Source organism: Balaenoptera acutorostrata, chromosome 1 (genome assembly GCF_949987535.1).
Source record: "Balaenoptera acutorostrata chromosome 1, mBalAcu1.1, whole genome shotgun sequence".
Classification (NCBI taxonomy): Eukaryota; Metazoa; Chordata; class Mammalia; order Artiodactyla; family Balaenopteridae; genus Balaenoptera; species Balaenoptera acutorostrata.
This window is the reverse complement of record NC_080064.1, coordinates 176,823,713-176,884,660: the sequence shown is the minus strand read 5'-3', so window position 1 is coordinate 176,884,660 and position 60,948 is coordinate 176,823,713. Positions and strand designations below refer to the sequence as shown.

Sequence of the window (60,948 nt, the reverse complement as noted above, 5' to 3'; positions counted from 1 at the left end):
AAAAGATGGGTTCCCCGTCTGCCCAGGACAGGAAGTATCCCATCACTCCAAAGAGTGCCAGAGCTGTAAGACTGAACCCTATCTAACCAGCCCTGAGAAAACAGAAGGCTGGGAAGGCCAGATGTGTGGGCTCATCCCTCACCAGGTCTGTGGGATCGCACACCACCCCAGTCTCTCATCCCTGGCAGGAAAGGGTGGATCCGCTCGAGCCCAGCTAGGATACCAGCTGAGACTGCCCCCTAGTGGCCAACCCAGATCCTGCGGACCCACTGTGACTAATCTTGTAAAACCTTACGTTTGAATAGAGGTAGCACTTTCAAGTCCATGACCCATTAGAGAGTCACAGCAAGTCTGTGGGTAGATTGTATTGTCAGGTTAACCCAAAGTTACTCACATGGCAAACTTGACCCTAAGTCTTCTGATTTTATTTATTTATTTTGTTGTTGTTGTTTTTCAGTATTGTTTTAAATTAATTCATTTATTTATTTTTATTTTTGGCTGCTTTGTGTCTTCGTTGCTGCACGCAGGCTTTTCTCTGGTTGCGGCGAGCGGGGGCTATTCCTCATCGCAGTGTGCGGGCTTCTCATTGTGGTGGCTTCTCTTGTTGCGGAGCACGGGCTCTAGGCGCGCAGGCTTCAGTAGTTGTGGTGCACGGGCTTAGCTGCTCCGTGGCATGTGGGATCTTCCCGGACCAGGGCTGGAACCCGTATCCCCTGCATTGGCAGGCAGATTCTCAACCACTGTGCCACCAGGGAAGCCCAGTCCAGCCCACTTGTAAAAGGAGGGAATTAGCCTCCACTTCTTAAAGGGAGGAGTATCAAAGAATTTGTGAGCATATTTTTAAACCACGACAGCTTGACTGTATTCTTTATTCCAGTCGTGTTCAGCTGTGCAGGTACAGGTGCAGGTGCAGGCAGAGACTAGGTGGAAAGTTGGATTAAACAGGGTTATGAACACCTGAGAACAGGAAATCTAAGAACCAGAGTCTTGATGGTACCAGGCTTTCTGAGGTCAGAAGTTGAATTCTGCTGAATGTTGGATACTCATAGCTCCCCCAGCCTCAGTATCAGGACTTGTGGCTCCTTCCACCACTGCCCTCCTGTTAGCACGCCTCTGTTCTGGTCAACCATCTATTTCTGTCTGGCTATCAGCTGGCCTCCTTGGACTGCTCATCATTTTTGCTCCAGTACAACTCTGAGTTTCCCACGGCCCATCATGTCCTCTCCAGCTCCAACTCTCTCTCTTGACTTGTCAAGTAAGTGAAACTCCCACCACTAACTAGCAAATCATTCCTTCTGTGTTTCTCAGTCCAGTTTCCCAAGAGAGAGAAAATCTAACTGGCCCCGCTCCCCTTTTGGAGCCAGGCCACATGAGTCCTATGTCACTGACCAGGTTAAGGGATTAGCTGCTGTAACCATAAAGTCCATGCTCTGTCCATACCGCTTGGAGCCCGTCACCATTCTATGCACCTGGGCTCTGATGAGCGTCACCTGCCGGCAGCCCCTCCCTGTGTCTCTCTGTTGGAAGGATGCACTGCTCTCAGGCTGTCAGAGCCCACTTTGCCAGCAGTCACGGAAGCCAGAAGTGCCTCTCTAACTGGGGCCGTCTGCCCTCCAGGGTGCTTGGTGACATACTGGAGCACAAACATATCTTTTTTTTTGGACTCTCAATTTCACTCAAAGATGTTTTTTGTAAGGCAAATTAGGTTTTTAATAAGAAACATATTTAAGGGCTTTCCTGGTGGTGCAGTGGTTAAGAATCCATCTGCCAATGCAGGGGATGCGGGTTTGAGCCCTGGTCCGGGAAGATCCCACATGCCACGGAGCAACTAAGCCCATGCGCCACAACTACTGAGCCTGAGCTCTAGAGCTCACGAGCCACAACTACTGAGCCCATGTGCTGCAACTACTGAAGCCCGCACGCCTAGAGAATGTGTTCCACAACAAGAGAAGCCACCGCAATGAGAAGCCTGCACACCGCAACGAAGAGTAGCCTCCTCTCGCCACAGCTAGAGAAAGCCCGCGTGCAGCAACAAAGACCCAACGCAGCCAAAAATAAAAATAAATTTATTTATTTATTTATTTTAAAAAAAGAAATATATTTACGAAAATGCCAGATTCTTCCAAAGGATTTTGTATTTGCTCTTCTCCAAGTTCAAATGTCCTCATTTTAGTGGGTCAAGTTTTGAATGTGGGGGGGGGGGAAATCCCATACATAAAAATATACGAAATAAAACACACCAAAAAAGGAAAGATAAACACAAAGATCAGAAGGGTTTTTCCTTCCATCTTGAAGAGGAGGGAGATGGGGTGGGAAAGGAGTAGAAGAGAGGTATACATTTTAGGTAATGTTTTCATTCTCAGGTGGGTGGTGGATACATAGGAATTCATTATACTATGAACAAGAAATGAAAGAAAGCCATGCATGGACTAATGATGAGTTTGTGTCCTAAATCAAGGATTATAATTAATCTAATTTTGAACATTAAAAGAAAAAATATTCCCACAGCAGGCAGAAGGGGAGATATTTATGGGCTGGGAATTTTGTGCAAAGAGCCTCAAATCTGATAAACCTGTGCCACAGCAGAGCTTGGCATGAAATTGGATGGAAGGAAGGTACTCACAGCCCGTCAATCATTTTTCCCTTGCAGGCCATAGGCTGCACTGGAAAATAGCCACGTTTCTCATCTCCCCCCATCCCCATCACTAGGACAAAGAAAACACTGAATTTTCCACTGGGTTTTTCAAAGGGGAGGCAAAGGAAGAAAAAAAAAATCTTCATAGCTGTGTATCAGACTTCCAATTTCCAGCAGACTTTAGAGGAGCCCCAAGCTGAACCTGGGAGAAACCAGGTGGTAACCTGGGCACATCATAGCAATTTCTCAAGGTTGAGTCCAAAACGTCGAGGTAGATCCTTCCCACGGTTACTGTTTGAACATATGTCCTATCCAGTCTTTCTCCTAAATTTCCCTTGAGTTACTTCCTTCTTCTCCATGCCCACAGCCACAACTTGAGTACAATTCTTTTTTTAAAATTAATTAATTAATTTGTTTATTTTGGCTGCGCTGGGTCTTCGCTGCAGCTCGCGGGCTCTTAGTTGCAGCACGCGGGCTCTAGGGTCTGCGGGCTCAGTGGTTGCGGTCTGCGGGCTTAGTTGCAGTATGTGGGATCTTAGTTCCCCAACCAGGGATCGAACCCGGGGGGCCCCCTACATTGGGAGCACAGAGTCTTAACCACTGGACCACCAGGGAAGCCCCTTAAGTACAATCCTTTATCCCTTCTAGCCTGGATCACGGCGATAGTCTTCCAAATTTCTCAAATCTCTCGAATCTCCAGTCTGATTGTTACTTTAAGTATTTCAATGCCCCTCATCTTGCCTTAAAGTTGACATCCCAACTCCTTGCCATGGCATCGTGGGTCTCACCACCTGGCTTCTACCACAGCCCCATTACCACAACAACCCCATCTGCCCATGCTTCCTCCATACAGAACTATGGGAAACTCCCCCAAACCTACCATGCCTTTTTACAACCCCCCATGCTCCCTCTAGCTGAAATGACACTCACCCTGTTCTCTCCCTGCTTTGCCATGACCCATCTTTCTAGATTACATTCAAATATCAATTTTCCAGAAAGGCTTCCAAGGTAAAGGCCATCCTGTGCTTTACACCGAAGTGTAATCATCGGTTTGCTTCTTGGTTCTGAATTTCCTCCACTCCTCCCATTAGAGTTAAAATTCCTTGCATGCAGGGACTACATTTTTCATCCCTATGTCTCCACTCACCCTTCCCCCACCCCATTATCTCAAACCCCTTTCCTGTGGCCCAGTACCCAGCACATATCAGATATTCAATACATGTTTGATGAATGAATAGCTAAACATACAAGTTATATTCAGGCTTTGTATCTTGCATCCTTGGATTAGCAAAAGACAGAGTATAATTAAGCCCAGGTTGGGTAAAATTATAGGAATTTCAGTACACATGTATGCTGAGGGCTCTTATTTTATGCATAATTCTCTGAAAACGTTTGCAAGTATGACTTAAACCAAGACAATGTAAGAAGGGGTTAGGGAAGGGCTAGGGGGATCTAGACAAAATAGTAATATAAATGCAGCCAATAAGAGCCCTAGACCAAGAGTCTGTAGTGGATTCCATCCTCCGCCCTGTCCCATCCTCATGGTGACCTGGAGAAGTCACTTTTCTCCCAGGTCTTCCTTTGCTCACCAGACACAGAGGACACGGGGGGCACAGAGCACAGCTCCACTATGCGCTCAACCAAGCTATATGTGTCCGGAGGTGAGCGGCTCCCGGGCAAGCTGAATGCAGCCATCAGCCCTGGAGCTGGGACAAGCCGTGCCAGGGGAAGGTGAGGGGCGCTCCTTTGCGGTTACTGCGCACTCACGCGCGCACACTGCACAGCACTGCCCTGCACGTCAGGGCCCTGACTGAGCCCTTTACTTGCATCATCCTCTGTTTCAGCAACAACAACGTTGTGCAGTAGCAACTCTCATCCACCACGTTTTACAGATGTGGAAACTGAGTTTCATCACACAGTTCATAAATAGCAGAACCAGGACTTGGCAGCAGGTTTGTCTTACCTAAAAGCCCATGCTCTTCTCCGGGATACCATATTGACACTGTTTAAAGGGACAAATGATCGCTTGGAAACATGCAGAATGAACGCTGGAGTTGAACTTGGCAGAGGATGCTTTCTTGTCCCAGACAGACCCCACCCACAGGGACTGCCAGGTTCCCGTCGCTAGTGGGAGGTGAGACTCTTTACACAGCAGGTAACAAGGGCCAGGAGGTCCAGAGCGAGCCCAGCTCCTCCCTGCAGCCACGGCGGGGATGTGGTTTCTCAGATCAGCTGAGATTCTATCTAGCTGAAATTAGAGCTGCAAGCAGCAACCGTCAGTGGAAAGGCATTTTTAAAGGTATCAAAGCCAAGGTGTTCTGACTCCAGCAGCTGGTGGTCTCTGCTGCCCCCTAGATCCCTGTCTCATCCCAACCCGCCCTGTGGATTCATTTAAAACCAAGTGCCTGGTGTAACAGTGTCTGCGTAGTAACACTCTTTTCCTGTTTCGCTCCTCAGAGGGTGGTAGCTAGCTGTTTTTTCCAAAAACACTTATAAAGACTATTTTAAACATATTTATAAGCAACTATGGCATTCTGAGAATTGAGAAAGGGAAAGAATCATGCATTCATCCTGCCTTTCCAGTATGGACTGTATTTCAGGGTAAGTAGTTGATAAGGCAATGCCTTTCCGTATAGAAGAATTGCAACTAGTAATAGAACAAATAACAGAATTAGAAGAGTCACCATTTTGCAACCTTTGAAGAAATAATGGGCTTAAGCAGCCACCAATGCATGATAAAACTATTAGATGAAAAGTTAATTAGAAACTTTATAATGGATGGATCAGGCTGACAATACCTAAACGCATTTATCCATCTGCACATCACTAAAAATGTGAGATTATTGATTTCTTACATGATATCCTGGGATATACAACACAAGTCCACCCGTGAAGAATTCTATCCTCTCCCTAAAACTGAACTTAAATCTGATAAAACCTCTAGATCTAATTGCCATTTTAGAGAAAATCAAAGATTAGGGGGGGCTTCCCTGGTGGCACAGTGGTTGAGAGTCTGCCTGCCAATGCAGGGGACACGGGTTCGAGCCCTGGTCTGGGAAGATCCCACATGCCACGGAGCGACTGGGCCCGTGAGCCACAACTGCTGAGCCTGTGCGTCTGGAGCCTGTGCTCCGCAACAAGAGAGGCCGCGACGGTGAGAGGCCCGTGCACCGCGATGAAGAGTGGCCCCCGCTCACCACAACTAGAGAAAGCCCTCGCACAGAAACTAAGACCCAACACAGCCAGCAATCAATCAATCAATTAAAAAAAAAATTAGGCACTTTCTCAATGTCCGTACTATTGACATTTTGGACCACATAATCCTTTGTTGGGTAGAGCTATTCTGTGCATTATAGGATATTTAGTAACATCCCTGGCCTCAACTTACTAGATATCAGTAGCATCCCTGCAGTCATGACAACCAAAAATGTCCAGACATTGCCAAATATTCCCTAGGTGGCAAAATCACCCCCAGGTAAGCACCACTGAGTTAGAGATACATGTTAAATGACACCGTGAGGATACAATCAGCCTGCTTCCAAATGTGAGAAAGTCTACAGGACAAATGATCCACTTTCTTCAAAAAATAAATGCCATGGGGGAAAAAAAAGGAGTGAAGGCATGTTATAGATCTAAATGTAGTTAAATTCACCAATCAAATGCAATGTTTGAGCCTTCTTTAGACCCCAATTTGAACAATATGTAAAAAAACATTTTGGAGACAACTGAGGAAAACTGAACATAAGATTGGTACTATATGATAGTAAGAAATTATCATTAATTTTGTTGGGTATGATAAGATACTGTAGATATATTTTTATTGTACATATATACTTTAAAATATATATATTTAACTCCTTAACAGATAAACACTCACACAAAAGTATTTTCAATTAAAATTATATTTTTCTGTTTTTTGACTTAAAATATTCAACAAAGAAAGAAAGAACCAGCAGAGATGAGTAAATAAAACAAGAAATTAGGAAAGTTGATCGGGCTTCCCTGGTGGCACAGTGGTTGAGAATCTGCCTGCCAATGCAGGGGACACGGGTTCGAGCCCTGGTCCGGGAGGATTCCACGTGCCGCGGAGCAACTAGGCCCGTGAGCCACAACTGCTGAGCCTGCGCGTCTGGAGCCTGTGCTCCACAACAAGAGAGGCCGCGATAGTGAGAGGCCCGTGCACCGCGATGAAGAGTGGCCCCCACTTGCCGCAACTAGAGAAAGCCCTCGCACAGAAACGAAGACCCAACACAGCCATAAATAAATAAATAAATTTATAAAAAGAAAAAAGGTGATCATTGTTGAAGCTGATGATGAGTACAAGAGAGCTCATTCTGCTTCTCTCTTTTTTTTTTTAAACATCTTTATTGAAGTATAATTGCTTTACAATGGTGTCTTAGTTTCTGCTGTATAACAAAGTGAATCAGCTACACATATACACACGTTCCCATATCTCCTCCCTCCCACATGCTTCTCTTTTTACTTTTGTGTAGGTTTTACATGTTCCATAACAAAATGGTAAAAATAGAATAAAATAAAAGCAAAAGGTCTTTTGCTTCTAGTAATAGTAGGTCAGGTTATTCAAAACGATCCTCCCACTAAGGACAAAAAAAAAAAAAAAACCGGATGAAGGTGTTTAAATTTAAGAGCATTAAAAGCTAATGAGGGGGGACTTCCCTGGTGGCGCAATGATTAAGAATCCGCCTGCCAATGCAGGGGACACGGGTTTGAGCCCTGGTCCAGGAAGATCCCACATGCCGCAGAGCAACTAAGCCCATGCGCCACAACTACTGAAGCCCACGCACCTAGAGCCTGTGCTCCACAACAAGAGAAGCCACTGCAATGAGAAGCCTGCGCACCGCAATGAAGAGTAGCCCCCGCTCGCCACAACTAGAGAAATGCCACGTGCAGCAACGAGGACACAATGCAGCCAAAAATAAATAAATAAATTTTTTTAAAAAGAAATACTGCTCTAAACAATGCATAGCTTTCCACTGAAACATGAATTCTTCCATATTAGCACAGAGATGGAGAGGAAGGGACGACCGCACTCCTTGGCACACACCCATTCCTGTGTATGAGCCAAGAGTCTCACGCTACCTCTTCAAGGAGCAGAATGGTCACAGTGGCCCCGAACACAGGCAGTGTTCTAAAGGCTTTAGCAATATGGACTCCGTCCTCCCAGTTAAAAGTGAGTTTCAGATAAATAGCAAATAGAGAAGAAGAAATTTTCCTCCACCCTTCTATGTTCTTCCGGCTGGTCTAAAAATTAAATTGACATGAGGCAGGTTAACAAAAGAAAATCAAATAAAAGTTTAATACCATGTATACATGGGAGAGATCCAGAAAAACTGAGTAACTTGCCAAATTGGCTGAAGCCCTCTCCTTAAACACCATCTTCAGCTAAAGACAAATGAGGATGTTGGTGGTAGGGGTTTGGGACTTCAAAGGGGAAGAAGACAATTGACTTGGAGATGGAAAAGCAAGTATTTGGTAAATAGATGTTTGCTGGGCCAAGTGGAGGCAATGGGACACAGAGAGGAATCTGGTCTCTAGGCCCTGCAGTATTCCCCACCACACTGAGCCCATATTCTTTGCACATATCTCTGGTGATGGCTCTCTTCTGGAAACAGGCCCTTTATCTAAATTCTTTAGGCAGTTACCGGTAAGGTCAAAGCTTCTTCCTGAGTCTTTTGGGCCTTGACTGTTTTCAGCTCAAAATAATCCGCATGCCAGAGAGATATGTTGGGGTGGCAAATTTTGCTCCCCTACGTAGGAAACAATTTTTTAGTTTAAGTATGCCCCCGTGCAATATTTGGGATATACTTATACTAAAAATCATTAGTGTTTACCTGAAAATCAAATTTAACTGGGTGTGTTACCAAACACAAGTTCATGTGCCCGACACACAGTGAGCCCAAACAAACCGAAACATCAGAGTTTGGAGCAGAGAAAGGTTTATTGCAGGGCTATGCAAGAAGGCTGTCTCGTGCTTAAAATACCCCGAACTTCTCCAAGTTCAGCAAAGCACTTTTAAAGGCAAGATGAGGGAGGGGCGTGGTTAGTTGTTGCAAACTTCTTGGTGTTGGAATCCTTCCTTCTTGTAGCTGTTCATGTTGGTCAGGTCAAGATGTTCCTGTAAACCTCCAATGAAACAAAAGTTATTCTCTGTTCTGCAACTTTGTATCTCTATATGAATGTACTCTTAAAGGTCAGAGCCCTGAGAATAGGCTATCCTGTATATTTCAGGCTGTAGATAACATTCTTTTACAAAAGGTTCAGAGCCAGCATGACTAAACACAGGCAACAAAACAGATCTAATATGGAGTCAGATTTGTTCTTCCCTATTACAGGTGGATGTATTTTTATTTGCCAAATCTGGCCACCCTATCTGTGATCATATAGCTAACCAGTAGCAGTGTGTAGCATCACGATTGTAACACGCCTCTGGTGACTTAGAATCCCTGTTCTGCCTCTAATTAGTTGGGCGACATTGGATGATGTCATTGAACCTCTCTGATGCTCAGTTTTCCCATCTGTCAAATGGGGACTATAGCGGAGGGACACCTTCCCACAGAGTTAATTTAGTCCCCTGGAGCTCTCTCCCCGACCTTCTGACTCACAGGGTGTGTTCTGGAGAGTCAGGACAGCCCCAGCCTCGGGTTTCACCCAGCCTTCCTCCCCAACAAGTGGGAAGTCGTCTATCGGGGTTGAGTTTGAGTCCCCACTTTTCCACCAGGACGCCCAGGTGCGCGGCGCGGGCCGGCTCGGCCATCCCAGGCGCCGGCCGCAGGTGGCAGCACCGGCCCTGTGGGCCGCCGCCGCCGTCCTCCCGCCGGCGCTGTGCAGGCCGGCGGCCGGCAGGGTCCAGGGCCCGGCGCCGAGCTGGCCGGGAGCGGCCAGGCCACGCCCCGAGGCGCGGAGGGCGCTGCCCTGCCGGGTGAATCATCGCCCGCGGCGGCCGCTCGCAGTCCCGCTGCCGCGCGCCGAACCCTGACCGCGCCCCTGCGGAGCGCCGCGCCGAGCAGCCGCTGAGACCCACGCTCGCTCGCTGGGCGGCAGCGCGGGCACCGGGCCGACCATGGCGGGCATCGCATTCAAGCTGGCGAAGGACCGGGAGGCGGCCGAGGGGCTGGGCTCGCACGAGAGGGCCTTCAGGTACCTCAGCCAGGACTACGCGGCGCTGCGGGACGAGTGGCTGGAGGCCGGGGCGCTCTTCCAGGACCCGTCCTTCCCGGCCCTCCCGTCTTCCCTGGGCTTCAAGGAGTTGGGACCCTACTCCAGCAAGACCCGGGGCATCGAGTGGAAGCGGCCCACGGTAGGCAGCGCGCCCGCGGCGGGATGCGGGGCGGGCGGGGCGCGGAAACCGGAGGCGCGGCGACCGGGCCTCGCGGCAGCCGAGAACCAGGCCCAGCGCGCGGGGAGCCCGGGGAGCGCGCAGAGCCGAGCCCCGCAGCCGGGAGCCCCGTCCCCGCGCTGCCCAGCCGGGGACTCTGCAGGCGCGGGGTCGGGGGAAGCTCCGCGGTCGCCCGTGTCCCCTCTGCCACCCACGGCGCCCGCAGGACGGGCCGAAGTGCACGCTGCCCGTAAATCCCACTAGCAGGCCCGCCAGCAAAAACTCACAAAAACTCGGTTGATATAGGGGGACCTGGACAAAACTTCTTGGACTCCGGTGGGGAGAGAGTCTGCGGAGAAGGGAGGCGGGGTGCCGAGGTGGGGTGTGGGGTGAGTGGGACACTATCTAACCGGGAAAAGTCAGTCTCTAACTCGGTTAGGCTGCTTCAGGAAGGGAGAAAGTCCACGCCTGGCCTGGTCCTTTGTGACTAAGGATTGTCTCGTGCAGCGATGGTTAGATTTATCCAGTCGGGGTTTCCTGTTTGTTTTTCCAAAGGGGGCCGACCTCCCCGTAACATTTACCCTGGTGATTATCAAAAGCACAGGGGAGATGCATTCAGGAGCCAGTTCCTCCTCCTCACCCACCCTCCCAGAATCCTCACCCCGGCGTCTCAGGGGCCCCTCGGTATTCCCTTATCCTGCCCCCCTGGGTCTCTCCCCTCCTTGCCCTGGCAGGCCTTGGAACAGTTTCCTTCCTGATCCATTTGTCCATCCTGTTTCCCCTGGAACCCCTCCTGGCCCCATGTCCTGTGGGACACCTCACCGATCTTCCCCCGCCAAACCTCAAGGAGGCTTCCTGGGAAATATAGCCTCTAGATTCCTGCTAGGGAAATAAACATTCCTGCCCTGCTCCCACTCCTCTGAGCCCCTCACCCCCACCCGCTAGTCACCTTCTGTTACCCCAAACCCAGCCCGTAAGCAGCAAGTTCAGTAGGAAGTGTCCTTGGCCTGGAGCACTTGAGTTCACTTCTTGCTAACCTGCATGAGCCGTTTAACCTCCCTGCCTCCACTTCTTCATCTAAAAGAAGAGGTGATGCCTAAATAGTTTCCTCTCCCCACTGGCTCACCAGGCCCAGCACCTTTTAGTTTCTCAAGGGCACCCAGCTCTTTCCTGCCTCACCTGCCAGGGATGCTCTTTCCTGGTTTTCTGGAGTCTGGCTCACTTACTCTTTGGGACTTAGTTAGATGTCACCTCCCCAAAGAGATCTTTCCTGACCATTCTTAGCAGCCCCCTTCTCATCTTGGTATTCTTTATCACTGAACCCTGCTAATTTCCTTCATAGCATTTTCACAACTTATAAATATAATTACAGATATTTGTTTGTCCTTCCTAGTGAACTGCAGGGACCATGTGTGTATTGTGCACCAGTCTATGCCCAGTGCATTCAGAGTATGCATTCATTCGTTCATTCATTCATTTAACAATACTTATTGAGTGCCTGTAATATGTCAGGCAGTGTCTTAAATGCTTGAGATACATCTGTGAATAAAGACTGTGACCATTTGTGGAATGAGTGAATGAATGAATGCAGGACTGTAATGAGCCTCAAAGAGAATTACAGCTGTGAAAGTGGTAAACGAGAAGGTATTCGCCTTACATTTGTATAGCACTTTACAGTTTAGAAAGTGAATTTACATACTTCTTTGCTTATTCTTTCATTCACTCAATAAGCGTATATTGAACACCTGCTGTATGCCAGGCACAGTGCATATGGTTTCTGCCTCTGAAGGCTTTAGGGGCTAGTGAGGGGACACGGACAGGTCACCCAACAGTTGGAAATGCCTGTAGGACTTCCAGATGGGAAAATAGAGATCCGAGGCCATTTTAGGGCCCCAGATTAGGGCGGGACAGGGTGTGCACTGCACAACCAAGGGGGAGGGTAGCTGTTATTGTCCCATTCAGCAGTTGAAGAAATTGAGGCTGGGGAAGGTGAACTATTCGCTCATACAGGTGTCTGGGGTGGAGCCAGGACTGTGTCCAGCCTGTGGGTGTCAATAGCCACAGCTCACAGCCGCCCTCTCTGCCTTCTCAAACACAGCTGTGGTTCGGGTCAGGCAAGGCAAACAGACACGTGTCCACTGGATCTACACAGAAGCAAGTCATTGGTAACTGTAACAGAGCAATTGCAATGGCATAGAATTGCAATGGGGTAGAAGCCGGATGGCTGTAGACCCCGAAGTAAGGAACCAGAAATGAAGAGCGTGCCCAGCTAATTCCAGAAGGGTGCCTGTGAAAGGAGAGGAGGAAAAGTGTCAGGGAGAGTGGGACCTGGGGCTTGACAGGCTGGTTTTCAGATGAGAGCAATTGGAATGTGTTACATGTCAAGTCCCAGAGAGAAAAGCAGGGGGGAGACGGTGAAACAGAGCCACAAGGAAGTGAGAGTAAGGTTGCAGGAGCGAGGCAGGGGAGCAGGCCAGCCCTGGAGCGGGGGCTGCTCCTCAGAGGGGGCTTCCCGGCACTGGCCACAGAGGGCTTGGGGCTGGGAAGGAGGCTGAAGAGCACGTGGCTGAAGTCACTGTGGGCTGGCGCAGAGGCACAGCGAGGAAAAAGCCGACACCATCCAAGGGTGACACCAGTCAGGTGGGAGCGAGGGCAGGTGTGTGAGTCCCCACCTTACCCTGAAACATCTAAGGCCTCTGAGTGGTTTCTGATTTGTTTACACTCAGCTGGCTGAACTCAGCCTCAAACCTGCATCTCCTGCCTCAAGTTCAGTGATTATGATCAACTCCTCCAGTAATAATTAATAGTAGGTGACTTTTATAGAGCGCTTATCAAGGCACGTGTACGTAGTCATCTCATTTACCCCTCAGAACAACCTGATGTGGTAGGTTCACTTGTCAGCACCATCCCCATTATACAGATGAGGAAACTGAGGCTTAAGGAGGTGAAGTAACTTGCCAGGGTCATAGAACCCATTTAAGAAGTGACAGAGCCAGAATTCAAACCCAGGTTGTCTGACTCCAAAGCCCAAGCCCTCAACCCCTTTCCTGGGACTGTTAAGTTCCGTATTTAATTCCGTGCCCTGTATGTTGTGTACAAGTTTCAATTTCCTGAAGCATCTCTAAGGGCCACTCTAAACTTTGCCTTCTTTGGAGAGGGTGCCAAAGGTGTGAGGAAGCTTCTCAAACATAATGGAAAAATCCTTCTGGGGTAAGTGCCTGGCACACTGAGGATTATCAGTATGACTTTTGGGCTCCCAGCACCAAACCCAGTCTCTTCCATCAGCAGGATAAGTGTTTGGCTGGCAGGCCTTGGGCAAAGCTGGCTTCATGTGCCTCAGCAGAAAAGCATTCTCACTGTCCCTGTCATTCCCCCAAACAGACCGACCTGAACAGGGAAGGGACAGTGCAGAGGCATGAAAGGAGCGTGTTCTGCGGCGGATTCCAAAAGAGCCTCTACAGCCTAAGCTGGGGTGGCCAGGGGCTAGATCCAGGCCTCGCCCAAGAAGAGCTTCTGCTTGGCAGGGAGGGGGGTGGGGGGATGCGTGCAGGGGGCTGGGCGCTATGGGGTGGAGCTGTTACGAACCAAGGGGTCCAGGCCAAGGGAAGCCCAGATTTATGCCCTGACTTCCTCTGTGGTTTTGGGGTGGGGCTCTTCAGAATCAGGAAGCACACTCAGAGAGGGCTGCAGAAGGGCCAGCACTGTTCAAGGCTGGCTTCCAGCAGGCGACTGGTGGGACAGCCCTTGAAGACTTGTTAGTAATCCATCAGGGGCAGGGCAGGAGGGAAAGACTATATGGTTTACACTGGTGAGTTCAAATCCCAGTGCCATCTACAGCTTACGAGCAGTGTATCTTGGGACATGTGGCTTTATCTCTTAGCCTGTTTCCCCACCTGTGAAATGGGGTCGGTGTCCATCTGTGTTCCCGAGAGGGCTGCCTGAGATAAAGTACCACACACAGTATTGACACACAGCAGGCTCATGGTATGTGGACCCCCAAGTATCATGGCCTATGGACGAATCCAGAAGGCTAGATACCGTCCCCTGCCCTCAAGAAGCGTGTGAGTGTTAGGAAGACAGACTGGTACCCAGCACCACCACAGAGCACACAACTAGCTGCTAAATTGCAGAGTGCACATAACTCTGGGATTCGGGATCAAAAGGATGGGTGAGGGCCGGACTGTGAAGGAGGGCTTCGTGGAGTTGGTGGCAGTGGGTCTTGAGATACAGTAAGATGTGGAAAAGGAGAGAAGAGGGTGGGAGAGGGAGGAATTCGATGCAGGAACAGAGAAGAGGGACCGGCATTGTGGGCAGGGCAGCTCCAGAGCGTGGACCGTCTCAAGGCCCCCAGAGGAGGCTGGACTTGGCGCTGCCCCGGCCCTAGGAAGTAGCGTGATGAAGTGGGCTCTAGGCAGTGTGGAGCGTTGGGGTCCAGTGGAGCAGTCGGGGTCCCACGGCAGTCTAACTGTAACTGCATAGCTTTCCCTAGAGGGGAGGGGAAGGGGCGGAGGGGGTCCGATGCACCTTCTGGGAACCGAGGTGTCCTGACTACAGAAGCACACGTCAGGTGGGTTGACAGCACTTTGTGGGTCTCGTTTCCAGGAGATCTGCGATGATCCCCAATTTATTACTGGAGGAGCCACTCGCACAGACATCTGCCAAGGAGCCCTGGGTAAGTGATGGCATCTCAAACAGGCTACGGGGGCTTGTCAGAAAGGCTGTGGATAGAAGGGGTGAGGGCTGACCTATGGCTCCGCTCCCTTGCCAAAGAGTTTGGCAATTTCCAGTTCTAGAAGCTTCCTGGAATGTCTTGTCCCCTGAGGACCCCGTGCTGCGGCAGACAAATGCACAGATGTGCAGTGAGGCCTCCTGTGTCCCCTGCACTGGGCTAGTTGTTGAAGTTACAAAGACACTCCCACTAGAAGACGGAGGAGCTCCTGGATCTCAGGCACCCTTGGTGTCTGTATGACCCGGGGCCAGTGTTGCTAGTGGCCCACGGAACAGTCAGGCTCTGGGCTGAGGGCCAGCTGGGAGGACTAGCCCAGGCCCGGTTGCAGCACTGAGACGTCAGCTCTCTGGGGTTCAGGGATGGGATGGTGACTCAGTGTGTGGAGGAGGAGGAAACCCTAACACTCACTGCTGGGAGGAAGTTAACGCACCAGGGCATTCTCAGTGTTTGCAGGCCGAGCTCACCATGGTATCACAACAGTGAACGTGGTGCTTATTGTCACAGAGGCAATTGAAATGTTCATTTAAGTAAGTTTAACTGGAGTAGCTGAATCGTGAGGGTCTGAAACTTTGCTCTGTGTCGCTGAGCTCTGATTTTCTGGACATAGTGCCTGCTGAGATTGAAACCTGCTCCAGCTTTGGCATGAAAGCCCCCAAGTTTTCTTTAATTTATTTTATTGAAGTAAAGTTGATTTACAATGTTGTGTTAATTTCTGCTGTACAGCAAAGTGATTCAGTTATACATATATCCTTTTTCATATTCTTTTCCATTATGGTTTATCATAAGATATTGAATATAGTTCCCTGTGCTATACAGTAGGACCCTGTTGTTTATTGCTATACAGAACCCGAGGTTTCTGCAAAGAAGTCTTAACGATGGGGCCTGGGACCACTATTTAAGATTCTCATAGAATCCACGCTCATTTTTTTTACTCATAATAGATATGGGCCTATGATCGCTGGAGCAGATTATTTGCTGCAAATAACCAAAAACTTGTTTCAAGCCGTCAGCTTCAACTTGCTTTCCAGACTAGTCTATCAGTAACAAAATTAATCATCTTGAATTGGACCTTCTTTCCTGGCCCACCCAGCAGAGGTTCTGTCCTGGGAGTGACTTGTTTGAGGTCATCCAACAGCTGAAGTGAGGGCCTGGAATGCAAATGCAGACAGTCTGTGTGTTTAACCCCTGAGCTAGGCTCCCCAGAAGGGGTATGGAAAGTTTTCAGTCTCTGAGGGATGTCAGGGCGTTTGTGTGAATCGTTAGGACAGGCACACTGGGAGCCCCTTGTGAAATGGGTCTCAGAGAGCATGTCCCAGGGCTGGGCGTGCAAACACCGCTCTCTGAGCTCAGCCTCTGTGTGCAAATTCCTGAGATGCCAGAACACATTCTTGCCCACAGAAAACATACCTCCCATTTCCCACCTTCTCTCCCCCACAAAAGAGAGATGCCCAGGGGGCCTAGGGCACCTAGGTGGGTGCTCCAGGAAAATCCATTGGTGAGAGAAAATGGAAGTTAACAGGGCTAGAAGTTGATGGAGACTTTGACCAACCATGGGGGCTTTAGGAAACCTGGAAACAAAAATGCCAACTGTCATACCTGGGCTAAATTCCACATCTAGACTAAACATCTACTTTAAAGTTTAATGACATCTTAAGGGCCAAATTGCAAGATTTAAGTCCTGGTTAAATACTGTCAGGCCATTTGGAGAGGAGACCCGCAAAGCTTACATTCCTGGGGTAAAAATCCCCATGATATGCACCAAATCAAATAGAAACAAGATTAAGTGTAAGTCCTTTAAAACATTTCTCAGTAATCATGTCTGTAATTTCTAAGGTTTTTTTTTTTACACCACATTGGCCATTTTGTTCCCTTGGCCTTTTATTTTGGAGGATCTGGGTTTGACTGCGATCTGTGAAATGTGGTGGACTGAATTCTCGCTCTGATTCTGGCATCCGGACACAGGGTGGGCATGGGGTGGTGACTGTCACCAGGTCCCAGCAGGTTCAGAAGCATCAGGAACAGGGGGGCCGCGGCAGTGACACCTGGCCACACGACCAGAGATACGAGTCAAGGTTCAGCTCTTAGTTGGCAGACCGTGGACACGTCATCATTTGGAACCTCAGTCTCTTCTAAAAATGGGAGTGGGGGGGAGAGTCAACGGGGTGACTTCAGAGATCCCCTGCGATGGGGCAGTCAGCTATTCTAGAGTTGTTCCTCATGCCTGACACTGAGTGTAAATCTTGTGCTAGAGAATCAAAGCACCGCGGCCAGATTTCTTATCTCAGAGGAGGAATGATAACAGCCCCTATCACTGTATAACAGTATGCAACTCATGGAGCATTTTCATTGCATTGTCTCGTGTAATCATCCAAGTAAATATTTTCAGCCTCACTCTGCAGATAAGAAAACTGAGGCAGGTGGTGGGGAGCCCATGCAAGGCCACAAAGCTAAAAATTGCCAACGGAAAGAACCCTGATCTGATTTTCAAGCTTTCCACACTCTTCTCATTCCCATCACAAGTGGCCATGAGGCTATGTTGAGGGATTATGGAGGTAAAATTCTCAAAGCAAAATTTATTTTCCTCCCTGTACTTTCTACCCTGAGACTCACTCAGTTCACCAATGAACCTGGGCGGGGCCCATCCTGGGACTTGTACATTTCTCAGCCTCCTGCCTCACTTCACAGGGCTGCCCAGCAATGGTTAATCCACCAGCTCCCACCCACTTTCCCAGAGGGTCAGCTGGAAGCCTCACCAAAGTAATTCCAACCATGTTTGCAGAACTGCTCTGACGTGAGCCATCTGCTTTGCAGACCTTGGTTGTGCTCAGCATTGAGTCAGTGAAGAAAAATCTGCCCATCTGGAGGAAGGGCTGGAGACCAAGGCTGAGCCTCGGCCAGGCTGGCCCTGCAGCTAAATATGGCTCTGGAGTTGCTGCTCTCAGCCTCTTCTTACAGGTGATGGCCATGGAGTGGCCCCAGGAGCCCAGGAGATCCCAGAGCTGAGCTCCTCCTACCTTTGGTTTTCACTGGGCCACTGCTGGGCTTTAACCACTGCCCCCTCATAGCCCCCTATGGGCCCCACAGCCTTCAGAGCTCTCAGAGGAAGGTAGCTGCCCTGGCCAGGTGCCCCCATTGGCCCTCGGCTTCCTGGGGGAAGTCTCGAGGCTGCCAACGCTGTCAGAGCTGTTGAAACCGCACAGCCCCGTGTCTTTGTAACCTGGCCTCTCAGAGGTGGATCACCCTGCCTCTACCCCTAAAGGTCACGTGGGCCCCCAAACACTGGGAGATGTTTGGCTACAGGGTGCCCCTCCCCACAGCCCTGCTCAGCAGAGAGTGGGGAAGGGCAGGGCCAGTGGGAAAAGCGTGCAGGAAGGAGGTTTCCAGTTCCTGCTTCCTCCCCTGCTTACTAGCCTGGGTGACTTTGGGCAGGTTACCCAAGCTCTCTGAGCCTCAGTTTCCTCTTCTATAAAATGGGAATAATGATAATACTCCTTCCCCAGGGCTGTGATGAAAAATGCGATTAATATAGGCAAACACGTTGGCAAATTGTAGAATCCTGAACAAATTCAACCTCTCCCTATTTTCCCATTTTTAAATACTGTAAATAACTTTTTAAATGATTCTTAAATTATAATTTTTTTCAGTGTCTACAACCAATTTTATTTTAATATAATCTAAACACATACCCTTTAGAAAATACCAAGAAAAATTTATGTACAAGAGTTGATGCTATTGCATTTGGATAAAGCTGGCAAGTTCTTGCTACTAGCATAGCCCAGGAAACACCACCGAGGAAACCTAATATATTGGAATAGGTGTTGTGGTGTTTGGCCCACAGTTTGATAGCTCTCAGGGTTAACCTGAGAAGCTGTCAATGTTTGGTACTAGATGTACAATTTCATCGGTTACCCTGCAACCATTAAGACTTCTTACGCATCTTATATATAAATTTTTAAGCAGACTGTCATCTCTTAAGCCCAAGTCTCCTGGAATAGTCTGCAGTGCTAATCCTGCAAACAAAATATCAATCTCTATCCCATCAAAACACAGTTTGATAACTGGTACAAATGCTTCTTCAACAGCTCTTAAATCTTTTACTTCTTCCTCTAATTTCAACTTATGATAGAATGAGGTGAAAAAATCACTTCGATCAACATGTCTTGATGTGCAGCACACAACGCATCAATATCGGCACCTTTTGTATGTACTCCTAATCTCTAAGATCCAAATGTAAAAATTTTTCCACCACCATTTTCAATTACAGATTGTGGAAGATTCTCGCTTTCACTGATTTCTGGTATCCACTCTTTTACCAGGTTATTTAATTTTCCCCAAATTAAAATCCTGCGCTGCAGTTCCTCTTCCTCTTCAAAAACGCCAAAGAGCTTCAGAGTCTCAATTAGTTTCTGTGTACGTAGGCAGTCAGTCTTCTTGGGGGCTGCTAAGCTAATGGGAGAGGTAATGCCATAGTGCTTCTGTGGCGGCTGTGTTTGCTGTGATCCCTGCGTTGTAACTGGAAACCGCATGGTCCTGCGCGGGCACTGCCCAGTAACCCGCCCCCCGCTGCCGCCCTGGGCATGACCCACTGAGACGGGGGTGAGGGGTGCCTGCCTCAGCCGTGGGTCCAACCCCCTTAAATTATAATTTTTAAAAGCCATTTTAATAGGTGCCTTTTAAACATTTTAATAGACTTTGTTAGCACAGTTTTAGGTTTACAGAAAAATTGAGATGATAGTACAGAGAATTCCATACACACCAGCCCAGTTCCCCCTACTGGTAACTTCTTACATTATTAAGTGTGGGACATTTGCTACAGTTAATGAACCAGTATTGATACATTATCATTAACTAAAGTCCATACTTTAGCTTTCTTTAGTTTTTACTTAAGGTCCTTTTTCTGTCCCAGGATCCCATCCAGGACACCACATTACATTTAGTTGTCATGTCTCCTAAGGCTCTTCTTGGCTGTGACAGTTTCTCAGCCTGTTTTGGATGACCTTGTCACTTTTCAGGAGTACTGGTCCGGGATTTTGTAGGATGCCCCTCTATTGGAATTTGTAGGTGCCTTTTTAAAAAAGAGTGCTTGTAGTTAAAAAAAAAAAAAAAAAAAAAAAAAGAACTAGAAAATAGGTGTTGACTGGTTTGGTGGGGAAAATAAATATATTTTTTCCTTTTTCTTAAAACAATGTCTTCACCGCCAGCCCCAGCACCGCCCTCACCGCCCTCGACCCCATTGGCTTCTCCCAGCTCCTGGGGCAGATGTGTGCGGTCCGTGAGTCCTCCTGTCCTCTCCCCGGTGGCTCTTCTGGTTATAAATGCTTTTTCTTTTTTTTCTTTTTTTTTAAACAGATGATTCCTTTTTTTTTTTAATTTATTTTATTTATTTATGGCTGTGTTGGGTCATATCCTCCTAGCTCTATCCAGGGGGTCTTTCCCTTCTGGTTCTGGGATCACCTGGAGGCCCCACGGGGCTATGGGTGCCTGTGGAGCTGTGCCTGGGATCTGGGAAGGCCAGCCAAGGCGCTCCTCCCCCTCTAACCTCCGTGGTGGGTCAGCACATCAGCCCAGCCGCAGCCTTACTTGGGACCCGTCAGCACCCAGGCTGACAGCACCCAGTTCTCACCCAACGGGCCAGCGCTCCCGGTGGGCAGGCACCCTGCAGCGGGCTTGTGCACCTCCTCCTAGCTCAGTGCTGGCAGAGAGAGCCCCAGGACAACGTGGAGTGGACTTGTAGAGGGGGTTGTGCAGGAAGGGTGATCCCTAGGGCCTGGGCTGGAGGAACGAACCCGGCCAAAGGGGACTGACAGGGCAGCCAAGAGCCAGCATCTGAGGAACCCCGAGAGGGTGGAGTTGGTGCAGGGGCCTCCTGGTGCCAGGAGGCAGAAAGGTGCACGGGAAGGTGAGAGAACGCGGTGTGAAGCAAGATGAGGAACCAGTGAGGGCAGTTCTTTAAGGGAACGGGCGGGAACACAGCCTCCAGCGAGACACGCCTTTTATAGGGATCCAGAGGTCTCCACTGGGGAGGGCAGGGAAACTCTGCGCCCACCTAAGTCCAAGTTCTAGGGGCAGGTCTGGCGTGAGGTCCTGGACCGCCCCCGCCCCGGCCTCGGCTGGTTTCCTTTCTCTCGTGCTTTTTATTTGCTCCACCCCTAGCCCCGCTCCAGACTCCCAGAAGCCTACCTCTCCCTTTTCCCCACTAACCTGCTTTCAGTCATTTTCACGTTAGGGCATGTAAATGCACGGGTCCCTTTCCCTCAGTACTTGGCGTTCGAGGTCCCACCTCAGTGCAGGGTGAGGACTGTTCTGTCCCGGGAGTTTCGTCTGCACGTGGTGCAGATGTGCAGAGGAAGGGGGCAGCGGGCTCCTGTAGGGAGGGGCGCCCAGGTGGGCTTCTAGGATAGGCAGCAGGGCAGAAGATCCCCCAGCCTCCCTCCCCAGCCTCACAGGCCTGTACTGGCTGAGTGTCTCCCAGGACAGAAAGGAGGGGCAGAAGCTTAGCTGGGTGTGGGGGGAGCCCAGATGTGGGAGCGGTCAGCCTGTCGAGCCTGCGGGCAGGCCTTCGGGGTGGTTCAGGAACCTCTGGGCAGGGCCCTGTCTGCTGCCTCAGTGATGGACGGGGCCAGCAGCCACCTGCTGAAAGGAAATGTCGCAGGGAGCCAGGGTGGTCAAGGACCGCTAGTGACCCAGCTCTGATACTTGTCCCTGCTTGTGTGCAGGGCTCTGGACAGACCGAGGCAGGTATCAGGCTCCCAGAATGAGAAAGGCAGATGAGAGGTGGTGAGTCAGAAGGTGTTAAGTGTTTAGATACGCCTTGCCTCATTCCTCAGAAATTTTTTTGGCCTAAACCCCCCCCCCCAAAAAAGGCATACAATGAAACCATATATTGTAAAGAAAAATAATCAATTCTATAGACAGGACTTCCCTGGTGGCGCAGTGGTTAAGAATCCGCCTGCCAATGCAGGGGACACGGGTTCGAGCCCTGGTCCGGGAAGATCCCACATGCCGCAGAGCAACTAAGCCCCTGCGCCACAACTGCTGAGCCTGCGCTCTAGAGCCCGCGAGCCGCAACTACTGAGCCCGCGTGCCACAACTACTGAAGCCAGCGCGCCTAGAGCCTGCGCTCCGCAACAAGAGAAGCCACCGCAATGAGAAGCCCGCGAGCGGGGGCTCGCCACAACTAGAGAAAGCCCGCGCGCAGCAACGAAAACCCAAAGCAGCCAAAAATAAATTAAATTAAATTAAATTAATAAATAAAGTATAGACAATCCAGAAAGAAGAGGATGTCAAAACCTGGAGAGAGGAAAAAGAACATGGGTGCTGTCAGAAGGACCTCAGCCACTAGAGGTGGGCCCTGCAGCTAGTGTTGATGCCTGACAGCCGCTCACTGGGCCCCCGGGGGAGATCTGGTTCTGAGCAGCCCAGCTCCTGGAGAACCTCCCAGGGTGAGCCAGCGGCTCCTGTGCCCTCACGAGGTAAGCCAGCATCTCCAGTGAGCTCCATGGTCCCTGCCTGTGTGAGATGTCAACAGGAAGGGTTCCAGGGTCAAATAAATTTGGGTAACATTCATATTATACCCCACTCCCCTTACCCTTGGGAAGGTCACAGTGTGTAATTATTGAAAGGCTCTGAGATGTCTCCACACTTGACCTGGTTAGCTTTGCATTTCCCAAACTTACTTGACCACAGAACCCATTTCTCAAGGAACATCTGTTAACCCCAAGGAACTAGTTTCTACAGAACACACTTTAGGGGACACAGGAATAAGTGACTTGATTGGTTGTTTGTTCTTACTGACTAGAGACCAATTATTATGGAAGACTTTACCAAAAAATAATCATTTTCATTTAGAAGACCTGATATGGAGCTACTTTTTTTTTTACTGCAAATACTGACATAACCAATTATCTATTGGTTAGATAACAAACTAGGCAATAAAGGCAATAAACTAGAGTTTCTGGTAATAAAACTACAATTTAAGCACATAGAAGGCACATGTTCTATATAATAAATCATCCAAAAATAACTTCAGATTGTGAAGATATGAATTACAAAAGGGGAGCCAATACTATGTTCGCCCATTTTTTCTTTTTTTCTATTTCCCCCTTTTTGTTGTTGCTGTTCTGTACCTTGCTTTGTTTCACTTAACACATCTTGGAGATTATTCCGTATCAACAGAAAGCATCTTCGTTTTTTTTTAGGGCTGCACAGAATATTGTCGTAGAGGGAACATAGTTTGTTTCACCTGTTCTCTATGGATGAACATTTACCTTTAGTCTTTTCTGTTGCAACCAATGCTGCAATAAATAACCTTACCCATACATTATTTTCACACATGAGTATGTCTGTAGGAAGATTACTACATGTGGAATTGCTGGAGCATACTGACGATATCCTCAAATTGCCTTTGTCGGGATTGAGCATGTACATTCCCCCACGCCTCTCCAAATGATCATGCTTTGACCTTTGCAATCCGAAAGGTTAAAAATGGTGTCTTAGTATAGTTTTACTTTATGTTTCTTTTATGATGAGTGAGGATAAATGCCTTTTAATATGTGTAAGAGACATTAATTTTTCCTTTTTCCATTAACTGTTTATATCTTTGCCCATTTTTCTATTGAGCTTTCATTTTTTTCCTTTTAAATACTAGGAAGATTTATATATCACTTGTGGTCTGGGATCTGAATAACATATTTTTCCCTATTAATTTTTAGTTTGACCTTGCTTATTGTGATTTTTTTTTACCATGCAAATTTTTTTTACTTTAATGTAAAGTTTATCATTTAAATTTTTTATGGCTTCTAGGTTACAATTTGATAGCCTATCACTACTCTAAGATTATAATAGAATTCTCCCATTGTCTCTTCTAGGATATATAGATTTATAAATATATTTATAATGTAAACATATTAAAATATATCATATAAATACATAAACAATAAATATGTAAATAATACAAATGGCTAGATTTATCATATTTATATATAACATATAAATAATATAAAGTACATTGTTAAGATATATAATGTTATGTTTATGTAAATATTATTCCATTTAGAATTTATCCCCATGACAAGATGAGCTATAACTTGATTTTTTTCTAGATGGCTACTCAGTTGTTCCAATTCCAGTTGTGAATAATTTATCTTTACTAAATTCCTATGTTTGGAACTATTTCTGGACTTTCTATTTTGTGCCATTTATGAATCTCTGTATACTCTTGCACAAGTTCTGTACTATTTTAAATATTGTAGCTCTATATGTGTTTTAACAGCTAATAGAGCTAGACTCCACTCCCTTTAGATTTTTTTCTGGCTAGGCTTTATGTTTACTTTTTCCTTGTAAACTTTAGGATCAGCTAAGTTCCAATTTTTAAAAAATCCTCTTGCTATTTTTATTGGGATTGCATTAAATTTATAGACTGACTTAAGAGGAAGTGCCAATTTTATGATGATGAATCGTTTTAGCCAAGAATGCAGGCCACCTTTTAAATGGAGTACATGATTGTCTACGCCTCTCCAGGCAGGGTGGTGTCCTTGGAGTTAGCTATAAGGGTGAACCACACTAGTCAAAGAAGTCTTGAACACTGTTGGACATAAACAGCGTGGCTGGAAGCCTCTGTAATCAAATGAGGAAGCATAACCATCCCTCCCAGAAGAGAGCCCTGATGTGAGTTGGAGGCAGTTGTCAGGATTCTAGAACCGGGTCGTGTACAGATGCCACCTTAAAAGAACAGTGCCTGCAGCCAAGGGACATAGCTCGAGCCAAGCTCACAAAGAAGGAGCCAGGGAAGAAATACACTAATCTCACTTTCCTCCCTCCCTCTGGTCTTTAGGGCTCCCCGCTGGCCAAACCCTCCCAGCAGCCAGAGGCCCCGGGAGCCCACAGTTTCATCCACTGAGGTCAGCTCTGGGGCAGAGGGCAGGATGGAAAAGGGTGTAGGCTGGATGTGGGGAGGCAACCAGAAGGTACCCATCCTCACCTCCAGCTCACACAGTCCAGCACTCAGGCCCCCAAGACAGTTGTTTCTGCTCTGAGATAAATGGAGTAAATAAAGATCAGAAGGTTATCACCTCCTTCTGCCCCTTCTAAAAGGACTTTGTACCTAGGCAGGAAGGCTAAAATCATGTAACAACTGGAAAACCCACCAGGAAGGGAAGGCAGGAGTTTCGTGGTGCACTGTTCAGTGACACATCCCCTGAGCGGTCTGGGCGGCCACCCTCACCTCTGCCAAAATATCTTCTTGTGTGACTGGAGAGCAGAGCCAAACAGACAAAGAAATGAGCACGAGGCAGAAATGTTTGCTCAAGTCCAGAGTCCCTTATAGATACATAATTTAAACACCCGTAGAAAACTGCACACCGGATCTTTCTTTTTCAAGCCCCATCCACGTGGCAGCATTCCAGGAGAGGCCTTGGTCACTGGCAGGCGCCCTCTCACACCAGTTTGCACCACAAGTGGTCTGGAGCCCCAGAGGTCAGCGGGTTGTCCTGCCTGGCCCGTACCAGCTGGCCTGGTTTTGTTGTTGTTGTTGTTGTTTTAATAAATTTATTTATTTATATTTTTGGCTGCATTGGATCTTCGTTGCTGCGTGCAGGGTTTCTCTAGCTGCGGCGAGCAGGGGCTACCCTTCGTTGTGGTGCGCAGGCTTCTCATTGTGGTGGCTTCTCTTGATGCGGAGCACAGGCTCTAGGCACGCGGGCTCAGTAGCTGTGGCGCACGGGCTTAGTTGCTCCGCGGCATGTGGGATCTTCCCGGACCGGGGCTTGAACTCATGTCCCCTGCATTGGCAGGTGGATTCTTAACCACTGCACCACCAGGGAAGTCCCTGGCCTGGTTTTATCCGGACCAGGATGTGACTGACCCAAACAGGCTGTGCCAGGAGGAGACTCCAGTGACTTCTCCAACCAGGTCACCTCTACAGAAGCAGATCACCATGGGATTACCCAGAGGAGACGGGTTTTCATAAATCATTTTAGGGAGAGTAGATTGTGACCTTGGTAGGGAGAACCCTCAGCCCGAAGGAGTGACACTGTGTGAGGCTACAGCTAATGAGGGTGCAGAACAGGTTTCCACGTGGGGAGAAAACCCTCAGGCGGACGTGGCCATCCAGGCGGAGCGAGCAGGAAGCTAGAGAGAAAACACTGTGCAGCCCAAACACTGAAACATAATGGAGTCACCTCTCAAGGACAGAAGCCCCCAAGACCATGTTTCGTGAACTGGGTGAATTAGAAATTGACACCTACTTGTAAAGGAGACTGTTCAGATTATACATTAAAAGCGTGTGCTTTGCTCAGACAGATCTGACAGCCACTCATCAGCTGAGACCTTGGGGTGAGCCACCCAATCTCCTCACAGAGGGTGGTAATAGTACCCACCTACCCCAGATTGTTTTGTGGCGAGGAAATGAGATAACGTCATGATACTTTCGACTGAAAAAAACGCACAACCTAAAAGTCGCGAGTTATGTTTTATTCGGGGACCTAACTGAGGACTATAGCCTGGGAGACAGCCTCTCAGGTAGCTCTGAGGGACTGTTCCAAAGAGGTAAGGGAGGAGCAGGATATGTAGGAGTTTTTACTGAAAAAAATAATGTAGTGGACATCAAAAGATCACTGCTAATCACAAAAAAACAGACATCTCAAGTTAATGATTTTAGTGTTTTTCTATGTATGGGAAGATCCAAGAGTCTGGGCTCATTGAAATTATTCCCTAGATATGCATCTTAACTATCTAGGACCAGTTTTTCTCCATCCTGAATCCCCTCAGGGTGCCCTGTTTGGGTGGCTACCGTGGCTGATGGCTTGATGGCAGCAACATTGTTGCTTCCTGGAATGACAGGCAACATTTTGTTGTTGTTGTTTGCAATGCATGTAAAGCATTTTAGCACAGGGCCTGGCACACAGTAAGTCTCCGTGAATGTAAGCTACGATAACCGTTGTCTTCAGATCTTGTTACTGAGAAAGCTTATATGAACAGATATTAAATAAACTTTAAAAATGGGCTCTACATAAGGGAGCTTCCCAACTTAGTTAAAAATATTTTGCTGCATGGGGTGAGGGAGAAAGTTAAGAAATCAGAATAATAAAATAGGATTTCAAATGCTTCCACCTTATTAGAAATCAAGATGTTCTTCTAAGTGGCTCTAAGTCTCCCTCAACTCCAGAATTTGGAGACCCGATAAAAAAACTTTGAACCTTTGACTGTAAAATGCATCTAACTCTTGTTGCTTCTTGCTTGTGCTGTGATCTTAGTGCCAGGGTCTTGGCTGTGCAATGACAGGCCATCCTCCTGTTGCTGCAAGGAATTGCATTGCAGTGAATGGGTGATATGTTTTAATATTTCTGAGCCAAGGGTATTGGGGTATTAAGATACAATGTAGGATTTCAGGAAGCTGCCAGCTTGTTACCCCTTAGTTTTAAATTTGAATTGCAGTTGGATTTTCCTAGTTAGAAGTGGGGTCTTTCCCTAGTTAGAAGAATCAGATACTCTTAACCAAAGGAAATCTTCAGCAAGGTATGGTTTTTAAACAAAACCCAGGATTTGGATTCAGAGGATTTACATGTAAGACCTGCTAACTGTGTAGAACATAGATTTCCTGAGCTTCATCCAAAAAAGGTGATAATAATTAGGATAATCATCTCATAAGATTTCTGTAAGTATCAAATAAAATGTGGACCATGTTCTTTGTAAATTGCAGAGTATTATATACAATGTTAACTACTTGTTATTTCTGTTTATTTATTTATTGATTTTTTGGCTGTGTTGGGTCTTTGTTTCTGTGCGAGGGCTTTCTCTAGTTGCGGCAAGCGGGGGCCACTCTTCATCGCGGTGCACGGGCCTCTCACTGTCGTGGCCTCTCTTGTTGCGGAGCACAGGCTCCAGACGTACAGCCTCAGTAGCTGTGGCTCACGGGCACAGTTGCTCCGCGGCATGTGGGATCCTCCCAGACCAGGGCTCGAACCCGTGTCCCCTGCATTGGCAGGCAGACTCTCAACCACTGTGCCACCAGGGAAGCCACTACTTGTTATTTCTTTCATTCCTTCTGGTGGAAGGAGCACAGACCAGAAGTCAAGAGTCTAGATTCCTGTCCCTGTCTGCCCTTTCCAGGACCTGTGACCTCAAGAAACTTAATCTCTCTTTTTTTTTTTTTTGGCCACACTGTGCGGCTCGCGGGATCGTAATTCTCTGACCAGGGATTGAACCTGGGCCCCAGCAGTGAAAGCGCAGAGTCCTAACCACTGGACCACCAGGGAATTCCCTTTTTTTTTTTTGTAACTTACTCTAAAAGGTACAGTTTTGTCGTCTAGGAGACATTCTAGGATTATGAATCCTTTCAGAGGAAACATGTTAGATTGGAATAGGAAGGGATGAAGAAAGCAATCCTCTCTGAAGGGCAGGGGGAGATGAGGCCTTGCTCCTCCCGGGGTGACCAGGAAAAATACTTCTGGGACATGAAGGAAAAAAACAGGGAGCCATGAAACGTGGCCACTGATTTCTGGGATGTCGCAAGAACGTCCAGGTCTGGTGGTGAGCGGTAATCTGAGACACATGTACAGTCAGCACTGACCTAGATGTATGACCCACAAAAAGAAAAAAAAAAAGGAAAAGGCATCACTATGAATTCAGTCACTGTCCCACGAATAGCCGCACAGTCAGCTGTGACCTCCAACACTAAAAAACAATCGACAGGTCCTGCAGACACACACTCGTGTGATGCCTACACACACGCACAAGGGAAAGGCATCGACTATTGGTACCAAGGGAAACAGAACCAGGAGGGCGTTAAGATGGGCCCCCCAGAGTCAGACAGACTGGGCAGCTCTTCTGAGGATCTGACAGAAGAGCTACAGGAACCATGGGAATAACTGGTTTCAGGACAAATGTCGCTGAAGTTCCTACACTTGGGCCCACTTTATCCACAAGCCTGTCTGCCTCCATGTATTGACAGACCCAAGTCATTTTCCAAGATACCTAGAAAATCTCAAATAACCTCAAGAAAAATAAGAATCACAGGCATCTGCAGGTTCTCAAAGAAGGACTAAAGTCAGGAGAAAATCTGAAGTTGGAGGAAGGGGAATAGATTGAAAAGGAGGATCTCGTGACTCGAAGAGTGGCTGTCACTTGGTGTAGCCATCCTCCAGGACAGACAGTATGACGAGGTCTAAGTGAGAGAGGGGCGGGTGCTCAGAAAAGGCCTGAATGTCATCTGTTTCAATGACGGTCTGGTTCCTACGAGGCGGCGTATGGAATCAAGCCGGGAAAAGCTCCTCTACCTAGATTTCCATCCTCACCAACCAGGGGCTCCTTCCCCAGGGCCAGCGCTTAAAACTCTCATTGCCAAGTTTCTCTGTAAGCTCCTATTCTCAGTGTGTCAAAGAGTCTCTAGTTTGGTTTATATAAATACCTAGTTGACCCAAAAGGTTGTCTCTGAGATCTGACAAACACCACACCTTTTAAACTCTTCCTTGTCGTGTTTTACTGTTGGCAGTGCACTTAACCTCCCAAGCCTTGCCATCCTCAGCTCTAACATGGAGATGGTCATAGCACCATCCTCATAGAGCTGTTGTGAGAAATAAATGAAATGATGAAACTGCAGCTCCTAGAACAGTGGCTGGCACATAGGAAGGCCTCATCAGTAATGGCTATTGCCCAAGTTCCCCTAGCAGTCAAGAGGCAGGAACTGGTAGCCCTGGCTAATGGGTCAGGAAATAGGGACATGATCCGTTCTTGTAACTGAGAAGTCCAAGGCAGGTGTGGCTTCAGGTACAGCTTGATACAGGGACTCAAGTGATGACACCAGGACATGGTTTCTCTCTCTCCAGCTCTCAGCCCCTCTTCCTCTGAGTTGGCTGCAAGATGGCTTCAGCAGTCGACTGTACCTCATTGTAGAGCCAATGCAGTAGAAGAGGGCACCTGTCCACTCTCTCTGAAGCCCCAGGAGTGGTCTCCTCATACCTCCCTGGCTCTGGCTGGATAACAGAACCTTCCCCAAGCGAACCATTGAAGCCAGAGAATGTGCAGCCTAGCTTGCTGCAGATCCACCTCTGGAACTGGGGGCAGGGCCAGCGCTACCCAAACCTCTCAGGCAGGGAGGAGGCAAGGAGACTTGCTTCCCAGAGGGTCACTGGTGGCGCCAGGAGGGAAGAGATGGCCGCTGAGTGGAAAACTGCGGTGAACCCACAGCGGCCGCCCAACCTAAGGAGCAAAGGCATTTAACTTCCTCTGGCTGCCGACTGGCTGCTTAGGGAGGGGTGTGCCTCCACTTCCCACAGGGCCGCGTGAGCACCTAGAGGCCGCGGAGCCGCTCCCCCGTCATTGCTAAGTGTTAGCAGGTCAGCCGGTTCAGCAGCTCTCAGGACACCAGCTAGTCCACAGAATTCAAAGATTGCGCTGAATTTCAGTAACACTTTTTAAAAAGAGTTGACATTTTTTAAAAATTTTATTTATTTATTTTTATGTATTTATTTTTGTCTGCATTGGGTCTTCGTTGCTGTGCACAGGCTTTCTCTAGTTGCGGTGAGCGGGGGCTACTCTTCGTTGCGGTGTGCGGGCTTCTCATTGCAGTGGCTTCTCTCGTTGCGGAGCACGGGCTCTAGGCACGTGAGCTTCAGTAGTTGTGGCACGCGGGCTCAGTGTTGTGGCTCACAGGCTCCAGAGCACAGGCTCAGTAGTTGTGGCGCACGGGCTTAGTTGCTCCGCAGCATGTGGTATCTTCCCAGACCGGGGCTCAAACCCATGCCCCTGCGTTGGCAGGCAGATTCTTAACCACTGCGCCACCAGGGAAGTCCTTCAGTAACACTTTTAATAGACCTGCCAATTAATAAAAATAAACCCAGCCACGGAAATCAAACTCATCTGAGGCTGTTTCCTATTCTTGTCATGGGAAATTGTAGGAAAGTGCACATTCCTTAAGAACGGAGTAAACTTCCTCATCCTCGTCCCAGAACGCCCCCATCAGTCGGGCCTTTTATCTTGTGGCAAACATGACCCCTCCCCGCTACCAGCTTGCTTCTGACCACCTGAAACGGGTGTGTGCTTTACACACATGCTCTCGTCACGCCTCCCAGTTACTCACGTGTCACAGAGGAGGGCACCGAGGCTAAGGGGAGGCCAGACTGCCAGACAGCCGACCATCTGACTGTCCCCATCCTTGACTCCCACGTGTGGTACCCACACACCCACCCAGAGGTGTTCCTCGCCCGTCCTCAGGGAGATAGCCCAGGGTGCCTTCTCAGACTCGGGCTCTTGCATTTGTGTCCGTGGGGCTGACTGCCGGTGTCTCCTCCCTCACCTCTGCATCCTTCTCCCAGGAGAAGATGCATGACATTCAACCCCTTCCCATCCATCACTACGGAGAAGATGCATGACATTCAACCCCTTCCCATCCATCACTACATTTTCTTCCTCTCCCTCAGACTCGCCCACCTTTACGCCCTGCGTTGTCAGAAGCCTCTGCTGCTGAACTGGAGTCCTCACTCCACACGTGCTCGCTGCCATGCACCTTCGGTGGACCAGGCACGGAGCCGGCTGTGAGGACACAGTCCAGCCATCACAGGGTTCTGGGTCCTTCAGGGAATGAATTCTCCCATCTCAACTATCACAGCGAAAACATTTCTCCCTCAGCATTCCCTCAACGCATCCCCCCAGCCCTCCTCCATACCCCTCATGTGAGGACCGGGGGGAACACCTGTGCCGGGCTCGCCTTAGGCCTCAAGTGCCGGAGGTGGGGAACAAGAGGTTTAACGTCCTCCCGGCACTGCGACCTCTCTGATGAGAGCTCCTTACACCGTGTTCACAGGTGACTGCTGGCTGCTGGCAGCCATTGCCTCCCTCACCTTGAATGAAGAAATCCTGGCTCGAGTCGTCCCCTTGGACCAGAGCTTCCAGGAGAACTACGCGGGGATCTTCCGCTTCCAGGTAACTTAAGGGTTGGCTCGAGCTTCTCCTGAACGGGTCCTGAGGGCTAGGAGCAGGTGCTGGGGGCCAGGCACAGTACTCTTCTACGAAGGACACTGAGAGACAGCAGGAAGCTGCCTGGCCGGTCGCCGCCCTGGGACCCTGTAAGGGCAGCGATGGGGAGGAGGGCGGTAGGGCAGGGTACTCAGGAAGTAATTCCCACATTTTGTTAAGGAAGTTGATTATTTGGGGTCTGATGTGAAGGCACTGCTCACTGTCCTCCTTTTATGCCGGTAAAGGAGAAATAGTATTTTCAAGGGCATAAGGCACAGGGCAGAGTGCCGGAGGGGCAGGTGTGGCCTGGGAGGGAAGGGCAGGTGCCTCTGCGCTCGCTCCTCGGCGAGGCTGTACCTGCAGGAGGAGGACCAGAGGGAGCGTCTCCTCCGGGATGCGATGGGCTTGGGGAAGCGGCGCCGAGGGGCCGGGCAGGGAGGAGGCAGCCGTGGCTGAGGCTCGCGACCCGCACGCTGCCACCACCTCCTCGTCCCGCAGTTCTGGCAGTACGGCGAGTGGGTGGAGGTGGTGGTGGACGACAGGCTGCCCACCAAGGACGGGGAGCTGCTCTTCGTGCACTCGGCAGAGGGCAGCGAGTTCTGGAGCGCGCTGCTGGAGAAGGCCTACGCCAAGTAAGTGCCCGCCGTGCCCGTCCCCCGGCAGCCTGCCCCCAGCTGCCCTGCGTTCTGGGAAGCAACACGGGAGTTAGTCAAGGGCTGTCCTGAAGAGAAGTCCTATTGTACAGAAGGACTACTCTGGACAAAATTGGGCTCTCAATTCTAGGAGATAACGCACCCAGCTATTGCCGTTTTTAACCAAATGCACAGGAACAAGTCATGGTACTGATCGTGCTGGCCTTGAGAAGGACCTCTGCGTCCTTGGCAGGTCATGTTACATTTTTGTCAGCTAAATACAGCAAAGAGTTGCTGCCCGTGGGCAAAACTATCCATTGCAGAGGTAGGAAAATGATGCAGACTTGCCCACGATACATAATAACGCTGAGTGAAACTAGTTTCCCCTAGCCCTCCCAGCCGGGCCCCCGCCCCCCCCCCCGAGGCTGCCCAGAGTCGAGCTTGTCCAGCGCTCAGCACTGCCCATTCTCAGCGGGACGCCCACGTCGGCCCCCCGCTCCAGAGTGGCCTGGTCCTGGCCCTGCTGCCTGGGCTCCCCTCGGGAAAATGACTGGCTCTCAGGCATCAGGAGGATTTCTGTCCCTTCCAGCCCCTGCCAGGGAGGAGGGCCAGGAGTCACACACCCAGCTGTGAGAATCTGGGGCCTGAGGTGCTACTAAGTCTTATGCTCTAATAGTAGAGGTAGGGAAGCCACAGGGCGCCAACATCGCCATGGGGAGAGACCAGCCCCTCCTAACACAGCCCAGGGAAGCTGCTTTCATTACTAAATTGTTTTCTCTTAAGCTATAAATGCCAAACAGCCAATTTAGCAGACCTCCCCTTTCCTGCCAGGATGTAGAAAGAATCAATACGGGAGGTTGGGCCAGATAAACACCGAGGTCCTTCCAACTCTAAGGTTCTGTGAGATTTTTCCGAAAACGTCACAAAGTACCAGGCAGTGGTAGCTGTGGGGACAGTCACTTGCGCTCGTGGGCACCCCGAGGTGGAGACAAACCAAGGAAAGACTGAGCAGAGGGTCCCTGGAGCACCCAACAAAAGAGGCATGGGGGGAGGGGCACTTGGAGCAGCAGAAGTGTCAGCACCAGGTGGCAGCGGCGTCTGTCCCCTTCCTGCAGGATCAATGGGTGTTACGAAGCACGCTCGGAGGGTGCCACCACTGAGGGCTTCGAGGACTTCACCGGAGGCATCGCCGAGTGGTACGAGTTAAGGAAGGCCCCTCCCAGCCTGTTCAAGATCATCCAGAAGGCTCTGCAGAAAGGCTCTCTCCTTGGCTGCTCCATCGATGTAAGTCCAGGCGTCCCTCCCTGGCCGCGCCCCCATCCCCTCTAGCTGAAGTGAGCCTCCTCCAACAGTGACCAAAGAAACCCACTGCTCTCGTTCCCCACGTGGTTAGCGCAGCCTTTGTCCACCATATTGCCCATCACCTGGAGCCCAGGGGTGGCTAGGCGACAACCAGGCTGGCTGGGGTACAACCGCTGGGGCGATGGTGACTCCAGCCTTTCCTTCTCCAGCCTACTTACAACCCTCAGCCTCCTTTGACTCACCACCCCGGACCACAGCTTCCCTGAGAGTCCCCTGCCCTCTGCTGGGCCCAAGGCAGGACCATTCCAGACACCTTCTGCCCCACCTGCAGGGCCTGTGACCGGAGGGAGCCCAGCAGCCTTCCCTCCACGGCTGCAGGGTTAAGGGGCCCGTGGGAAGACTTCAGAAGGCACAGGAAGGAACCATTCCCACGTGCCAGCCTTGCTGGCAAACGTCGCCAGAGGAAGGGAGGTGGGCACAACCCCTGTCCCCAAGGAGCCTCCAGGCTTTGCCTGTGCCCGGCACCAGAGCCCTGTCCTAGCTCTGGTCCCTGTGGGGACAGGGGTAAGAAGTCTGGCTCTGGGGGCCCAAGTCTGTGTCTGACTCTAGGCAGGGATTCTCAAACTTTCTCTGCAAACCATGTTGAGGCAGAGACCCTTTCTACTCCCACGCAGCCCTTCTCATTGACCCAGACAAAAATAACAACCCCCATCAGAACAGATGGGGGAAGGAATGACTGGGGAATTTCTAGTAGAACAAGAGCCAATTCTGAAGTCAGGCAGAAACGAAGGACTGTCCTAGTGTCAACCCCGCAGCGGGCGGGGCAGCCCTTGCAGTTTCAGGGGACCCAGCACACCTGGGCCACCGATGCCGTCCAGGTGTGTGTCCTGAGTCCCCTCCACGGTGTGCCCTTTCCTGCGGGAATTTGTGACTGCGCCTGGCACACACGTGAGTGCAAGTGCCGCTCTCCCAGAGGGCTGCCCTCAGCCTCTTCTCTGGTTGTGAATAACCCGTCAGCACCTCAAAGAAGTAGTAGGAGGGCCTCCAGGCGGAAGCGGGGGCCCTCCACCCGGGCCAAGGCCCTGCTGAGCCCTGAGCAACGGAGGGAGGGAGGGAGGAGGCGGGATGCGGCGGCCGGGCTGGGACTGATTCTCCCACGTTTCCAGATCACCAGTGCTGCAGACTCGGAGGCCATCACCTTCCAGAAGCTGGTGAAGGGGCACGCGTACTCGGTCACTGGCGCCGAGGAGGTAACGCCTGGCAGGCATTCTCAGGGGTCTTTCTCTTGCTCACATGATGGCGAAAGCCATTTTTGCTGCTTGCTGAGGGTGGGGCCCGCGTTCCCCAGTCCTCGCTGAAATTCAGGGCCAAGGGGATGGGCCGGCCCTCCCCAGCCCCTGCCGGCCGTGCGCTGCCCTCTGCTGGCCGCGGGTCGGTCCAGGCGCTCTGTGCCACTGAGTTCCAGAATTGTCTCGCTCTTCTGGACCAGCTAAGGGAATACAACAACACTGCATCTGTGTAGTGTTCCATCCTCTTCAAAGTGCTTTCACATTTGATCTCACAGAAGCATTGGTGCCCCAATTACTGTAGTGGTCAAATCTGACTCTGCCTCTTGCCAGCTGTGTGGCCTTAGGCAGTTATTTAAACTCTCTTCTGCCCCCTAGTTTCCTCAAATTTAAATTAGAAACAGTAATAACAATATCCATGGTAGGGACTTCCCTGGTGGCGCAGTGGCTGGGAATCCGCCTGCCAATGCAGGGGACACGGGTTCGAGCCCCGGTCTGGGAAGATCCCACATGCCGCGGAGCAACTAAGCCCGTGCACCACAACTACTGAGCCTGCGCTCTAGAGCCTGTGAGCCACAACTACTGAGCCCGTGTGCCACAACTACTGAAGCCTGCGTGCCTAGAGCCCGTGCTCCGCAACAAGAGAAGCCACCGCAGTGAGAAGCCCGCGCGCAGCAACGAAGACCCAATGCAGTCAAAAATTAATTAATTAATTAATTATTTAAAAAATCCATTGCAGATTGTTGAGGTGATTCAAACAAGTTAATATATGTAAAGCGCTCAGACTGTACCTGACACATTGTGTCTAAGCAGGTCGCTGTCCTGGACTTTGCTGTGTTTTTGGTTTGTTTTTTTTATACTATAAATACTGTAAGGTAGCCACCATCCACTGTTAACTACAAAACCCGGACTGGATCCCAGGTCTTCTGACATGTGCAGTGCTCTCTCTCTCTCTCTTTTTTTTTAACCATGAATCTTTGTTTTATTTAACACCCCCGCATATATCTTTTTATTTTGAAAAATTTCAATTCTACAGAAAAGTTGACAGAATAGTATAATAAACATCCATATGCTATTTTTCCAGATTCAAGGATGGTTGAAATTTTCCACATCTGTTTTGTCTCTATGTATGTGTACTTTCTTTCTGAGCCATTTGGAAGTAAATTGCAGATGTCACAATGGACACTTCGCTCCTAAATACTTCAGCATTTATCTCCTACCCATAAGGACACTCTCTTACGTAATCCCAGTAATATTTTCATGCTGAAGAAATAAACATTAATTCAATAGCATGATCTAATATATAGTCCATGTAAACATTTTCCCAGTTGCTCCAAAATGTCCTTTATAGTACCCTCAGTGCCCCCAGTCCAGGGTTTAAATCAAGATTCATGCACTGCATTTGCTTGTCATCACCAGTGTTCATTTGAAGGAGCTCCTGTGACAAAAGTACACCCTATTATAGTTAGTTAAACTGAGGTTCAGAGGCGACGTGCCAACGCAGAGTCTAGAACAAGCACATTTGTGCCTCAGACTCGGGATAGAGGTTAAAGAGCCCTGGTCCTCCAAGGGCCAGACCCTGGGAGCTGCCAAAGCTGAGCAGCAGCAAGGGTCTGGGAGTCAAGGCCCTCTCTCTCCCTTTCGTGATCCCCCTTATTACATGGACTTGACGCCTCCCGCCCCTGGCTCATGGAGAAAAAGGGGCTTTGGGCCGGAGAACCTCCAGGCCTGGCTTGAACTCAACATCTCTCCCCTCTCCTTCACCCACCCCTCCTGCAGGTGGAAAGCAGAGGAAGCCTGCAGAAGCTGATCCGCATCCGGAATCCCTGGGGAGAGGTGGAGTGGACCGGGCAGTGGAACGACGAGTGAGGAGGGAAGGGTCGGGAGCTGGGGTAGGGGCACTCTTTCCAGGGGGTTCTGGGGAGCTGAGGAGAGGGGGGGCGTGGTAGCCATGGTGAGAATAAAGCCCCAAGAGCACAGGCCACCCCGAGTGGGACCCCTGTGGCTGGTGGCCCTCTAGGCTCTTAACCAGTGCACTCCAGCCATCTGGGTGCCTTTACAAGGCCCAGGGCTCCTGGGATGCTCATCCTTTCATCACCTCATGGTTCCTCCCTTCCCTAGCTTGGCGTCACCTTGCTATTGGATCTTCAGGGAAAAAATACACCCTTCCTCCCCCAAGCACTCGTTCTATCCCAAGGATGTAAACTTTGTGTCTATGACCAGAGAGAAGTCCTTCCGTTGATGTCCAGGGTTCCTGGTAGGCCCGTTAGACCTTCGACTCTCTGGGGTGAACTCTGTGAGCCCCTCTCATGGTCTTGCTCTGCTCCTGTCTCCCCGTCCTCCTCCACAGCCCAGCACCCACAGTTCTTCACCTTTTCCCTGGCAGCCTCTGCCATGGCATAGAGACGCCTGCCAGGGCCTGCGGGTCAGCTGCAGAGGCCAAGATGAGCGCCCCCTCCCCTACATCGAATTTCCAGCCACCCCTTAAAAGAGCTGACAGGCCCATCTCAGTTTGGGCCACTGATGCTACTTCATGTCTCTCTGATGGGCTGTGTTCATTTTCTGGAATCTTCCTTGCCACCATCTTCCAGGATAATGTATCCTCTCACCTTGCTGCCCTGCACCTCTCAGCCACCTGTGTGTTACTCCTCTCCCGTACTGGGTTCTGGGCCCTCAGGTGGGAGAGCACGTCCCCGGTCCTCAACTTTGGGGCATCTTGGGGAGAAGTCATCGTCCCGCACTAGTTTCTAATGCCTCTCCCATTGCTTGATTTTCCAGCTGCCCAAACTGGACAACTATTGACCCTGAGGTGAGGGAAAGCCTGACCAGACAGCATGAAGATGGGGAATTCTGGTAAGATCCTTAGGCTTTAGGGAAAGAGGTGTCTGATCTTTACTAGAAAAGGAGTGAGATGATCGTGTTGAGGGAGCAGGGGCGTGGGATCCTGGTTTTGTTGTTGTTTTAAATTCACTATAAGACCCTGAACAAAAAAATTCTTGAACCTCTTCAACTTGTCCATCTCAGCAGTAGGGTTTCAAAGCTGAGCAACTCAGCAGACAAGGCTAAGAATTCCTGCAGGCATGTTCAGGTCCCAGGAGAAAAGAGGGGAAAGATGGGCCTTTCTCCCAACCAGTTCCTAGAGATTCATCCCCAGGCCTCAAGAAATGGGTCCCTTGGAGAGTAGCAGTGGGCCCACGCGGCTGTGTCTGTGCTACTCTGGGACCACCTACGTCTGTACAGTACTAGCATTTTACCAAATGAGCAGCCGTATTTCGTCTCATTTGATATACGTGGCCCCCATTTTTACAGATGAGAGTTCTGAGTTTCACAGAGGCTTAAGTAACTTGCTCAAGGTCACCTGGCTAGAAGGTGGTAGCACCAGGACTAGAATTGGCACCTTCCAGTGGCGGACCTGGTGGCCATGTGGCCCCGAGGTGCTGTCTCCTAGCAGCTCTGCCTGGCCCTGACTGGGTCCTAGTCTGGCCTTGGGCAGAAGGTCCAGGCTTATCCGTGTGTCCTCCGGTAACCTGGGTGCTGCGTCCTTTTGCAGGATGTCTTTCAGTGACTTCCTGAGGCACTATTCCCGCCTGGAGATCTGCAACCTGACCCCTGACACGCTGACCAGTGACGCCTACAAGAAGTGGAAACTCACCAAGATGGATGGGAACTGGAGGCGGGGCTCCACCGCGGGCGGCTGCAGGAACTACCCGAGTGAGCACCCTGCCACCGCCCCACCCTGGAGTGCTGCACCCCATCCTGGCCGCTCCTACCCACCAGGACCCTCTGCCTCTTCTCCCTGCGTCTCCACCTCAACACGCTTCTTGTCTCCTCAGCCCCTTGCCTTCTGCACTCACTTGCCTCCCTGCCCACACAGAACCCAAGACGTGCTGTTTCTGTGATTCCTCTCCAGGCCCTAGATTCCCCGACGCCCACTGAGGCAGCGTTAATCCCGCTTCATACCCATGGGCTACTTTATCCACACGAAGCCCACGCAGCCTAGCCCAGCAGGGGGACCTCACCCACTGGGCCTCTGCACATCCAGGCCCTGCTTGTTGCCCAGCAATCCTCTTGTGCCCAATTCACTCAGCAGATGTTGATGGGGTCCTGCTCAGATGGGGGCAAGGATTCCTCCTCTGGTTTATCTTTTGTTTATTCCCCTGACTCTTCTGCCTTGATGGCCCAGTCCTCCTCTGCCCTCTCCCACTCAGAAATTGTCCCATCATGATGACATTTGCCAATTATGGAACATACATTGGGTGCTAGGAACTGTGCTAAGTGATTTATTAATATATTACTCCATTTAATCCTCACAACAGCCTTCTGAGGCAGGCACTTTATTATCATCTCCATCTTTAAGATGAGGGGACTGAGGCTTGGAGAGGTTAAGTGACTTGCCCAAGGCCACACAGCCTTGACTGTGCCTGGGATTTGAACCCAGGCAGTCTGACTGTGGAGTCAGTCTTTAAGTACTGCAGTGGCAAGTCATGGTCATATATTGATTCTCTTCTTACAGATGAGGAAACCGAGGCTCTCAGTGGCATACCTGGGCCACAGAGCAAGTAGTCAGCCTGGGACTAGCAGATTGGTGCCTCTAGCTCTGGTGCTTTTTTTTTTTTTTTTTTTTTTAAATTTATTTATTTTTGGCTGCATTGGGTCTTCGTTGCTGTGTGCAGGCTTTCTCTAGTTGTGGCAAGCGGGGGCTACTCTTCATTGCGGTGCGCGGGCTTCTCATTGCGGTGGCTTCTCTTGTTGCCGAGCATGGGCTCTAGGCACGCGGGCTTCAGTAGTTGTGGCACGTGGCCTTCAGTAGTTGTGGCTCTAGAGCACAGGCTCAGTGGTTGTGGCGCACGGGCTTAGTTGCTCTGTGGCATCTGGGATCTTCCTGGACCAGGGATCGAACCTGTGTCCCCTGCATTGGCAGGTGGATTCTTATCCATTGCGCCACCAGGGAAGCCCAGCTCTGGTGCTTTTAGTCCTTCACCTCATGGCTGAGGCCATGTATGCAGCCACCAAGCAAGTTCCGGAGGTGCTGGGATGGTCCTCTGCCTCAGATAAGACTGTGTCTCCTACCCACTAGATCAGGGGTTGGCAAACTCTCTTAAGGGCCAGATAGTTGACACTTTTGGCTCTGTGGGCCATCTAGTCTCTATGGCAACTATTCAACTGTTGCTGTAGCCCGAAGGCAGCCATACTTAAATGAATAGATATGCCTGTGTTCTAATAAAACTTTATTGGTAAAAACAGGCAGCCAGCAGCCCATAGAGCCGTAGTTTGCCAAACCCTACACTAGATACCTTTATTTCCACAAGTAGAATGTTGTTAGGGAAAGGAAGGAGATCACATTAATTATCCTTAACCTGAATGAATCTCAGTTCCTTCCTGCAAATAGGTTTTGAAAGTGGGGAGGGCAGAGACACCATGGGAGTGGGCAAGGGGACAGGCCCAGGAGGACGGGGACACAGAACAAGAGGCTGAGAATGTGCACAGGATGTTCCTGGCCTCTGGGTTCATTGAGGGGGATGCAGACCTAGTCCCCAAGTCTCCCCAGCCAGGCCAGTTGGGCCATCTCTGACCCCCGAGTTAGAGCCTGGTGAGGGGAAGATACCACGGGGAGATATCACAGCTGAGCCAAAGGAGATCTGGGCCTCAGCTCTGACCACCCTGTTCCAGGATGAGGAATGCCTCCCAAGCCCGGCCAGCCTGAGGGCGAGCGAGAGAGAACTGCAAAGGGGAGTTTCTAATTTAGGTTCCCATAAGGTTCAGACAAACCCCCAGCCCTCCGCTGTTCATGGCCTGTTCCCACCCGGACGGGCTGCCACCCAGCCCTGGTCTGTGGTTCCTCTGCCCTGCCATCCCCCCCTGCCCATCTTCATCCCCCTCCGGGCAGCCTCCAACCCCTGAGACCAGCGCGGCCTCGGCGCCTCATCCCCCCATGCACACCTGTTCACGCTGGGCTCCTGTGTTCTGAGTGACTGACCCCGGCCCCTTCTGGCTACAGATACCTTCTGGATGAACCCTCAGTACCTGATCAAGTTGGAGGAGGAGGACGAGGACCAGGAGGACGGGGAGAATGGCTGCACCTTCCTGGTGGGTCTCATCCAGAAGCACCGGCGGCGGCAGAGAAAGATGGGCGAGGACATGCACACCATTGGCTTCGGCATCTATGAGGTATGGGAGGGGCGTCCACAGGGCTGGGGCTCCTCCTTCCCTTCCTCCTTGGCTCGTGTCAGCCCCTGCGACAAAGGCCAACCCCAGAGGCAGACCTGGAGATGGGACCCCAGGCCGGGAGCTTGGCCAAGGAAAAGCAAAGCCATGGGCCGGGCCAGTCTTAAGAGACTCATGCAGGGAGGTCCCTGCAATTGGTCTGGGTCACCAGGAGACCCCCTTCCCCTGCAGCCAGCTTCCGGCGAGTCCCGCTCTTTCAAATGGCCTCCGTGTCCCTTCTCACTTCCCCCAGGCCTGGCACTCTGGTTGGCCACCAATCTCCGAAGAACAGAACAGATGTAAGATGAGGGCAGAGTATACTGGACCATGTCAGGAACCACTGTGAGGGCAGGAACTGAGCCAGCAGGTCCCGTCCCGCTGGGCAGAGCCCGTCCTCGGGGCAAGGGAGCGGTTGGTCCTCTGCTCCCACCAGGGCTCGGCCGGGTAGAGCCCCGCACCCAACACAGGCGCTCTCACTGCCCCCATGTCCTTTCATTCCAAACCAACTGACCCAACACGCTGGGCCCGGTCCCCTTCCCTCTCCCTTCTCCCGCACAGAGAAGAGCTGCTCCTGGCCTGGGGTGAGCAGTGGGAGAAGAGGGGTGCAAGGAAGACTTCAGAGCAGCTGAAGTGGGGTGCACTTTGGTGTGATGGGTGGGCCGCAGTGATATGCTGGAGCTGGCCCACTCTTCCCAGCCCAACATTCAGTGAGGTCACGTGGGCAGCCTGAAAACAACCATGGCAGGGAGGGGGCGGTATGTACAGCATGGAAATACTACACATCAGGTCTCCCACCGAACCCTGAGAGCCGGGCTCCCAGCACGGCATGTAGGAGTCAGACACAGTGTCGGGGAGAAGGCTGTCTGCTCACTTCACTCAGCAGGGAAACGCGGCTGCCGCCCATGGGGCAACGATCTGCCTGCTCACTCACCAGCAGGTGGAGCTGGGCAAGCACCATCATTTCTAAAAGTGCACATAATTCCAAGCTTCTCAGTCTCTGAAGTAGGAGCTGAGGACTTCAGATCTGGGACAGAATAGCTGCAAGAAAAATGCAGACTGAATTGTGACACACAGCCCAGACTTGGAAATCCAGCCATGGGCTTTCAGAGCCGAGAAGGACCTGCATGATAGTTTGGTCCTGTTTTAGAGATAAGGAAACTGAGGCCAGAGAAGGGAAATGACTTGCTTGAGGAAATATGGATGGATGTGGCTGGCAGAAGCTTAGAACCAGCACCTGCTGGCTCCCAGCCCCTGTGCTGCTTCCTGCAGCCCTGCTTTCCCTGGCGACAAGGGTGGGGTGTGGGCTTTGCTACAGGCAGCTGGGTGACCTCAGACAGGTCAGCCAGGTCACTTCACAGCTCCAGGCCTCGGTTTCTTGCTCTATAAGTTAAGAACGGTGCTAAGGGCTCATGCACATTATTGCCGGCTCATAAGATTTTTTTTTTAATGTGGGAATACGTTGAATTCCTTGGGAAATAATTACCGGGTTGACTTAGTTCCTATTGCTAAAGCTACAGAGAAAGGTGGGTAGCAAAGGAGACCATCTCAGTGGTGACATTTCTTTCTGGAGCTTTTCCAGAGTCTGAATTCAGCGTGTTCTCCTTTATTTGCAGATTCCAGAGGAGGTACGTCTGGGTCGCGTCAGCCGCCGTCCCTGGGGGCTCAGGTTCACCAACAAGGAAGAGGCTTAGACTGCTGGCTCCGGGGTCTTGTGAAGCCTGGGCAGGGGCTGGTGGCAGTGAAGGACCAGTCCCCAGCCCCTCTGGGCCCTGGTGAGGTTGCTCAGGTCCCAGATCCCAGGGTCTAAGCACAGGGTAAGGCAGCTGGGGCAGTCACCACGGGGCGTGCTGTCTCCCCAGACCTGGCAAAGCCACTGCACACATTTAGTCCCGGGTGGAGGGTCCGTGGTCCTGGGGCTGCAGGAGACTCTTCCCGGAGTCCTCTTAAAACAGGCCTAAAGGGAAATGATGAGCCCTGCGGTGGTATTAGGAGAAGATGGGGGAGCACAGAAAGAGGCCTGGACCCCATTCCCAGCTCTGCCATTTGCAGGCTGTGTGACCTTGGACAAGTAACCTGTCCTCTCTGGACTTCAGTTTCTTCGTCAGTAAAACTGGTCAACCCTCCACCTCGCCAGACTATTGGGATGCACTGTGATATGTGAGAGCACTTAGTAGGCCCACAGTTCAGCTTAACTGAGCAGGTGAGACACACAGTCGCAGTGTGTGTTTTTAAAGGCCACAGTTATTCAAGTCGACACACAGGACAGGGCAGTTGGTGGCGTGCTGGGCCTTTGTGGATGCCGTGGTCGGACTGACACCCCACGTTTGAGAGCTGGGCCCCCTCCTCGCCACGGTCCTGGCTGCTTGTGTCAGTGTGTCTATACCACACAGAACTGAGTGGATCCCGGCCGAGGGCACTTTAATGTCCCTGAGTCGTGAGGGGAAGGCTGAGGTCCTCTGTCCGAGTGGAGCGATGGGGCATCTGAAGACGGGGGGTGAATGTGGGTCCCCTGCCGTGTGTGCCTCTGAGTTCCTGTTTGGGGTAGAAAGTTAGCTTTTTATCTCAGATGATGCAGAGCTGTCGCTGTGAGCCTCTTGTCTGGATGAGTGGAGAGGACGGTGCTTGGAGCCCTTTCCACCCTCCACTCCCACTTGCTCCCGTTTCTTCACCAGTTCACAGGACAGACCAACATCCACCTGAGCAAGAACTTCTTCCTGACGCACCGAGCGAGGGAGCGGTCGGACACCTTCATCAACCTGCGGGAGGTGCTCAACCGCTTCAAGCTGCCCCCGGGGGAGTACATCCTGGTGCCGTCCACCTTCGAGCCCAACAAGGACGGGGACTTCTGCATCCGGGTCTTTTCCGAGAAGAAAGCCGACTACCAGTAAGTCGTTCAGCCCTCCTCGTCCCCACCCCTTGTTCCTGACCCGCCTGGGCCCCCTCACTCCTCTGCTCGTCAGCTTTTTTTCCTATAGTACCCGCCCGCTTCGAAGGCTTAGTGTGAGGACTTGAGGTGTCGAAGAACGTTAGTGCTGTCCTCGGGTCAGCAAAGAAAATAGACACTCGGGATCTTTCTGATGAGAAAGGGATGGCTGTAGAGCAGATTGCAAATGCCTGTCATTTGGGGCAGTGCTGGTTGAATCCCTGCATTCCCAGCCCACCAGCCTGGCAGAGCCGAGGGTCTAAGTGCCAATCCCAGCGGTCCCTCAGATGTCCCCAGAGCCTCTCCCCGCTACAGTCACGAGGTCTGCAGGGGCTCCCGCTTCCTCACTGGAGCCCCGATGTTCAGGGACCATTTTTGGCTGACACCGCTGTCAGCGTGGCCTCAATTCACGACGGCTGCTGCCTCAGCCGTGTCTGTTCAGCTGGGCCCTTGACACCGCTGTCAGCGTGGCCTCAATTCACGACGGCTGCTGCCTCAGCCGTGTCTGTTCAGCTGGGCCCTTGACTGCGTGAGATGTAATCAGCCTTGGGCAACTTAAGCACAAGATTTACTGGAAGGCCCTAGAACCCTCTAGAACTGATAGGAGGCTGGGCCCCAGAGGGCCAGGGTGTGGGAAGCAGGGGGCGTGGCAGCTGCCGTGTCCCCCTCTGACCTTGTGCCACATGCTCAGATCCATGTGGGATGGAGGTGGGGGGCAGTGGGAGGGAGGAGCAGGGATCGCCCGGGCTCCAAGACAGTGCACGGCAGAGAAGGAATTTCCCTCACTGTGGAGAAGGACCCAGCCCTGCACACAGGACTGTGTGTGGGATAAACTAACCAGGGCCCGAGCTTCAGCCGAAATCTCACCCAGGCCTCCCTGCCTTCTCCCACCCTCGGCAGAGCAGGTAGGCAGCAGGGTACACTGCATGATCCTCCGTGTGAAGATTTATGGCGGCACAGAGCGTTTCAGAGGGAACCTACGAGCTGTGCCTCCAGGCCAGAGCGCCAGCACCGTAGTACCGGGGAAGCCTGTCCTCTTCGATGGAGGTTGAAAACTAGCAAACAAAACAGTTCTGACTCTCCAAGTTGTTTTAGCCAGGACACTTCCTTGGATCATTTCTAACTGTAATTTCTGCAGTAGGGGATGTGTTGTCACAGAAACTTGGGGTGCAGAAAACCCCCCTGTGCCCACCCCATGCTGGGTTTAACGGCGCAGTTCCATTTTAAGCCGGGATTTCTGCAACACTCCCTTTTCAGTAACACACAGTTTCCTTCTGTTTCCAGAGTCGTCGACGATGAAATCGAGGCCAACCTTGAAGAGGTACCGTACTGCTTGAGCCCCACCCGCTCTGTCCTGAACAACCCAGGAGCAGTGGAGCAGAAAATAACCCCAAGGGTTTAGGAGGCCCCCAGGATTTCACGAGCACAGCTTGAAACTAGGGTGCGGCCCTGGCCTGGGGGTGCGAGAGCGCCTCCTGCCCCGGCTGTGGCCGGTGCGTGGGGCTGGACGGTCCCCTGCATGTAGCCCGCACGCACGGGGTGCCTGGGGGACGGGACACCAGGCTGCTCTGAGCAGTGGGCGGTCTTGTCGCTCCCTTTTCTGGACCTCAGTTTTCTCATCAACAAAATGGAAACGTTGCACGACAAGATCTTTCAGGTTCCCTAGAGTTCTGGGAGTTGTGATTCAGTGGTAAATCCTGAGGGCTTTGAGGACTATGGCTCAGGAATTTCAGACCCAACCTAAGAGTCCAGAGTTGAGGAAGGAAAGCACGCAAATGGGAAGGAGCGCTCCTCCCTCCCTCCTGGTGCCCGCAGTGGCTTGATGATCGTTATTCCTCAGCTGCTGGAGCTCCGTGTACTCAGTGAGACGTGGAACAATTTCCAAGGGCCTCACGGCTGTGCTCTCACCACGTTCAGAGTCGTTCCAGACCACGCCAGCTAGTCTCTACACTTCTGAGTCCCCATTAGTGAGATCATAAAAGGCCATTTTGGTGGAATGTTGGAGAAGATGCCTATGTGAGAAATTAGAGTGTAACTCCTTCCCACATAGTTTATAGTCCCTCTTATGTGTTTTAATTGGAAAAAAAACTCCTTAATTCCTCACACTGTCCTTTGTCTCAATCCCGGTAACCTTAGAATTCAGGCCTGAGAGAGGGAGAGAGGGTAACTGAGCGGGGAGGGGAGGCCGCCCCAGAAGGGAGACCAGGCACCTGCTGGTCACTGCGTCACTGCGTGTCACTGCGTCTCACTTCCGTGCCTCGCCTTCCAGATTGATGTCAGCGAGGACGACATCGATGATGGATTCAGGAGGCTGTTTGCCCAGTTGGCAGGGGAGGTAAGTGTTCCCCAAACCCCTGTGCTGTGCGCCCTGCTTGACACAAAGGAAGAGACCATCTTTGTCCTCAAGGAGACTTCAGTCTAAGGGGGGAGAGGAAACAAACTGAACAAAAAGCAAAGAGGAATGACAAACGTAACTGGGATTTCCGCTCAGATTCCTTGCCCGAGGCCTCGCCAGGGGCTTCTGCTGTCGGTGGGGGGGTGGGGGGGGTGGGGTCGGCTCTGGCTGTGATCCTCCTGCCTGAGGACTCTGGGCCTCTCCTTGTGGCTGTTTTGTTTGCTCTGTGCCACTGCAACTGAGACGTGGAACTCAGCCGCCTCTCTTTGATTGCCACAAAAATATTTGGGGACGTGGAGGGTTTTCAATCTCAAGGATGCAAGCAACAGAGTGTCAGCCTTCCCTGTTCTTAAAAAAGAAATCCCTGGGGCATCTAGGCTTCCATCCACTACGAAGTTAGCAGGTCTCTTCTTCCAATGACTCCAAAGTCATTCTCCTCCACATGTGGGGGACACTAGCTCCCTCAGGTGTCCACCGTCGGCTTACCTGGGCCTCTTCATCAGAGCTAAAGCAGGCGCCACCGGCTCCATGCCTCCGCCTGCCTGTCTGCCTCCCTCCCTCCTGGTTTCTAAGGGAAGGGGCATCATAGAGACATATTTCCCCACTGATTGAAACACACACACACACCCCAAGAACGCACAATGTCAGTCTTGGTCTTAAATAATGGGGCTTGTCCCCCAGTTACACAATATATGTACGTGAACAGAGGTACCTGCACCACATCTGAGGAGCCCTGGCATCAAGGGCCACAGAAAAAGCGCTGGGCCAGTTCTTGGAGACAGCCGGTCCCAACCAGCTTTGCAGGAAGCCAGATCTGGGTTTTAAAGGGAGAGGAAGGCAAGCTGGGTGCGAGGAAGGGTATAGAGAACTGAGTCAAAAGACCACAGACATGGGTAGAATGGAGAATGTATTCTTTATATTCTCTACAGCAGAGCAATGGCGAATGAACTCTGCCTGCAGCACATTGTGCATGAAAACACTATCAAAAACTTGGGCTGTGGCTGTGCTCCTTGTAGTGTGGTCTGGGGGCGGCAGCAGCGTTTCCTGGGGGCTTGTTAGAAATGCACATCCACAGACCCCTCCCCACCCCAGCTCTAACGCGCCTCGCGGGCCCAGCCAGAGCAGACACCCGTTACACGTCTGCTGCTCCGTGCTTCACCAGCCCCAAGGGAGCCAATAACGACGCTCTGGTTGCATGTCCACAGGATGCAGAGATCTCTGCCTTTGAGTTGCAGACAATCCTGAGGAGAGTTCTGGCAAAGCGTAAGTACCCACTCCTCGCACATCCCTCATCCCGCTCCGTCTCCTGCAACGTGAGGGGACGCGGGGATCCTTCCCCGGCTCAGCGGCGGTGGCTGAACCGTCACTCCCACTCCTGCTTAAATACCACCGTCACCACCAAAGAACCGGATGAAGGAGGTTCTCCCCGATGTGATCAAAAAGGGCGAAGGTTTCTGGAGTCTAGAGGTCAAAGATCACATCCAGGTTTCCATGACTTACTAGCTCTGTGATCTAAACCGAGTTAGATAGATAATCTCCCTGACTCTTGTTTCCTTATCTGCAAAATAGGCATATTATTACTTAACCTCTTCAGAGTGGTTGAATGTCTTAAATGAGATGACGTGTAGGAATTGCCTAGCACAAAGCCTGGACTATGTATACGGTGACTCTTATGATGATTAATTGCTAAGAAAAAGCGTGATGGGAGCCAGAAAGCATCCCCATCCCTGGATTCCGGGCTGTATTTAGTGGGGAACCACTGACAGAGTGACGACAGCTCACTGATGAGCCGGAATGGAAAAATAAGTGGTCCATCTTCCACTCCAGCTAAGGGGATGGCATTAAAAAGGCTCATCTCCCAAATGTGTGTTTAAGGGAGGCTGGTCGAGGCAGTTCTTGATGGGAGAAATGTCACTTCAGTTGAGCCAGTAGGCCAGGCAAGTGGCTTCAAAGCTCCAGAAATGACTGCTCTCAGCCCAGGCTGATGGGCATCTAAAAAGAACGGACAGAACTGGGTGGAGACTTGAGAAGGAGCTGGAGAGCCATGGTCCTCACGCACCTTTTCAGGTTAAACTGTTTCTTAAGCCAAAAATATCAAAGGATGGATTGTCCACCTCCCCAGTGTTGATCACCGCTGCAGGGGGTGGGGAGAACACACCCACGCACACACCCACACACACTGCTATTCTCCCCCTCAAGTTATCACCAGAACTGTGCTGCTTTGATAAGACAGCAGTCCACTGAGCAGGGGTCTGTACGGTGTCAGGAGTTCTCAGCCCGGACCCTAAATGAGAGCGTATGCCGTCAGGTCTGAACGTCAGCCTGGGGATGGTCTCCAGAAGTCCCGTGGACTTCACTCTGGCCCAACCCCAAGAGATAAAAATCCTCCTCTTGAAGCCAAAGAAGGATCCAGGCCAGTGGGGTCTTCCATCACAGTGCACGTGAACGACACGCATGTGGTCCCTCACAGGAACCACGTGTGACCGATCCATGCCCTGTGGCCTCCAAACGAACGGCTGCATTTGAGCTTCTTCGCAGAGCTGCAGCCACGGGGTCCAGCGGCCAGGGTAGGACTTCCCCAAGGCAGACCCTGGTCCTCGGCCCCCCTCCTCCGATCTGGGGGTGACGAGACGTGGTGTTTACCCTCGAGGCCACCAGGCACGAGTGAGGTCACAGGCTGTTAAGCTGTGTGGTTGTCATGAACCCAGGGACACTGAGCCCCATTGTCAGATAACTGTGCTAGGCATTTTTATAATTGTCTTGTCACAGTAATCCTGGGAAGTGAACCTATTACCCCCATGTTCTAAGTGGTGTATCTTAAGTGTAGAATTCCTATATCCAACATAAATGGCCGTGTTGAAAGAAGGAAAGATGTCATTCAAGTGTTTTCCTATTCTTTTTTATTATTACTATGCCCTTTGCAATGCGACACTGTGAAAACAGCCCTTTGGGGGCATCTCCCTTTTCCAGAATCTCTCCTTGGCTCACCACCAGCTTGGTTTCCTCATGGGGAGTGTTTTACTTGGCCTTCCTATATCTGATAAAGCTACAAACAAACCAGGAGAGGCCAGCAGGGTGTTAGTGCCCAGAAGGGAACGGCTTTGGGATTTCAGGCGCATATCTCTTTCCTTGGAATCCTTTCAGCATGTGGAGAAGGAGGCTGGTATCTGCAGTTAGGTATCAGATGTGACCAGAACAGGCTTTTGAGTATTCTGATTTCTTTCCTGGGTCCCAAGGCTTGTTTCATCCCAGGATGCATCTTTTTAAGGTGAAAAGCCTTAACCTCCGGAGAAGTTTAGGAGAGTCTGATCTCCAAAGGTGGAGGAAAGGCAATACCTGGACCATTAACTTGAAATCCTTTCTTGTGAGCTAGGGTTTGACATCTCTTTTTGATCTTTGGACTGGGGCCTCTATATTTTCCAGGCTAGTTTAAGCATTGAAACTAGATGTGAATCTCTTTCAAGACCTTAAATGTTTTAGATAGTCATGTAGTGACTTGGATAGGCATTTAACTAATTTGTTCCAAGGTCAGAAGAGCCCAAGAATTCCCCAGAGTTCCTCTCTTTGCTTCTAAAGGCACAACCTCTAAAGAAGATGACTCATGTCTCCATGGCAACTGTTAAAGGTGCTGCCTAGAGGGGCCCTGCCTCCACCCTCACTTACTTAGCTTGAAAGAATCAAAAGAATTTCCTTGTGTCAAGGGGGTGCTATGTCCAGTTTTCTTATGAAAACTGTTGTCAAGATTCCTGCCTCTTTCTGACATGGTAGCTGTCAAATTCCTTCAAGATGATGTAGGAAATGGCTCTTATCTCTTGGAAGCCAGAGAAATTGCTTTAATTCACCAAGACTCACCCCTAAACCAAAGGCCTTATTCTAATGCTGTCTTCCCTCTCTACTCTGAATTCTCCCTTCTTTCCTTTCCAGGGGTTGTTTTTAGCCCAAGGCTTTGCATCTGATTGAGTAAGACTTAGAGGCAGTAAAAAGAACACCGTGAACTCAGCCAGAACCGCCTTAGGGTCCCTAGGGTTGAGAATAGCTCTAGAACCTCGGGGACCCCTGGGCTTAGACCCAGAAGTGATAGAACAGCCCCTGATTTCTGGCATTTCAGTCCAGATCTTCAAGGACTGTTCTCCCTTGACAGTCAAGTGATCAAGGAAAGTTTCGCAGTAGATTGCAAGCCAGCTTTTCCGTATCTATTTTCCTGGAGGAGAACAAGGCAGCTGCCTTATAGGACTCTAAATTTGGATCAATTTCCTAACACACACACACACCCCCCACAGAAAGATACATGGAGAAAAAATATATAACTACTTTATCAGTGAAGTACTTCAAGGAAGAGCTGCATTTTGCCGTACTGTAATCTCTAAGATAATGTCTAGGAAAGCATTCGTGTAATTATAATAATACCAAACTAGGAAAAGCTAGTGATCACTCTCACGAAAGTCTGAGTTAGACTCGAATAGGAGGATGAAGGTCTGCTGGTCGTCAGGTCTTGTGCCCTCTCCGTGCCAGGATGCCTGCCACTAGCATCTTTCACTCACCTGGGCTTTAACCTGGACTCTGGCAGCCTTTCCCAGCTCCAGGCACATACAGGACCCATCCCTCAGGACACGTGCCAGGTCTAGCCGTATACCCCAGCGTTTCTCACACGCTCTCCCACTCAGCCAGTATGTCCCTGACCGTGGCACTTCAGCAGCTCCACTGGGGCACTGGGACGCCAGCGACTGGGGTTGGGGCCCCTTCGTCTAGGTTGGCCCAGATGTAACATCTTTAGCATTGCCTCTTCCAGTGTCGGGGACTCATTTATTCGACAGATTATTTGGAGCCCCTAGTATACTCCAGGCACTGAGCTAATCCCCAGCAATACACGGTTGACCCAAGCCCAGCTCCCGCCCTCGAGGAGCCCACCATTAGTGGGGAAGACAGTGTGGGAAGTGCCGCTGCAGGGAATTACTGGGTGCCGTGGGAGGCGCTCAGAAGCACAGCCGCCCAGCTTTGGAAATCGGGGGCTTCCTAAAAGAGGGGACATCAAAGCTCCAGTTTGTCAGAGGCCTGAGGGAGAGCATTGCAAAGGGCCTTCCTGGCCGAGGGGACAGCATGGCGCTCGGCCAAAGGAGGGACAGCGTGGGTTGTCAGGGCCTGTGTGCAGAGAAGCAGCTGGAGCTAGGAGTTGAGGAGGGAGAAGAGAGGGACGTGGCCAGGGCAATCAGTGACCCAGCCCAGGGGGCATAAAGAGAGCTGTAGGTGACGCTCTGCCCCCTCTGAAGCCCACTGCCGAGGCCACCCAGCGAGGTAAGTGTGATCCCCATCAGGACCAGATTTTCCCTCCTCGCCGTGGAGGTACACGGTTGCTCGCTGAGATGATTTATTCCTGTGTCTCCTCCACCCCTCCCCCAGCTCCTTGTCCTCTCCCCCAGAGGTGTTTGATTTCAAGAGCTTTAACCTGGGCTGGATTTAGAGACATACAGGGGCCAGCTCTGGGTCATCCTGACCTGGCTGTAGAACCACCAAGGCTAAAAATACCTCTTGGGAACAAGGCGGCCAAGACCCCGGGATGAGGGTGTACCCTAAGATAAATACACGGGAAGCCACCTAGGGCTTCCCAACTCGGGGGTGTGAGGTCTCCATTCATTCTACCGAAGGGCAGCCTCCCTTGGACAGCCTTTCCCCGGGTTGGGTCATACCTGGCGGCCGAGCCTCTGCCGTGTCTGCAGTGTGCACCTGTGTCCTGCCAAAGAAAGGGGAGTTAACAAACAGAAACAAAAAAGCACAGATGGATCGCGTGCACATGGAAAATACCCGCAAGCCTAGGCAGCTGCCGTGAGCCTCGTGGGGACGGGGAGGCCCCTGGAGCCCTGCGCTCTTTGCTAGTGACGCAGGGAAGGCTCAGAGACAGCAGACAGAGTCTCTCTGTGCAGACAGCTCGCGGTGCCTTTTAGGTTTTCCAAAGAACCTATTCAGAGCTCAGAGCGTTGGGTTTCTCTTCCCTTTGCCCCCAGACAAATAATTAGAGACTTTATAAGAAGAAAAAGAATTAGATGAATCAAAATACCAGCTGTGAGGCAGCATGGTTGCAAGAAACTCAAGAAAAGGCCACAATAGGTAACAATTTCCGTGAGGAGTTGGAGGCACTGGGGGCTGAAGGCAGTTTTCCTAGCTGAAGGGCTCAGGTCTCCTGACCCCAGAGGGCCCTGAGGACGGCTTGGGGCTCACCTCTTTTGCAAGACCTCCACACCTGCCCTCCTGGGTGCAGCCTGGCATATTCACCAGCCTTCTGGACCCTTGGAAAGATTGTTGCTCAAACACCTACTCTTTTCCCAGATACTCCTCTGGCTCCTTACTGAGGAATTTCTAATTCTGTGTCTTGTGGTTCCCACGCGACTATCCCACCAGCCTAGACGTTTTAATTAGAATTCGGCCTGTAGTAATCACGATGCTGGAAACTGACAGAATATTTGGCCTCAAATACACCTACTTTAAAATGAAGGTCCTGGAAGGTCCCCTTGGTCGGGGCGTGGTCATGGAATACGGCCAGGTTTGCCTTAGGGCACCCTCTCCCCATTGTCTGCCCTGGTCCAATTCCCTCTCCATCACCAGGAAGAGATCAAAATGCTTCCCTGCCAGGTGTCAGTGGCTGTGTATTTGCTCTTCCCAAGGGCATTTGTGTTTTATTTAGGATGAGGCGTTACATTCAAGGAAAATCTAGTGGCAGGATCAGGAGACATCAGCTCTCCTTCAGGTCTGGGAGATCATCTTGACGCATTGCTCTCCTGAGCACCTGCAGAGGCTTCCTCAGGTGGGCGTGGGAGCCCCGCAGGGAAGCCTGCCCAGCCCTCCACGTGCACGTGAATTCTGTAAAGCGGTGGGTGCCCATCTGTTTGGACCACACGTGGCTGTCAGCAAAAACCTTGTGAGATGCATCCCCCCCCGTATGTTTATTAATTTAAAGTATATATTCATATACTTCTGTACTAAAACATTAGGCACATTTTTTAAAGTGCACAACATAGAAATTTTTAAAGAATAAGATACAAAATATTATAGACAGAGGTTCTGGTATTTTCACTCTGAAGCCCTGAGGGTTTGGGTGCCCCCTAGTATTAATATGTGCACAGCCACTTTGGACACCAACCACCATTTCAAGAGCAAATCCTCACACCTTGACGGCATCCATCCCAAACTACTGTGCTGGCACTTGGCCTGAAGCATAGGAAGGTCTTAAAGCAAAATCCCCAGGAGATTCTAATCTGGGAGACAGGGCAAGCAAACTCTCAAATGGCATAAACTTAAACAATTCAAAACCCCATCCGACAGGAGAGTGGACACCCTAGGCAGTAGTGGCTATAGGTGCTAAGAAAAGATCAGGTACACTGTACAGAGCCATGGGGTTGCTCATATTCCCTCTCTGGGTCTCCAGAAAAGGACATTTGGCAATATCCCCAGCTCTCTCATGATTGGAATTCTTTGAACCCTCAAAGTTCTTCAGTAGTACTATTATTCCCCACAGCGCAAGTGGGTCCACGTCGCTTGAATATTATTTCTGATTTGACCACCAAGATATGATGATGATTCTGTTTCATTTGAAAAGGGTCTGAGAAGGTATACAGGTCTAATTATATATACATATTTATACATGTGTATTTTTGTTTATTGTTACATTTTGACATTGGACTTTCTATTAAATAATTTTTAACAGTTGACCTGGCTTTGTGCTTTTTTGTGCCTTTCTTTCTCCCTGGATCTCAGGGAAGGGGCTGTTATAAACGTCTGCAAAAGATCTTGGGGCCTTCCTGTCCGTCCTCTCTTCTGTCTTCTTCCCTACTGTGTGTACATAAGTTCAAGTTCTGTTTTTACAGGAGATGTACTACATCAAGCACCCACTTGGAAAGCCCCCAACCTTGTTTTCATTGCCTCCAACTTTCAGGGACAGCCCCACTCAGTCCCTTCAGCTTCTGCAAATTCATAAATTCAGATTTGATGAAGTTGCAAAAAAGAGCAATGACAAAAAATGATGCCATGAGACTCTCAAATCTCTTGTACACCCCTTTCCCTCCACCACACACACACACACACACACACACACACACACACACACACAGTCCTAGATGTGAGACCTTGGACAAGTTACTTAACCTTCCTGAACCTACTTGAAAACAATACTTTTCTCATTGGTTTGATTTGAGGAGATCCCATAGTAAATGCTCAGTAAACAACCACCCACTTCCCAAAGGCACTCATTCAGCCAGCTGACATTTGTTAATTACACAGTGTATGCCGGGCACTGGGGTCTCCCAAGTAGGGGGTCAGGGATGTGAGGAATTAAGGAATTCCCCTCTGCAAAGTCAGATGCAGGGGGAGCAGTATGAAAAATGAGGTTATGTGCCTTAGAGTTTCTCTCATCCCCCACCCTCAAACGCCATGAGTATCTGACACATTCTGGACGCTGAAAACAATTGATTCTCCCACTACGCTCGCCTTCCAGGATCTACCAGAGAGATATACACACACACATAGTCTCAAAGCATGAAGCCAAAAGCAGTTTCTCTTGGTTCTGTCTTCCCTGTAGCACCAGCCTTTTCGCCTCTGACAGGCATTGATCTGATCAGCCAGCCCAGCCAGCCTCTGTGCTTCACCGTGGCTCTTGGGAACAGATTTTCTTTGTGATTTCCTAATGGTTTGGTAGTGAGAATAAGGGTGGGAATGATGAAGGGAGTGGAAGGGAGGGTCTGCCAGCCAAGGGGAAAGAGTTGATAACTATTCCCAGGGTTTTTCCTGCCAGCAGTGGAGCTGGAAGTTCAGATTTACTGCTGAGTTTTACAGGTTGTCAAACAAGGCAAAAGCCCAAGCTTCTGCCCAGAGGAAACCTGGGACCCAAGCTTGTTCTTTCCGAAATAGTAAGCCTGTTTCTCCCTGCAGAAGCTCGCTTGAAATCACAAGGCCAGCCAAGCTTGAAGGGTTTCCTAACCCCACCTCACTCCCGACTGCACCCCACACACATACACACATGCTGGTCCCCTGTAGCCCTGACTGGGAACTTTGGGAGCTTCCTTTAACCTCAAGCCACAGAGAAGTCAAGCTGCAGAGGAGACCGCAGGACCGCCCCTCATGTCCGCTCCCCAAGCTCTTGCAAGCAATGTCAGTGTCCAGTCCACTGCTCGTAGCTGGACTGAAGCCTGCACGTGGTTGCCTGGAGTTCTCTTACTTGGAAGCGAGAGTGGCGGGAACGGACACATGAGTGATGGAGGGAAGAGGAAGACCGATTTGATAAAGGCTCATCAACAAATTGGAGGGAAATGAGTGAAACGAGACCACAGGTGCTCACACTCGGCCTGGCCCAGCGGATGACTGTAGAGGACGGGCGCTTCTCCTCAGGAGTCTCCTGGCCACTAGCACCCCTGCCACTGGCACTGCCCACCCACCATTTCCATCCCGAAAGCTCAAAGTCATCTGGTGGGGAGCATGAAGTTTTAACTTACTAGATTCACATCATGTTACCCACTCTCTGACAGAACCCAGCTTCCATTGGCCACTGCTCTCAGCCGGGTCCTTACCCTGTACTACCCTGCCATGTTTATTTTCCTACTCTGGTTCCTGCTCTCCCCTCAGGAAGACTCTCCCATTTCTCCTTATTACAGAAAATTGAACTTCCTTTGAGGTCCAGTTAAAACTGACCACTTGTATGAGACCTCGTCTTATGACCCAAGACGTGCCAATCTTTCCTGCCACAGAACTTCCCTTTCAGCAGAGGCCAGGTGTTGGGGGGTGGGGGGTAGAAGCCCTGAGAGGCTTGAGCCACAGAGAGTTGTGGTGTAAGACTCGGTCTCCAAGTGTAAGGTGAAGCCTAGAAACCAGGTCAAGTTCAAATACTTACTAAGAGCCGAGTTGCCGGTACTGAGGAAGGGTGAGCCCATGGCAGAGCCCGGAGGAGGCAGATAGCAGGTCTGAAAGCTGTGATGGTCATGGAGGGAGTATTCAGGGAGAGAGTGGAGCATCTGTGTGCAAGGAGATGCGTAAAATAAATAAGCAACAAGGAGATAATGTACAGCACAGGGAATTATACCCATTATCTTGTAATAACTTATAATGGAGTACAATCTGCAAAAACACTGAATGACTATGCTGTACACCTGACACCAATACAATATTGTAAATCAACTATACTTCAAAAGGAAGAGAAAGAAAGGAAGGAGAGAAAGGTAGAGAAAGGAAGGAAGGGAGGGAGGAAGGAAGGAGGAAAGAAAGGGAAGGAAGGAAGAAGGAAGGAAAGAAGGAGGGATGGAGGGAGGAAGGAAGGAAGGAGGAAAGAAAGGGAAGGAAGGAAGAAGGAAGGAAAGAAGGAAGGAAGGGAGGAAGGAAGGGAGGGAAGTAGGGAGGGAGGAAGGAAGGAAGATGTGCGCCAAACTATACATTACAAACAATGTAGCATTATTTCTAACAGAAAAACAGAATGCACTCTTAATGCCCATCAAAAAGAGAATGGATAAACAGTAGTTTAGTTAATTTTGTACCAAAATGAATAAACCTCAAAAACAGAACAGTGAGTGGAAAACATGCAGAGGATACAGTATGATGCCACTCATATAAAGTTTGAAAGCTTTCAAAATCATATCATATATTGTGCGTGAATGCCCTACATGTATAATAACGTGCATAGGAAAACATACATGGGAAAGACAAATACCAATTTCAAGAAAGGGAGGGGGGAGGGAGGGCAGGAAGTGGCACAGGGGAGGGTTAACAATGTTTCAGTCTTTTAAAAAATTAACTGAAGCAGATATGGGGAAATAGGGTGTGTGTTTGGAAAATATTCCCTATACTCTTTTGTGTGTTCAAAAAAAGACCTCATGCCAGTGACCAGCTGCAGCTGGTTTAGACTCAGAGGCTGCCGCCAGCCACGGATGAGACACCAGAGCTTTACCGGGAATGGACATCACTCCTCTCAGAGCTCTGGTAGCTTTGGAAATCTGTGCTTCATCTCATATATTTAGGTCCTCTTCTGCGGTTTTCTCACACAGAGGGCAGATCCCCTGAAGTCCCACAGCCCCTAGCAGTGAGCTGCGCATAGAACTGGACTGGACAAACTTTTTTTTTTTTTAATTGAAGTATAGTTGATTTACAATGTTGTCTTAATTTCTGCTGTACAGCAACATGATTCAGTTATACATATATACATTCTTTATCATATTCTTTTCCATTATGGTTTATCACAGGATATTGAATATAGTTCCCTGTACCATGTAGTAGGACCTTGTTGTGTATCCATTCTGTATAAAATAGTTTGCATCTGCTAATCCCAAACTCCCAATCCATCCCTCCCCCATCTCCCTCCCCTTTGGTAACCACAAGTCTGTTCTCTAGAGTTGTGACTCTGTTTCTGTTTCGTAGATAGGTTCGTGTCGTATTTTAGATTCCACATGTAAGTGATATCGTATGGTATTTCGAAAAACGTTTTGTGGGCTGATTTCTCTCATCATTTTCTCCCTGAATGAAACTCTATCAATCACTTCATGTAATTCCCATTTGCATAACACACGCTGTCCACGTGCATCTCCGTCCAGGCTGCTCGGCCCACCTGGGGCCTCACACACGGCCCCTCAGACTTGCCCACGACCACTTCCCACAAGGCTCAGAAACCATGGTCTGCAGTCTAGAAAACGTTGAGGAAGAGGTTTAGCAGGTATGGAGTGACGCTGAAGGACGAGAGAGAATCCCACGTGCTGGAGGCGGGAACTTCCTAAGACGCAGTGAGTTGTTCAGCACAGTTCCAAACATCAGAGGAGAAAGGCCTGCCAGTAGCTCTCCTTCCAGAACTTGGTTCCTCCAAGAGTTTTATGGCTCAAACAAATGGCGTTAACAGGGGATAAATGCTAGGAGTGAGTAGGACTTGAGGATCACACACACACACACACACACACACACGCACAAATAAAAGAGAAGGCATCACTTGGACAAACGTCATCGGTTCATTCTAAGACAAGCTTTCATTAACGGTCGACTCTGGGGGGGGTCTCAACAGGGGCTGCACATTAGGTCACATGGGGAGCTTTTCAGACCACGAGTGTCCAGACCTCAGGTCACTTAAGTCAGGATTTCTGGGAGGAGGGCTGGGCATTTTTAAGCATCTCCCCAGGCCACTGTGAGACACAGGGAGGGTCCCGGGGCTATTTGTCTACCTAGCATGCCACTGAGATGGGCACCAGCAAACAAAGCTGGACAGAATAAACCCTGCTCCCAGGGAGCTACAGAATAGTAGGGCGTGGGTCTGTACACACACTCCAAGGGGCTGTGAGAGCCCAGCAAAGGAAGCACTCAACTCTGCTACCAATCTCGATGGTGAGAATGAGCCAGGAAAGGCGGGGAGTGAGGAGGACCCCCGGTGACACATGAAGGTGAGTCTCTCGTGTTGATGGGACAAGAGAATGAATCAAGCCCTAGAAGACGAAGAGCTCAGGCTAGGGAAAGGCCTCAAGGGTTCATCTGGTGTCCAGACACGATTTTGCTCAAGCCATTCCAAGGAAAGAGAATTTCGTGAACCCACCCATCCTGGGCAGGAGGTTTAGCCCTCATCGCTGACCTCAGGCAGAAGCCTAAACCTGCTCCTACCTTGTGGTGTTCCTCACCCAGCTGCCCTCAGCCCTCAGTACACCCCTGGCTCTGGGAGATGCCTTCAGGATAAAACACAGCATCTAGGGAATGAGTTCCTTTGCCCCAAATTGACAAACCTCAGGGAAGGCAGATTCCACCCCCAGAAAAGCAGGGTCCCTGGTTGCAAGGGACTGAGGGCAGTGGCTTCTCATCCTCTCTGCAGCATCTCTCAGCTGAATAAAAAGAACAGGATTTACACACCCAGGACGTTCCATGGGGTGGAGCTAGAGTGGGGTGATGGGTGGTGTTATAATGATTAAAATTGAGGCTGCAGTGGTTGAATGCCTGGTGAGTTTGGGAATTGCCAGCTGGGATGTTACCCAAGATATATGCATCCCCCCATGTGGGTCAGACGGGCTCACGGCTGGAATTTCAAGCACTTGCTCCAATTGTTCCCGGAGTTCTGGTCATTGATATGCTCGGCGCTTGGTCACTGACCTGATGCAGGGTTCTTGTGGTTTGCTCTCATATCTGGGACTGAGAGCCTTGAATACAAGCAACGCAGACAGGATCCAATAAAAAGCAGTTGTAAAGACTGACCTGCCACCACCCTGCTTCCCAGGGCCCCAGCTGTGGGGTGAGGCTGCCGGGAGGGAGGGATGCTGGCTGGTTTCCCCACAGTCCTTTTGTGTCAGCTGAAGGCTCCCCTGAACACTTCCCGTCTGCTACAAACCAAGGCTGGGGCCCACAGGGATACGAGTCTCCCATGATCAGACTGGAATACAAATGGAGTCGCCAATTTAAAGATCAGGTTAGATGGCGTGGAACGGGAGGGGCACACAAGGAGAAACTCCTTTCCAAAGCTCCGTCATTCTACATGTGAAAATTCAAGTCACTAACAAGGCTCTGTCTGTTTTCGCTTCCCACCCCCTCTTCCCAGGCCCTTGCCCAAAAAAGGAGAAAAGGAAGCTTTAAATCGTCACCCTAAATCCTCTTTTATCCTTGACATAATCTGCCAGGATTTGTGCCCCTGCCAATGCAGTGGGATTCTGGTGCCCCAGGGGCCCCTTTGACTCCTGACAGGGCCCACAAACATCTCCCCATTCCCACCCCTCCTCCCCCCAGCACACAATTGGAAGGAAAAAGCTTGAAGATTTTCCAAAATATAAGTAAATAGTGTCATCGGGGTAAGTAGGAGGACCTGGGTAAGCAAATCTCTTCACATACTGAAACCTGGTCATAGTCAGAGCTGAGTTCCCTCCCTCAAGTCCCAGATGAGATGAGCTTCTTAGCAGAAGCTGAGTCTACCAAACACTGGCAGAGTCCACGTCATTGGGGGGAAGTGTGACATCAAAGCCATCAACTGGTCCCCAACTGATCCATCGTCCTAATGGTCACTGCCACATGTGGAACAGAGACTAAATGTTCTCTCACATATTCCTCCAGATAACCCCTCTAAAGTAAGCCCTGTTCTCTCATTTTACAGTTGGGGAAACTGAGCCTCAGAGAGATTGAGTAACTTGCCCAAGGTCACACAGCAGTATGTGGTAGAACCAGGATCAGGTCATCTGACCCAGAGGCCTGGCTTATAACCATTCGGCCATAGTGCCACCGACATGTGTGCCTTGGGTCAGCATGCCATGTCATCTCAGTCTGGTCATATTCTTTGCCTGGGCCACCATTGAGCCAACTTCTCGAACTTCTTTCCAGTATGCTCTCACCTGGATTTCCTTCAGCTGAAACAGGCACCCTAAATGTGTCTCTCCTGGACCGAATCCACAAAGTACTCCTCACTAGTGGACATATGCTGCTGTGAGCACATGAACGGGACCCCAGGCAGCCCTTCCCTCGCAGCACCTACCACAGGGGGTTCCTTGCTTTTCTTCCCTCCTTCCTGCCTTCCTCTCTCTCTCTCCCTCTCTGCCTTCCCAAGCTTTCGGCTAGCGTTTCCAGCGTTTCTACATGCCAGCT

The 60,948-nt window shown here is 50.5% G+C and overlaps 1 protein-coding gene and 1 pseudogene across 2 annotated transcripts; one reads left to right on the top strand and one right to left on the bottom strand.

The window, feature by feature from the left end:
• Positions 1 to 9,570: 9,570 nt before the first annotated feature.
• Positions 9,571 to 50,535, top strand: LOC103001799 (calpain-2 catalytic subunit-like). 2 transcript variants are annotated; one of them, XM_057541180.1, is made up of 16 exons: positions 9,571 to 9,953; positions 14,574 to 14,643; positions 31,499 to 31,617; positions 32,149 to 32,282; positions 33,398 to 33,566; positions 34,751 to 34,834; positions 36,650 to 36,735; positions 37,649 to 37,723; positions 38,421 to 38,581; positions 40,869 to 41,038; positions 42,688 to 42,699; positions 43,747 to 43,958; positions 45,282 to 45,318; positions 46,267 to 46,332; positions 47,598 to 47,655; positions 48,863 to 50,535. In XM_057541180.1, the coding sequence occupies exons 1-16, from the start codon at positions 9,717 to 9,719 to the stop codon at positions 48,916 to 48,918; spliced, it is 1,746 nt and encodes a 581-aa protein (XP_057397163.1). In that variant the 5' UTR covers positions 9,571 to 9,716; the 3' UTR covers positions 48,919 to 50,535. The 2 variants fall into 2 exon arrangements, with proteins under 2 accessions (XP_057397163.1, XP_057397159.1); XM_057541176.1 differs by having other exon boundaries at positions 48,701 to 50,535.
• LOC130707299 (poly(A) polymerase alpha-like) lies at positions 18,363 to 19,226 on the bottom strand (annotated as a pseudogene).
• Positions 50,536 to 60,948: the final 10,413 nt, after the last annotated feature.

Bases quoted from the DNA above. Each gene is read 5' to 3' on its own strand.
- LOC103001799 (XM_057541176.1), top strand. From the start codon at position 9,717: ATGGCGGGCATCGCATTCAAGCTGGCGAAGGACCGGGAGGCGGCCGAG. The intron at 36,736-37,648 runs GTGAGGAGGGAA...TTGATTTTCCAG, and splicing joins ACCGGGCAGTGGAACGACGA to CTGCCCAAACTGGACAACTA. The intron at 38,582-40,868 runs GTGAGCACCCTG...TTCTGGCTACAG, and splicing joins CGGCTGCAGGAACTACCCGA to ATACCTTCTGGATGAACCCT.